At 45.5% G+C, this 72,089-nt stretch overlaps 1 protein-coding gene, 1 non-coding gene and 1 pseudogene across 2 annotated transcripts; all 3 read right to left on the bottom strand.

Moving 5' to 3' along the window:
* Positions 1–19,731: 19,731 nt before the first annotated feature.
* Positions 19,732–20,597, bottom strand: LOC123090341 (cytochrome c biogenesis CcmF C-terminal-like mitochondrial protein). Its single transcript, XM_044511687.1, has one exon. It carries the CDS (start codon positions 20,580–20,582, stop codon positions 20,004–20,006), a length of 579 nt encoding a protein of 192 aa, XP_044367622.1. The 5' UTR covers positions 20,583–20,597; the 3' UTR covers positions 19,732–20,003.
* Positions 20,598–21,144: 547 nt separating this feature from the next.
* On the bottom strand, positions 21,145–22,327 carry LOC123090330 (cytochrome c biogenesis CcmF C-terminal-like mitochondrial protein; annotated as a pseudogene).
* A 2,025-nt stretch (positions 22,328–24,352) lies between these two features.
* Positions 24,353–24,423, bottom strand: TRNAC-GCA (transfer RNA cysteine (anticodon GCA)). The gene has a single exon. It is a non-coding gene; the product is annotated as a tRNA-Cys (tRNA).
* Positions 24,424–72,089: the final 47,666 nt, after the last annotated feature.

Here is a 72,089-nt window from a genome sequence, read left to right as displayed (position 1 = left end):
CATAGATAATTTGGCCAACATATCCTTGATCAAGGTTGGTGCCAGTTTGTTGAAGGAGGCCGCACAGATGACTCGTTGAGCACCAGTATACTATTGTTTTATCAACGTATAGGCTTCTTTTAATTTCATCCGCATATCCGAGCCCAGATGCGCAATACGGCTACCTGCAACAGTTTAAGAATTTGCTGTTAAACTGGCAATTTCAAATATGTTTAAGAAAGGTTCTTACAAAGAGTACTTACCAAATATTGCTGAAGTCATAGCATTGACTTGATGCTTTAGCCCAGTTAGTTCATCTGCCACCGGTTTAAGAGCTGCTTCGGCATCTTCAGCCCGCTTTAATAGAGCAGCTTTCTCGGTTTCCCAATTTGTCGGCTCACTTTTGAAACCATCCTTTAATTGCTCCATGGCAGTTAAAGCGCCCTTCAGTTCATCCTTGGCCTTGGAGGTTTCTGCTTGTTGGGACTTAATGTTTTCTTGAAGATCGGCAATCTGGGAATCTTTGTTGCTCAAGTCAACCTGCAAAAGACAGATGATGAAAACGTTAAGATTGTTTCTCAAAGTCCCAAGCACATAACAAGTTATACGCTTGGCACTTGGGGGCTAATGCGGATTGCTTCTTTTGACTATTATTCAAAGTCCCAGGGCTCAATACAAGTATTAATCTTGGCACTTGGGGGCTAATGTGTAATTAATCAGACAAATCAAAGGTAAAGGAATTCAACAAGGACAGGTTTTGAACAGAAAAGTCCCGGTTCATCTTGGAGAGGTAAACCGGCCCTTGGGGGCTACACAGTTGAAGTCATTTTTATCCAAAGTCCTGGTTCATCTTGAAGAGATAAACCAGCCCTTGGGGGCTGCAATGGAGTTGATATACAGTACAACGAAAATTTAAATGTGTGGAAGTTACCTCATAGCGCTCCTTCATCATGTTGACTAAACCGGCCTCATAGTCACGGCTTGTATATAGGCGATTTAGGTATCCAGAGTGAAGTTCTTGAGCAGGGAGATGAGCATAGCTTGAAAGATCAGTCTTCCATTTTCCTTTCCCTTCAGCAGCAGATTCCACTTTGGCACTGTGCTTTGACAAAGCGACAGGATTACCAAGAGAAGTATGGCCAAACCCAGTAATCACAACATCATCAGTTGCTTTTGGGCTAGCCGGTTTATCTAAGTCCTTGGTTGGGCTAGGCCGATCAGCAGTTGGACTTGGAGGATTGGCATGCGGGCTTGATGGATAGACATGAGGATTAGCCGGGTTAACTTCCGGTGGATCAACATCAGTGTTCTGACCTTGTGGGACAGGATCATCCATAGCGATATCATCATCTCCACCAGCACCTTCTGAGGTCCTCTCCGGTTCAATCCCATCAGTTGGGGTATTGGTTTTTGCTTTCTTGCTGAGTCGGGCTTTGGCGCTACAAAATGGCAAACAGAGGTTAATATGGAAAATCGGCACAAGAAGGCAAAGCTAAAATTATTATACTTACCCAGGGACGGTCTTGAGGGGAGGCATTTGCGTGGTTGATGAATCGCCAGAGGATGAATTGGAAGTTACCTGATAATTTGAGACAGACGGATTAAGAGGGTATCAGAAGTAACCCGCCAAGGGATAAGACTTGTTAGAATTACAAGAGACCTCTGCATGGCGGTTCCAGATTGGGGTGTCTGGTAAACCGAAGGAAGTGACTTGCTGACCACTATGCCGGGTTGTGCGACGAGCTTCAGGATGCTGTGGATCCAAATGAGTGAAAGGATGTGAACGTTTCACTTTCCGGACTGCGTGACGGATTTTTCTTACTGGCACAAGATCAGAATTGGAGGAAAGGGAGATTACCTCTTCATGGTCAGCACAGCTAGCTTCCGCATCATCCTGGTAATGGTCGTTGTCAATAAGACGTATGAAAAATGAACCAAGGGAGTCAAGTTCTACCTCTTGTTCTGAATCATCAACATCTTCGGGCGGATCAAAGGACTCAACGGTTTTCTTCTTGGCTAGCCTCTGTGTGGCCTTGCTCTTGCCACGAGGAGCCCTTGCCGGTTTGTCTTGAGCTTTTGCCGGTTTGTCTTGAGTTTTCCTCTTCCATAAAGGATCTTTGGCCTGTAAGAATAAACAAAAAGCTATCAGAAAAATGTTAAAACGAAGACAGATCACAGAGCAGAAAGATAAATTCTTACAGCTGGCGGTTTGTTGGAGGCATAAAAGGGATGCAGCCCAGTCTTGCTGCACTCAGCAATCGGTTCATCTAGCATCTTTTTTACAGACTCAGTGACTTCATCATCATTCATCTGTATGTCAGTGTGCCGTCGAGAGTCCTTGACATCCCCGGTATACTCATGCATCAACCTGGTGCGGTGGCTTAAGGGCAGGATACCCCATGATACCCAGCAACGGACGAGGTCAATGCCTGTTAACCCGTTTGCTAGAAGAGCCCGGAGCTTAGCAAGGTGAGGTGCATATGTTTGTCGTTCTTTGGCAGTAAGCCGTTGAGGCAGTGGATGTCCATTGCTGAGTCGGTAAGCATGGTAACCCGGCAAAGGATTTTCATCAGCAGGAGCGGTGTTCTGACAGTAGAACCATGTTTGGTTCCAATCCTTGGGGTGGCTGTGATGTTTGGCATGAGGAAAGTCAATTACTTTCCTTTTCCGAATCGACACTCCGCCAAGTTCAGTATTGGGGCCGTCAGCAAAATTCAGTGTGGCGGTTCAAGTGGAAGAAGTCCCTGAAGAGTTCAACAGTCGGTTCTTATTGAAGGTAAACTTCACAGAACACTTGGAAATTGCAAATGTTGGACACAGAGTTCGGTCCAATGTCTTGAGGATGGAGTTGGAAGTTGGCAAGTACATCCCGGAAATTTTTTGATCTGGGAGTGCTAAACCCTCGGTCCAAATGCTGCATAAACACAACCACTTCTCCATCTTGAGGTTCAGGAGGGTTTTCGGCACCATGGACTCTCCAATGAATGACTTCCTTCTTTGCCAAAGCGCCAGTTAGGACATATCCAGTGAGTTGTTCTTCTGTGATCCGGGAGTGAACCCAATTGCAAGAAGAGAATTGTTTGGCCATTTTTGATGACAAACTATAAAGGAAGTGCAAATGCCGGTTCATGGTTCAAGATTGATATGCACAAACTGGTATCAAACCAGAGAATTTAATCAAAAGCGTGTGTGTACATTAAACCGGAGATGGATGTTCAAGGACAGATGGCGGTTTACGAGAGGGCTAATGGTACCTGCCGGATTGTCGTTTTCTACAGGTTAAACCGCCTATAGTGGCACGAAGGGCAACAAATCTGAAAATTACTAAGTGCTACACAAACAGGTTTCACAAGCTAAGGATTATTACTTTGGATCTAACACAGTTCAGGAAAAGGAAAAATATCAAGGCCCTAAAATGGCGACAGCAGAACAGAAAGGAGCCAGATGAGATTTGTTCGTGGTCCTAAAGATATTATGAGGAGGCAAAATAAACTAAAAGCTTCGGCCGCAGAAGAAAAAGGTCAAGTTGATCTAGATTCAATGAGATAGTAAGGGCAAAATAATGAGCACGGACGAACACTGATGAACACAGACGAGCACCGAAACCCTAATGCAGACATAGGGTTCAGGGAAGAAGGCTTACCGAATTCACAGGAGTAGCGGAGGAGAACCGCGGATCTCTGGTGCGTTCAGGTTGATGCAGCAGCCAGGGATGATGCAGTGCTTGAAGGTCAACGGCGGCGGCGGAGCTGTCGAGCTTGAGCGTTGATACGAAGAAGAAGAAGTGCGGAAGGGGAAAAGGGAAGGACCCGTTAGCCTATTTATAAGGCGAATGGATAAAGTAGGCAAGCGTGAGAATTGAGGAGCCTGAAGCAGTAAAATGGGGCAGAGCTGTCGCCTCAATCTTCGGAAGTTAATTAATGAAGGGAATCTTTATAACCTTTTTATACAGATATGACGTCATGACGATTTACTACAATTTCAGAAGATGATGTCATGGCGGTTTACCAAAGTTTACAGGGAGAAGAGATCATGGCGGTTTACGAGGATCGTAAGAAGATGTTCAGGGAATTTTTCTAAGTATTGAAGATTGACATGAACAGGTTCAAATCAATCTGGGGCCTAATGTTGAGGATATAACTACTGAGTGTAAACCACCCAGGAGGGGCTGGATCACGCTCATCTATATTGAAGCTCATGAAGAAAAAGAAGATGGCATTCTACTATTAAAGCTTAGAGGCCCAGAGCCCAAAGGCGGATTAGGGACCATAGTTGTAAACCGCCATAGTCGTATAACTTTTATTGTAAGTTAGGGAAAGGAAGAGACTGAGCCGGACACTTATATAAGTCGGCCTCGGGACTCTGTAAACCGGCCGGGCGTCAACCTGTGTATATAAAGGGACGACCCGGCGGTGGTTAAGGGACAAGAAACAAGAGCTCGAGAGATAGGTAAAGTGGATTCGCTCCCTGCTCATCGAGATCAATCAATCCCACAACAACTGGATCGTAGGCTTTTACCTTCACCACAAGAGGCCGAACCAGTATAAACTTCCTGTGTCCCTTGTTCCGGTTTAACCCCTTTAAGCTCATCTCGTTGTAATGGCTCCACGACTAAGTCCTTCTGCTAGGACATCTGACGTGTTAATTCCACGACCGTAATAATTTTGTGAATGTGAAATTTCACGTACCAAATAAAACTACAAATGTCATTTAGTAACTCCTAAATTTAAAAATTCATATACCCGCAAATAACTCACATATATATATATAAACCTATTTTATTTACTTATTTTTGATTTCACATACTATATATATACCTAGAAATATCTAGAAATGTAGTGAGCGTATCATTTCATGTTGGATGACAAAACTACAAAACTACAAAACTACATGTAGGTCTTAGGTTTCTGCAAGTATCATGGATTTGTGGGTATAAATGCATACCTAGAAATCATTTACTGACTAGGTATACCATATCTCGGATAATCATGTATAGATGGATTATATACTCCCAATACAGTGAGGACGATTTTTAGTTCAGTGGGTATATACTCAAAATACCTCATCTCTGCAACTATAGAATTTTACCTGTCAGACAGAATACCTCAGCTATGGTATTGAAATGTGGGTGTTTGATTTCTATGCATCTATAACAATGGCGCAGAATTGTGGGTATTCTATACCTATGAAAGTGCAAGGTATCGTGACATCATTAGGCTGATAAATGTGGGTTCAGTGTGTACATACTTACAATACCATATGTTAATATGCATCTACATACGTGTATCGCTGAGCTTCTACCAAGAATTAGAGTTTCAACAAAAAATAGACCATACTATTTGATTCTCAAGTATCTTTGTAATTTGGCCATGCATATACACAACCATATTATATTACATTCCAATTTACATGAAATAAGAAGTATTTGCTACTGTACTTTTAAGTACACATACGAGATACCCAAAGAGAAATAAAATTTGTAAAATCACATGTATCTCCATGTCCTTCTCTTGCATGTTGTTTCAGTCCTTGGCATTGTCACAAAAACCTTCGCCGTCAACCACAACATCTCTTAATAAGTGTGGTGGCTCAATGTGCTGTAGAACATTCTTCGTGTCGATATATCTGAAAAGAACCACAAAAAATCAACTCAGGATCAAAAGGCATGCATAAAGTATCCAAATTGATGAACAAAAGGAAGCCTTGAACACAATGGTAAAAATGACAGACGATAACGCGATATATATATATATATATATATATATATATATATATATATATATATATATATATTGAAGTAGCACACTTTTGTAACCTGGGCATGGATAACTACAGTTGGAGAAATCATAGGGGTATGCTCATGTCGAAGATGAATGAGGAAAAGTGGATCATAGTTGGTGATTACCTGGGTATGCTCGTGGAGAAATCGAACATCATAGAGGAGAAATCATAGGAGTATGCTCATGTAGAAGATGAATGAGGAAGAGTGAATCACGTATAGGTATGTAAAATGTGAACTGGTGATTTGATTTCGTCCAACTTTAATTCCTCGGACAGATTATGGCAAGTGCATGGCCCTTATTTTTGGTAAACAGTCAATTTCGAGCGCATCTGTATTTTTGGAAACAATCAAATTATATAGCAACAGAGTAATAGAGATATTATGTAAGGTCCTAATTCATGCGCATGCAATATACTTGCAAGGTCAGAATCACGACTGAATAATGGTTTTAACGGGTACGGGCAATTCTAAACCCAATATGCATTGATAGGATGACGAGTTGATCGAACGGCTGATATATATATATATATAGGGAAAATCCATCCTATAGTGTTAGTATTCATCACCCAGGGTGCACAATTAGTTATTCTTCACCCGAGATAATCTTACAATCGCTTCCTAAATAAATTATGTTTAGAATATAAATAGTTACATGCATATTGGTTCAATACGTAAAATTTGTTATAAAAAAACAAAATATAGGTTATAAGATTAGAAAAATCACATTTTATGTATGTTTTACACTATGTTTTTACATTCATAATTTTTCGTAACATAAAATATTTTTTACGGCGAGTACATATTTTTTTACGTTCTCTTTTTATTATGAAATAAGACAATTTTTACGAAACGTAAAAATATGGTGCATTCATGTCAAAATAAAGAGGGGGTGAAGAATAATTATTCCTCACATAGGGTGATGAATAGCGGGACCCTATATATAGTGCTATTCTGCAACCTATTCCTGAATAAGCTATTCAGGAACCGTTCCTAATTGCCAAAAAAACAGATAAGCTAACTGTGTGTCACACACTAGTTAACTGCCAGGCGGACTTTTTCTGGCACTGTTTTTTCCAAAAGTTTTTTAATCGTAATTTTTGAACCGTATATCGGAATGCTTCAAATGATATACCCCTGGATAGCTATTGAATAGGCGGAACTTCATCATGTTGACTGTTTTCCCAAAATATTTATAGTTTTTTAAAAAAAATTCAAAAAACTAAAAATTCTTCAAATGCATTTTCGGTGTTTTTGTGAAAGGAATTTTCAAACTGTTTGTCGGACTGATGCGTATGATATACCATTGGTAAGCTATCGATTAGCCCGTACTTTGGCATATATAACACTTTTTCAGATTCGATACGGTTTAAGAGAAGTTTTGAAAAAACTAATGTCATTTTCGTCATATTTTCTGAACTGCAACGGTCGACGGTAACTGTTCGAGTAGAATAGCTAACTGCACTATGTTGAGCAAGCTAACTACCGGAGCTGCAAATACTTTCTTTTTCTTTCATTCCTTTTTTGTCCAGATTAGGCTAACTACTGGGACTGAAATAGCTAACTTCCGGGGATTGCGGCAGTTAGCATTAAGTTAACTACCATACTAAAGACACTATTTTTTTCTTTTATATTTTTTCTCGGGTCGAACTAACTGCTGGGCCTGAAATAGCTAACTGCCTGGTGCTGCGACAGTTAACACCAAGTTAACTGCCGAGAGCGAAGACACTAAAAAAATATTTCATTCTTTCTTGTCGGGGTCACGCTAACTTGAAAGCACAAGTGCTCCCTAGGTGGTTTTGGTAATTAATGTCAACATATCTCTTGTTGGACTAACACTTTTATCTAGTATGTTTCAGATAAGTTCAACAATGGAGTGGCATGGACTAAAGGATTTGGGAACTCCTTCAAGATGCTAAGGACAAAGGATTGGCTCAAGCTTCAAGATCAAGACTCTTCATTTTACATTTTAGTGGTCCAAGATCACATTGAGTCTATAGGAAAAGCCAATACTATCAAGGAGGGATGAGGTGTTGCTTAATGAGTCTCTTGCTTCATGTGCTTTGTGATATGCTCCAAAACCCTCAGCTACTTTCCCACTTCCACAAATGACCTAAACCCAAAGCCAAAATCGGTCACACCGATTCTTCCTATCCGGCGCCACCGATTCCAAAGGTCATAGCCACAGCCACAAACCCTAAGCAAATCGGTCTTACCGATAGGGATCTCGGTATCACCGAGATGGGATTGTAATCTCTCTGTGTATGTCCATTATCAAAATCGGTCTCACCGAGTTTGAGCAATCGGTACTACCGAGATTACAATGCAAACTCTCTGGAAAACTTATTACCAAAATCGGTCTCACCGAGTTTGAGTAATCGGTCCCATCGAGTTTGCCTGACCAACTCTCTGGAAATCTTATTACCAAATCGGTCTCACCAAGTTTGTGTAATCGGTCTTACCGAGATTATGTTATGCCCTAACCCTAATCGAATCGGTCTCACCGAGATGCATGTCGGTCCCACCGAGAATCACTAACGGTCACTAGGTTTACTAAATCGGTCCAACCGAGTTTAACGATTCGGTCCCACCGAGTTTGGTAGATTGTGTGTAACGGTTAGATTTTGTGTGGAGGCTATATGTACCCCTCCACCTCCTCTTCATTCATCGAGAGAGCCATCAGACTGAACCTACACTTCCAGCATACATTTTCTGAGAGAGAACTACCTACTCATGTGTTGAGACCAAGATATTCCATTCCTACCATATGAATCTTGATCTCTAGCCTTCCCCAAGTTGCTTTCCACTCAAATCTTCTTTCCACCAGATCCAAAACTTATGAGAGAGAGTTGAGTGTTGGGGAGACTATAATTTGAAGCACAAGAGCAAGGAGTTCATCATCAATGCACCATTTGTTACTTCTTGGAGAGTGGTGTCTCCTAGATTGGCCAGGTGTCACTTGGGAGCCTCCGACAAGATTGTGGAGTTAAACCAAGGAGTTTGTAAGGGCAAGGAGATCGCCTACTTCGTGAAGATCTACCGCTAGTGAGGCAAGTCCTTCGTGGGCGACGGCTATGGTGGGATAGACAAGGTTGCTTCTTCATGGACCCTTCGTGGGTGGAGCCCTCCGTGGACTCGCGCAACCGTTACCCTTCGTGGGTTGAAGTCTCCATCAACGTGGATGTACGATAGCACCACCTATCGGAACCACGCCAAAAACATCCGTGTCTCCAATTGCGTTTGAATTCTCCAAACCCTTCCCTTTACTTTCTTGCAAGTTGCATGCTTTACTTTCCGCTGCTCATATACTCTTTGCATGCTTGCTTGATATGTATTGTGATTGTTGAAATTGTGCCTAAACTCCACTCAAACCATAAGAAACTTAAAAACTGCAACTTTGGTACTTAGTGTCTAATCACTCCCCCCCCCTCTAGACACCTCTTCTCAAGGTCCTACATAACTGTCATGAATGCCGAAGTTAACTACCATGCCGACCGATGTTAACTGCCAATGTGGACGATTATTTTAAATGGCCAAACTTTTTTCATATTTTCTACTTCAATTTTTTGCCGGGGTCACCATAACTGCAATGAATATAGGGGTTACCTGCCACGCCGGCCAAAGTTAACTGCAACTACTGAAATCCTTGGAGATGTGCAGCTAACTGCTTGGGTTTTCGAGTGAAGCTGTCTTATTTCATGATTTCAATTGCAAAAAGATGGGTGGTGAGGAGTCAGTGCATTATAGATTAATAAGTCAACTTGTACAGTTTTTGAAAGCAAACTAATACAGTTCGCTAACTACTACCTTTGCTCGGAGCCAGAATGAACTTGAGACTTTCGTTGGAGCCGCGGCAAGGTGGTGTGGCGCTCGCTGTACATGGATCTCACCGGACAACACCCATGCTTCTGGACCCGTACGGGAGCTACCGGAGGTAGGAAGTAGCTAGTGGCACTGAATGTGCGTGCACGCACAACTGCACAAGCTCTTTTTCTAACTTCCACCATAGCTGAACTTAACTGCACCCGTGGGAAGAACAAGAGGAGAACATTGGCAGGGAGGTTGGACGATGTAGAGGAGGAGGGGACCTGGACAGGCGCGCTAGCAGTGCTGTCCTTCGACGTGCATATTAGAGAGGCAGAATAGTCGCTTCTGGATGGGCCCGTTGATACGTCTCCAACGTATCTACTTTTCCAAACACTTTTGCCCTTGTTTTGGACTCTAACTTGCATGATTTGAATGAAACTAAACCGGACTGGCGCTGTTTTCAGCAGAACTGCCATGATGTTGTTTATGTGTAGAAAACAAAATTTCTCGGAATGACCTGAAAATCCACGGAGACAAGTTTTGGAAAATACAAAAAATACTGGCGAAAGAATCAAGACTAGGGGGCCCACACCCTATCCACGAGGGTGGGGGGGCACCCACCCCCTGGGCGCGCCCCCTGTCTCGAGGCCCCCTTGAGGCTCCACCGACCTCAACTCCAACTCCATATATTCCGTTTCGTGGAGAAAAAACCCAGAGAGGAAGTTTCATCGCGTTTTACGATACGGAGCCGCCGCCAAGCCTATTCTCTCTCGGGAGGGCTGATCTGGAGTCCGTTCGGGGCTCTGGAGAGGGGGATTCGTCGCTATCGTCATCATCAACCATCCTCCATTACCAATTTCATGATGCTCACCGCCGTGCGTGAGTAATTCAATCGTAGGCTTGCTGGACGGTGATGGGTTGGATGAGATTTACCATGTAATCAAGTTAGTTTTGTTAGGGTTTGCTCCCTAGTATCCACTATGTTCTGAGATTGATGTTGCTATGACTTTGCTATGCTTAATGCTTGTCACTAGGCCCCGAGTGCCATGATTTCAGATCTGAACCTATTGTGTTTTCATGAATATATGTGTGTTCTTGATCCTATCTTGCAAGTCTATAGTCACCTATTATGTGTTATGATCCGACAACCCCGAAGTGACAATAATTGGGATACTTCTCGGTGATGACCATAGTTTGAGGAGTTCATGTATTCATTATGTGTTAATGCTTTGTTCCGGTTCTCTATTAAAAGGAGGCCTTAATATCCCTTAGTTTCCACTAGGACCCCGCTGCCACGGGAGGGTAGGACAAAGATGTCATGCAAGTTCTTTTCCATAAGCACGTATGACTATATTCGGAATACATGCCTACATTACATTGATGAATTGGAGCTAGTTCTATGTCGCCCTATGTTATATCCATTACATGAGGAATCGCATCCGACATAATTATCCATCACTGATCCAATGCCTATGAGCTTTTCACATCTTGTGTTTCGCTTATTTACTTTTCTGTTGCTACTGTTACAATTACTACAAAACTATTATCTTTACTTTTGCCACTATTACCTTTACTATCATACTACTTTGCTACTAAATACTTTGCAGCAAATACTAAGTTATCCAGGTGTGGTTGAATTGACAACTCAACTGCTAATACTCAATAATATTCTTTGGTTCCCCTTGTGTTGAATCAATAAATTTTGGTTGAATACTTTACCCTCGAAAGCTGTTGCGATCCTCTACACTTATGGGTTATCAAGATTAATTTCAGGCGTCGTTGCCGGGGAGCATAGCTCTATTCTCTAAGTCACTTGGGAGTTATATCTGTTGATCATTATGAGGAACTTGAAAGATGAAAGAACCTAGATTTTGCCCTCAACTACGAGGGGAGGTAAGGAACTGCCATCTAGCTCAACACTAGATTCTCCTTCCGTTATTAGTAAGCTTGCGACACCTAAACCTGCTACTGCTATGAATTCTGATATGTCGCATGTTATTGATGATGCCACTTCTGCAATGCATGATATTTATGATGAAACTACTTCTGTAAGTGATACTACTTTGCCATTAGGTGAATTTCTTGACGAACAACTTGCTAGGATTAGAGAGAATGAAATTATTGAAGATGCTATTATTGATGATAGTGATGATGAAAAAGCAACAGTCTCTCAATGCTAGAATGAAACCTGACCCTGCTTTTGCTACTTCACCTATCTGTGTTACTGATAAGGATTATGAATTCTCTATTGATCCTGAAATAATTACTTTGGTTGAATCTGATCCTTTTTATGGCCTTGAATCTGAAACTGTTGTGGCACATCTTACCAAGTTAAATGATATAGTCACCCTGTTTACTAATGATGAGAAGTCTTGCTATTATTATATCCTTAAGATATTTCTGTTCTCATTAAAGGGTGATGCTAAGACTTGGTTTAATTCTCTTGATCCTGGTTGTGTGCGTAGTCCCCAGGATATGATTTATTACTTCTCTGCTAAATATTTCCCTGCTCATAAGAAACAAGCTGCCTTGCGGGAAATATATAATTTTGTGCAAATCAAAGAAGAGAGTCTCCCACAAGCTTGGGGGAGGCTTCTCCGATTACTTAATGCTTTGCCTGATCATCCTCTTAAGAAAAATGAAATACTTGATATCTTTTATAATGGACTAACCGATGCTTCCAAGGACTACTTGGATAGTTGTGCTGGTTGTGTTTTCAGGGGAAGAACAGTTGATGAAGCTGAATTACTATTGAATAATATGTTGACTAATGAAAATAATTGGACTCTTCCCGAGCCAATTCCTGAGGCAATTTCTGAACCAACTGAGCCAACTCCTGAGCCTATTCCTAAACCCACTCCGAAGAAGAGAGGTGTTTTATTTCTCAGTCCTGAAGATATGCAAGAGGCAAAGAAATCAATGAAAGAAAAAGGTATTAAAGCCTAAGATGTTAAGAATTTACCTCCTATTGAAGAAATACATGGTCTTAATATACCGCCTGTTGAAGAACCACATTGTCTTGAGAACCCGACACAGGTAGTAAAGGTAAATTCTCTCTATAGATATGATAATGTTGAAATCCCCTCTACTAAATTTCATAGCCCATGCTTAGATGAATTTGATGATTTTATGGCTAGGAGAGAAAGTTCTAATGCTTATGTTATTAGAGAATTAAAGAATAATGCTTTCAAGATAGGAAGCTTGAGTGATTATATAGCTAGAGTTAAAGGTGAACTTAAACTCATTAGCAAATATGCTTCTATGGTTGCCACTCAAGCTGAGCAAGTACTTAAAGCTCAAAATGATTTGCTCGGTGAATTAAATAATAAACCTGATTTGATGTTAGAGTGGCTACTAGAACTGGTAGAATGACTCAGGAACCTTTGTATTATGAAGGCCACCCTAAGAGAATCGAGCAAGATTCTCAGAGAAATAATTTAGAGGCACCTAGTTCTTCTAAAAAGAAGAAAAAGAAAAACGATAGGACTTTGCATGCTTCTAGTGAACCTGTTGTAGACACACCTGAGAATCCCAATGATATTTATATTTCTGATGCTAAAACACAATCAGGTGATGAACATGAACCTGGTGATAATGTTAATGATAATGTTCATGTTGATGCTCAACTAGCAAAAACAATGATGTAGAGATTGAACCTGATGTTGATCTTGATAACCCACAATCAAAGAATCAACGTTATGATATGAGAGATTTTGTTGCTAGGAAGCACGATAGAGAAAGAGAACCATGGGTTCAGAAACCCATGCCCTTTCCTCCTAAACCATCCAAGACAAAGGATGATGATGATTTTGAGTGCTTTGCTGAAATGATTAGACCTATTTTCTTACGAATGCGCTTAACTGATATGCTTAAAGTAAATCCTTATGCTAAGTATATGAAGGATATCATCACAAATAAAAGAAAGATACCGGAAGCTGAAATTTCCACCATGTTTTCTAATTACACTTTTAGGGGTGGAATACCAAAGAAACTTGGAGATCTAGGGGTACCAACTATACCATGCTCCATTAAAAGAAATTATGTTAAAACTGCTTTATGTGATCTTGGAGCTGGTGTTAGCAGTGTTATGCCTCTTTCTTTATATCGTAGACTTGAATCGAATAAGTTGACACCTACTGAAATATCTTTGCAACTGGCCGATAAATCAACTTCTATACCCGTCGGTATTTGTGAGGATGTGCCTGCTGTGGTTGCAAATGTCACTATCTTAACGGACTTTGTTATTCTTGATATTCCCGAGGACGATAGTATGTCGATTATCCTTGGTAGACCCTTCTTGAATACTACAGGGGCTATTATTTACTGCAACAAAGGCAATGTCACTTTTTATGTTAATGGTAATGAGCATACGGTGCACTTTCCGAGGAAACAATCTCAAGTTCATAGCATAAATTCTATTGGAAAAGTTCCAACTATCATTATTGGAGGTTTTGAATTTCCTCTTCCTACTATCAGAAAAGATATGATATTCTTATTATTAGGGATGTTCATATCCCCGTTGAGGTAACTTAGTGTTATTCGAAATTTCTCCGGTTCCGTGTTATTGGGAATGAGTTTGTTAACAAGACTTGATCAACCTTGTTACCGGATTCATTTTGATGATCATGAGATGGATGAAACTAGAAGGCACAACCTTCTGTACCCTCTTTTTACTTTCTGTTATTTAGATTAATTAAAGCAAAAATAGTATTATCCGTCTGTTTTCTGAATTATCCGTGCAATAAAAAATATCCCGAAAATAAAAATGCTCCAAATGCTATTCAAATTTAGTATGATTTTTTATGGAATATTTGATGATTTTAGGCACTGAAATCACTGCAGGAGGGGCAAGCACCAGGCCACGAGGATAGAGGGCGCGCCCACACCCCCTGGGCGCGCCCCCCTATCTCATGGGCCCCTGGTGGCCCCCCTCCACTTATGCCAGCACCCAGACACTCCATCTTCTTCCCAAAAAAATCCCCATCCAACTCAAGCACAAGTTCTAGCTCACTTTGCTGCGATTTTCGATCTCCTTGCTCAAATCTCCATTCACAAAATTGCTTTGGGAGATTGGTGCTTGGTATGCGACTCCTCCATTGGTCCAATTAGTTTTTGTTCTAGTGCTTTATTCATTGCAAATTTTTGCTGCATAGGTGACCATGTTCTTGAGCTTGCATGTTAAATTTATGAGGTCCCAAATAATTCTAATGCATGATATAGGCTCTAGGTACTTGTAGGAGTAGTTGCTACCAATCTTGTTTAATTTTATTCACTTTTATTTTGAAGTTACTAAAATTTCGGGAATTTTTTCACAAAAGGAATTATGTCTAGGAGAATGTACCAAGGTGGTTCCTCATTAAAGAAAGGACCCAGGATGGCTATACGTGAGCAAGACGATGAACTACCGAGGGACGCAGAAGTACGAGCTTGTGAGTGGCCATCCGACAATTTTATGGTCAAAGTAGGCTTTAAGCAGGAATTTGACTCATATGTGCGTACTGCCGATCTGCAGGATTTCTTACAAGATAAGTGTCCTCAGTACTATCAATTGACTGATTCATTTGTGCGAAGGTTTAAATATAAATTTACACATAATTCTCCGAGTGTCCTATTTGATACTTATGATACATCTTATACCATGGACTTAGAGGATTTTACAACTGCTTGCAAACTTCCGCAGTGGGGTAATATTAATGATCCCCATAAATCTGAATTTAGAGATTTTCTTGCTAGTATTACTGTGGGAGAATCTAGGGACATTGCACAAGCTGCCATACAGAGCATTCATTTCCCTGCTATACATTATTTTGCTCTCTTCATTGGTAGATGCATTAACGGTAAAGATGAACCATGCCATATGTGTGTCCCTGACCTTGGTGTCCTCAAGAGTGTTGTGTTAGGTTATAAAGATTATAAACTTGGGGGCAATAGTTGCACGTATGTTGCATAATAATGGTAGAGCTGGAGATTTATTTGGATTAATTTATGCGACCCGTGTGGAAAATTATCTTGGTATAGCTCCACGAGAGGGGGATATGATGTTGCCTCCTGCTTATTTAGATTACGACGCTATGGTCCAACATCATTTCCTTAAGAGGAACGAACAATTCCTCCAGTATTGACTAATCTTTGACAGACGTAGTGCTGTCCATGTTACTCTTCCCGCTCCTTTCCTTTTTGATTACCAGGCAAAAGGAAGATACGTTGTTACCAGGGAGGAAGCAGCGGAACACGAGGGGACAGCGGAGGCGGCTTGCCAGCATGCCGCAGCTCAGGAGGCATTTGCTGCTGCATCTCAATACGACCCCAGTTACAACTACGGATATCAACCAGGCTACCCTTGGCATTAGACCAACTTAGGCCAAAAGCCTAAGCTTGGGGAGTACGTATTTCTCACCAACTTTACATTCATGTTCACACACTATTCTAGTCGTCTGTGCTCATACTCTTTCATTGTATTATCCATGCTAGTTTTAATTTTTTTTCGCTTTCTTCTTGTGTGTTTGATAAACCTTAAGAAAAACCAAAAACTAGTTAGTTTAATTTCCATGCTTGTAGTAGAATTAAAATGAAAACCCAAAAAGATTTCTCGTTCTTCTTCTTGCTTGTTGGGAGCTTTCCCGTGTAAATAGTCTTATTTTCTTTTCTTTCCTTTGGGGGTCGAGAGTAAAAGACCATATTGACATTGTTTAGTGGCTCTCATTTGCATGATTGATTATTTAACTTAGAGCCCATATTACTTTTTCTTCTCTGTTGAGTTGAATGCTTGCAGGTTCTAGCTTAGTCCAATGCACGTGCACTATTATTATTTTACACATCGTTCGGTCATGCAAGTGAAAGGCAATGATGACGATATATGATGGACTGATTGAGATGAGAAAAGCTGGTATGAACTCGACCTCTTTTGTTTTTGTAAATATGATGAGTTCATCGTTCCTGATTCAGCTTATTATGAAGTAAACATATTTGCAATGACATTTAGAGATTATAGTTGCTTGTGCCACGCTTGATTAGCTATGAGTTATAATGGTTTACCTTGCGTGCCAACATGCTATTAGAATGATTATGATGTGGTATGATGGGATGTTATCCTCCTTTGAATGTATTGAGTGACTCGACCTGGCACATGTTCACGCATGTAGTTGAAACAAAACAACATAGCCTTCCTGATATTTATGTTCATGGTAGATTATATCCAACTCATGCTTGTACTCGGTGTGAATTAATTTTAATGCATGTTTATGACTGTTGTCGCTCTCTCAGTTGGTCGCTTCCCAGTCTTTTGCTAGCCTTCGCCTGTACTAAGCGGGAATACTGCTTGTGCATCCAAACTCCTTAAACCCCAAAGTTGTTCCATATGAGTCCACCATACCTACCTATATGCGGATTTACCTGCCATTCCAAGTCAATTTGTTTGTGCCAAACTCCAAACCTTCAAATGAAATTCTGTTTTGCATGCTCGAGCAGCTCATGTTTCAACTAGGGCTGCCTATATCTTCCATGCTAGGTGGGTTATTCTCAAGTGGAGTGGACTCCGCTCATCATTCAAGAGAAAGGGCCGGTAACCGGGATGCCCAGTCCCATGATCCAAAAAGATCAAAGCAAATCAATATAATTAAACAAAACTCCTCCAAGGTTGTTGTTAGTTGGAGGCACTCATTGTTTCGAGAAGGCCATGGATTGATGCTTGTTGGTGGTGGGGGAGTATAAACTTTTACCATTCTGTTTGGGAACTGCCTATAATGCATGTAGTATGAAAGATACAGCCATCTCATAGTTGTTGCGTTGACAGTGAGAGTATGCATCTCAAAATGTTATTCAATCTCTATTTTAAAATCGAGCTCTGGCACCTCTACAAATCCCTGCTTCCCTCTGCGAAGGGCCTATCTATTTACTTTTATGTTGAGTCATCACCTTCTTATTAAGAGCACCCGCTGGAGAGCACACTATCATTTGCATTCATTACTATTGGTTTATATTGGGTATGACTTGACTGGATCTCTTTTACCATGAATTACAATGTTTAGTCAGTCCGTGATCTTTAAAGGTGCTCTGCATTTATGTTTTGCGGTCTCAGATAGGGCTAGCGAGATACCATTTTGTTATATCATGTTATGATTGTTTTGAGAAAGTGTTGTCATCCGAGTTTTATTATTATGGCTCGCGAGCTGATAATGCCATTGATATGAGTAATTGTGAGACCTAGATGTTATTATGAGTATGGTTAGTTCATAATACTTGCTGAAACTTGAATGTTGGCTTTACATGTTTACAACAACAAGAGCAAATAGAGTTTGCAAAAGTTTTTCTTTATCCATTTTAGTTTATCAACTGAATTGCTTGAGGACAAGCAAAGGTTTAAGCTAGGGGGAGTTGATACGTCTCCAACGTATCTACTCTTCCAAACACTTTTGCCCTTGTTTTGGACTCTAACTTGCATGATTTGAATGAAACTAACCCGGACTGACGCTGTTTTCAGCAGAACTTCCATGATGTTGTTTTATGTGTAGAAAACAAAAGTTCTCGGAATGACTTGAAAATCCGCGGAGACAAGTTTTGGAAAATATAAAAAATACTGGCGAAAGAATCAAGACCAGCGGGCCCACACCCTGTCCACGAGGGTGGGAGGCGCGCCCACCCACCTGGGCGTGCCCCCCTGTATTGTGGGCCCCCTGAGGCTCCACCAACCTCAACTCCAACTCCATATAATCTGTTTCGCGGAGAAAAAAAAACAGAGAGAAAGTTTCATTGCGTTTTACGATACGGAGCCGCCGCCAAGCCCTAATCTCTCTCGGGAGGGCTGATCTGGAGTCGGTTCGGGGCTCCGGAGAGGGGGATTCATCGCCGTCGTCATCATCAACCATCCTCCATCACCAATTTCATGATGCTCACCGCCGTGCGTGAGTAATTCCATCGTAGGCTTGCTGGACGGTGATGGTTTCAATGAGATTTACCATGTAATCGAGTTAGTTTTGTTCGGGTTTGATCCCTAGTATCCACTATGTTCTGAGATTGTTATTGCTATGCCTTTGCTATGCTTAATGCTTGTCACTAGGGCCCGAGTGCATGATTTTAGATGTGAACCTATTATGTTTTCATGAATATATGTGTGTTCTTGATCTTATCTTGCAAGTCTATAGTCACCTATTATGTGTTATGATCCGACAACCCCGAAGTGACAATAATCGGGATACTTCTCGGTGATGACCGTAGTTTGAGGAGTTCATGTATTCATTATGTGTTAATGCTTTGCTCCGGTTCTCTATTAAAAGGAGGCCTTAATATCCCTTAGTTTCCACTAGGACCCCGCTGCCACGGGAGGGTAGGACAAAAGATGTCCTGCAAGTTATTTTCCATAAGCACGTATGACTATATTCAGAATACATGCCTACATTACATTGATGAATTGGAGCTAGTTCTATGTCGCCCTATGTTATACTCCCTCTGTCCCAAAATAAGTGTCTCGACTTTGTACTAGCTCTAGTGTAAATTTGTACTAAGCTCAAGACACTTATAGTTCTACACCCAGATTGTGTAGACACTTTAAGGTATTCCATAGACGTTGAGTAGAAACATACCGGATACTATGACTCAAATCCACACAGACTATTTTCTCTACACCACTTTGACCATCCCAGAACCTTTGGTGGTAATCCAACATTTCATTATAATAAAATAATCTAGACGGAAGATTGTTTCTTATCACTAGAAACTCCCGCATTAAGATATTAGCTAACGCTTTCAAAAGTAGTACATCTATTGGAAGAGATGGCGCAGCCATACAAGGCCAATCACCAGCATTGATGAGTGGGCGCCTGGCACTTAAATAGCCAAGCTCATCTTGCCTTTCCAGAGTGAAATGTTCCTACAAAGTCATACCACCCCTACCATATTTATAGGTTTTGTATACCAATTTGTGATGAAATGAAGAATAACCTTCATGTATATGCGACACCATGGTATCGATTGATGCGGGTAAGATGCCCCGCTCTCTCCACATATCATTCGAATTATAGAGTGTCCTGACCTCATTAATCAATTGAAGTTTCCAAAAACTACCATGAAATCTCCAGCGAAAAGTGACGTTGTGATTACTTGTAGATCCAATGAAAACTTTCGAGATAATACAAAAAGTGGTCATCATTTCTTCCTCTTGGTAAGTTGGCTGGTTTCTTCCCATTCTTTCTTCTTTCCACTAATCTAATGGTTTCATTCTCCCATCGAGAGGTTATGATACTAGCAAGAGTCCTATTCTTCTCCTCTCGATCCTACCTTGGGTTATGTTTGACAGGGATGGTCAGTGAACTTCTATTGGTTTCAAAGGAGGATAGAGATCCATTGGGGAAGGCTCGAAAGGTTATTCGATATCAAAGGTTGACCCTCGACGTGCCGCAGCCACTATTTTTACTCCTTTTATGCAATTATGAACGAAACTTTCTCAATTCCAATGCAACTTATCCTTTTGGAGTTGACGTAACAAACTACGCGAGCCTCCCGATGAAGCCAATAGAAATCCTATCCGAATACTAAAAATAAAAGGAAATTCCATTATGGTGGTATACCAGCCGCCAGTTCTGGAACTTCCAGTTCCAATCGGAGCATATAGATCCGTAAATGGATTTGTATGTATAGCCACTTCGGTCGTGCTCCTCGTTTCTCGAATGGAAAAAAAGTATCTTCTTTCTGGGAACATGCTAAACCAGAAATTCTTATGTTCGTGATTCTTCATCCACCGATGCAGAAAATCTTCCAGTTTTCCATTCTCATATGAGGCAGGAAAATTTATGGGCAACAGGTCTGCACGAAGTGATTCATCATGTTCAAACATGAACCTTTCGCTCGTTGGGGACGGTTTATAAATCATCAAATTCCTACAAATGGAATGAGAAGTGGGTCCATGTAAATGATCGAGACCTCGCAAACAACAATGTTCCTTCCCCATATGGAGTTCGGGACCCAAGGGCAATCGTTGAGTGAACTGTATCTTATTCGTATTAGTTGACCTAAGCCGCACCATTATTGCAGGGGTGGGGCTCGGCCTCCAAACCGTACGTGGGACGAGTTTCTGCCTCATACAGCTCGGGCCGAAGATCGGGGAAGTTGAGGAGAGATGGGGAGACCCAACTGCTGCCGGTCGGGACGGACAGGAAACGGGGCGGGGATAAGCTTGTGAAGAAGCAAGCTTATTGCCCCACCCCCCAAAAACAAACCGACCCAGCAAGAAAAAGTATGCGCTTTAGCAACAAAGCGCTCATCCCTTGCTTGCTGCTTCGCGTTCTTTCTATTCCATCCCAGTCCATTCCGGGATAGGCGGCTAATAGAATCTAATATGTGCAGTAGTCGTCATCTGACCAATCGGCTCGGACACCAGACCACTTGTGCCCGCCCATTCTGCCTCGCCCTAAATGGAATGGCTCTCTTAGTTACGTTGTGCCCCGACCCGAGTCCCCACGTCCGCTTTTATCCGCCCGCAACCCGGCCAACACAACATTAGGGTCGTCCCCCCATTCTATGCTGACCCGGGTCGGGGCTCGCTTTTTGGGAAGCCCGTTCCCACCGTGCTCACGGACCGGCTGGCCTGCCAGCGGTAGTGGGAATTCTCTCGTTCCCTGGTCAAAAAAGGGTTGGTTGGATGCGGGATCTACTCCACGAGGAGCGGTACGGACGTAGATGATATCATCACGACCTCTCTTTGCGTACCGCTAGGGATGCTTAACGCCACTTCGCCAACTGGCATTACCTGCGCTTTCGTGTCTCTCAGTGTGGTCAGCACTGGGTGTTTCCGAGCAGCGAGGCTTACACCCATTCACATTAATTCATCCAAAGTTCCTTACCCTTATGCACGAATTTTGGAATAAGCCATCTTCCTATCAAGGTTAAGGAGTCAACTGAGCATCTCAGCGGCGGGATTGAATACCCGGATCGAATCAGAGTTCACGCCGCCCGCCCTCAACAAATAGAATAGGAGGCATGGGCCACAGGTCGCACATAAGCCATCGGGTCGCACGACAGAAGAACACCCAACATAAATATGCACACTCCTCCATGTGAAATAGAAAGATTCATCTTCACTTTTTTGTAGTAGTCATGACCAACAGCCATCAGCAGTCGGCTCGTTGGTAAGGCGAGAGCTTCAAGCCCGCTTTCTGGTGGCACACCCCCCAAACAAGCACCACTCGACGAGGGGGGGGGGGGGAAGCTACAGGCCCAAAACCTTCGACCCTTCTTTCTATATGGGGGTGCCCGGGGCACCTCATCTTGTCATTTTGTTGCTCATTCCCCTTAGGCCGAAGTGTTTGGCCTTTACTTCAGAGCGCCCGCTCATGCTTCACTGACCTATCACGTGGTAAAGAGAAGAGAGTACGAAAGAATTGTAAACAGAGCAGACCGCAGAAAGATTCTAAATATGACAAGTCCCCCATGGATTCGATAATAAGGAAATGCAGAACATGAACGAAATGAAATAAAGCATTTCTAGCGGATGAGCTTCTCTCCGTTTTTGTCTGGTAATAGAATGGGGCGGCTTGCTTTGACCAACACTCCACTTTTTGCTCTGTCCATGGAGCGTATGAATTTCCTTAAATGTAGATAGACCAAAAAAGGGAATAAAGGGATAGGAATAGGAATTATAGTACCATTGGAAGAAGAGGCACCAGTGGGAACATCTCTACTGACAAACCATTTCAATAGTACAGGTGTTGCCGTGCCACAGGGCACGACCATGGAAGTAATGAAAAAGAAGAAGTTCTATAGTTGGACCATCTGCTCTATCCATTCGATTTGAGCTTCTCCAGAGAAGATGAGACGCTAAAAATGAAAGTGTTCGCAATGCATACCGAAAAAGGGTACCTATGTTGCCGACCATTAATGACTAGTTCGAAGACTAGGAGCAGGGGCACGTGTCAAGAAAGATTTGTTACTTTCCCTATGGTTTTCGAACTTTTCAATAAAACCTTCTCGTAGAAGTATTTTCACAAAGTTTTCGGTAATATTAGTAGATGCTATTCGAAACATTCTTTTTATTAAGATTCGAATTCTTATTCTTATTATTATCTAACTATTCTTTTTTTCATGTATATGCGTCAGACACAATCTACTAATTGATCTATATTCTGATACCCTACTATATCATAGTCTCTACTACTAGTATTTTTAATACCTCAGGAGCTCATGAGACTCTTTTAGTGAAATTCATAAGTCTCAATTCCCGAGCGATCGCACCAAAAACTCGAGTTCCTTTTGGATTTCCTTCTTGATCAATGACAAACCGTCATCATATCGTATTATCATACCGTTGTCACGTTTGAGTTCTTTACATGTACGTACAATTACAGCTCGTCTTACTTCCGTCTGATCTTTCTAGAGGCATTTTGGGCACTGCTTCTTTGATTACAGTAACAATAACGTCACCAATATGAGCATATCAGTGATTACCAGCTCCTAAGATTCGAATACATATCAATTCGATAGCCCCACTCCGTTGTTATCCGCTACATTCAAAAGGGTCTGAGTGAGATGGATCTTGGAAGTCTGGTTTTTGATTGGATAGTGATCTCGAGCACGAGTGGTTGATCTTCGCGGGCCGTGAATGGCCATGGAAAGGAGTATTGATGTCAATATGTTCAACCGAGAAGATTGGACGATGAAAGATGGATCCTTTGTGGTTTGAATAATAGGCTGTGGTCTCGATATTGGGCTATGGGCTGATTGCTTTCTGTATGAGCCTCTTGTGATTGGGCTCTCGTGGGCGGATTACCCGATGTGTACTCATCTTCCAACAAAGAGGAGAAGACATAACCAGAAGAATTGTGAGAAATAAGTTAATTTATCAAGTTGAGGCATTTCGATTTGGATTTCAAATAAGAAAGATAGAAAAAGACTCTTGCGCCCTCGAGAGCATTCTCTTTCACTTGCATTTCTTCCTGAAGTTGGCTCGAAGACCTATCCAGCCTTGATTTTCCCAGTTATTACTCGAGCGCGCTGAGGCAACTCTGAACTAATCTCAGGGGAGGGGTAGTAGGTATGCTTCAAACCCTCCGGCACCTTGAAGAACGATGGAACTAGATCGGGAAAGATGAATGACCAATGAGGACAGGACAATGGGGGAAGTTGGTAATAGAGAATCCTCCCTTTTTCTTTGCTTTCTTGCGTGAAAAAAATCCAAAACTAACCATTGGAACCTTAGGGGCTACCGAGTTAGGAGATTCATTTTCTTTATTACTTTTACTTTTTTTACTAAGTTATTCTAAAAGATAAGAGCTAACCGACCATCCTGATTGAATGTTTGAGTACTCAGAGTCTCTCGTAGGTAGGAAAGAAAGTCTCTTCTTTCCACAACTCCTAAATTTCCCATCAGCCTATCCAATCTAATTCCAGACAGAGTCAGTAGACCTTACTTTAGTGTAGGTAGTGTCAGATAATTAGGAAGTCTTGATAGTCTTTCGTATAATCTCTTCTTCAATCCTAGGAGCAAAAAAGGAATGTCCTTTAGGGACCTTTGGATAAAAAGATTTCCGACCTCTTACTTTTGTAGTTATGAATTGCAGAATAGAATCAATTATGAAATTCATAAGTATATATCCCTCATCCCTATTGGTATCGGTTTGGGCCACTACCCAGAACCCTGCCAGAGCCCTATTTTTAAGAAGAAATTGATAGTCTTTTTTAGAACTAGAACTATGGTAAAATCCAGTATCGACAGGCCTAGTTCTTTTCCTTTGCTTATGCAGGGCAAGAATTTGTCGAGTTCAATCAGTACAATAAGAAATCCTAAGTATTTTTTTGGTCAGGCGACACCCAGATTTGAACTGGGGATAAAGGATTTGCAGTCCCCTGCCTTACCGCTTGGCCATGCCGCCAAATCCAATCCAAAATAGAGCAAAATCTTATTCATCCACATTATTTTACTAATTTTTATTCGTAGGAGGGGATTATTAAACCCTTTTTGATTTTTTTAGATCGTTGAATCCCTTTGTACTTATCCCTTTCCAATCCCTTTTAATAAATTCATCCCTGTTTTTTATTGGACCCAATTTTATTCTCTTCGATTGATTGTATCTCAAAACACACATTGCTTAAATACCTTCTCTTTCTATTGAAAAGAGAAAGGATTTCCAGTCAACCCGTAATTGCTTAAATTACATGAGGAATCCCATCCAACATAATTATCCATCACTGATCCAATGCCTACGAGCTTTTCACATCTTGTGTTTTGCTTATTTACTTTTCCGTTGCTACTGTTACAATTACTATAAAACTATTATCTTTACTTTTGCCACTGTTACCTTCTTTGCTGCAGATATTAAGTTATCCAGGTGTGGTTGAATTGACAACTCAACTGCCAATACTCAATAATATTCTTTGGCTCCCCTTGTGTCGAATCAATAAATTTGGGTTGAATACTTTACCCTCGAAAGCTGTTGCGATCCCCTACACTTGTGGGTTATCACCCGTCTCCTTCGCCTCGCGCACCTCATGACCTGCCTTGGAGAGGCAGCTCCATTCCTCTCTGTTAACTGCTCGCATGGTCGATATGCTACTCGTGGTCGCTAACGCGGTTCCCATGGAGGTGGTGTGGCGGGTTGGGGAAGGTGATAACAGGCCCACGGTCGACAGGGAGCACAAACATGGGGAATGGCGAGCCCCGCGATGGAGCAGAGAGGTGGTCACCTGATGGCAGCCCACGCGGGGATCTAGATGTGCAAGTCGTGGTGGTGGAGCGGGACCAGGGTAGGTGGAGCCTCCTCCTCAGGCCACCATGGGAGGGGAAGTCCACTGCCGTAAAAGCCGAGGGATCTTGCCATGGCACGTGGCGATGGTGGTCAGGATCCTATGCCATGGATCTTGAAGGGTCCCAAAGAAAGGCAATGAACAAAGGAGGGTGTCAGGACGGGATATCATCGAGGGGAACGGGCTCGCCATGGCTTGGCGGCACTACCAGCGGGAGGTGGAGGGAGGAAGGTCGATCCCGTCGACAATTTCGTGGCGTGGCACCCAATAGGGAAGGTGGAGCTCACTCCCTCGCACCCTTTGGGATCAGGGCGGTGGCGTGTCAGCGGGGTGGGTGGTGGTGGTGCACCGGCGGGGTAGTTCACCAGACACGAGCTCACTCTCTCCCTCACAACGCTACCGTGCTCCTCGCTCACTCGCTCGCTCCCTTTGGGAAAAGAAACATGTAGGAGGTGGTGGTTTCTAAATAAGCTTATTTAGGAACCCTAGAGGGGGTTCCTAAATAGTCCCACCCTATATATATAGGACAACACTATTCTAATCCCAGGATTAGAATAGTTATTGGGATCACAGCAGCCCCTATAAGGGCCCGACAGGGCCCTCCCGAACTTCCGAATTGTCGGCCGGCCCGACCCACGGGATCCCGAGGCCACCCTGACAAGATCCACCTGATCCTCCCCCGATCCCGATCCGATCCGCCCCAGCCCCCCTCCTCGCAGCTCCTACCCTCGATCCCTGTCCTCCCCCCGTGGTTCGTCATCGTCCCCAGCTCCTCGCCGGCCGGATCCGGCGCCTCCCCTCCGTCTCCAGCTCCTCGCCGACCGGATCCGGCGCCAACCCTCCGTCGCCACCTCCTCTCCGACAGCCAGCACGGGCGAGCGAGCGACGACGGACGCCGGCGCGAGGGAGCCCATGTCGCCTGGAGTCGGCAAAGCCATCAGATTTCTGCGACGAACGGCTGCCATGAAATTCCGGAAGCCTCCTCCTCGGTCCATCCTCACCGCCCAACGGATTAACAGAGCAGATGACGGCCCTGACGCAAGCTACGGCGAACGACACGGTGAAAGTGCGTTATATCGACTAGAGGGGTGAATAGGCGATCTTTATGAATTCTTCACTGAGGAATTTGCTGGTGAGGAAATTCCTAAATGAAGAACTACTTGCAGCGGATAAGTACTCAAAAGTAAACATAGCAGAACACAAGCATGGTCATCATGATGAAATGAAGACAAGCACAGAGTACAGAAAGCGTAAGCACAGGATAACACAGAATGAAGACGGACAGACTAAAGAAATTGAACTGAGGAAATTGAGAAAGTCTTCAGTCAAAGTCTTCAAACAGATATGAACAAGCACACAACAACAGAACTAAGGAAATGAAAGAGTTGAGGAAATAGAACCAGTAAGCTCGGTGAAGACAATGATTTGGTAGACCAGTTCCAACTGCTGTCTCAGTTGTACGTCTGGTTGGAGCGGCTGAGCATTTAAACTCGAGGACACACAGTCCCGGACACACAGTCCTCACCGTATTCTCCTTGAGCTAAGGTCACACAGACCTCGCCCAATAACTCGTGGTAAGTCTTCAGGTGACTTCCAAACCTTCACAGACTAGGTCACTCGGCGATCCACAATTCCTCTAGGATGCTCTAGACCATGACGCCTAACCGTCTGGAAGAAGCATAGTCTTCAAAGGTAACAAGCGTCAGATCCATGTAGAATCAATCTCTTCGGTGATGCTCAATCACTCTGGGTTGTAGGTGTGTTGGGTTTGGTTTTTCCTCACTTGATGATTTTCGCTCAAAGTCCTCAGAGGATGGGATGCTCTCAAATGACAAGTGTCAGTTTCTCTCGGAGCAGCCAACCAGCTAGTGGTTGTAGGGGGCGGCTATTTATAGCCTAGGGAGCAACCGAACATGATAAGACATAAATGCCCTTCAATGATATGACCGTTAGGAGGGTAGATATTTTGGGACAGCTGGCGCATAGCACAGCAATGGTCGGAATTTTGACTCTCAAATTCCTCAGGACTATCATATTCCTCACTGTGTAGGCAATCCGCACTGGCGAATTCCTAACTCCTCGGTCAGAACAAATTCCTCAGAGACCAGAAGAACTTCGTCTCTGTCACTGAAGAATATGACTAAACTGTATGAGATTTCCAATGGCTTCACTCGAAGGGATTGGTAGGTGTAGGATTTTGAGTTGATACATCACATGGAAATTTTTCCTTAGTATTTCCTCGACCCCCTTTAACAATATGGTGTTTCCTATGACTCAAGAAAGAGAAAATGAAACTACTAAAACAAAAGTCTTCACACTTCATGTTCCTCGAATGATTACCAAGTCTTCAAGGTCACACCAATTTCTTCACTTTCAAAGTCGTCAGAAAGTCTTCAGAAATCCAAATTCTTCAGTTGAAGAACTTCATTTTTAGGGGTCGACTTTCTCTGTAAATATCAAACTCCTCATAGTCTTACAGACCTGTGTACACTCACAAACACATGAGTCCCTTAACCTATAAGTCTTCAATACACCAAAATCACTAAGGGGCACTAGATGCACTTACAATCTCCCCCTTTTTGGTGATTGATGACAATATAGGTTAAGTTTTCAACGGGGATAAACATATGAAGTGTAAATACTGATATTGAGGAATTTGATTGCAAGATATAGAAGAACTCCCCCTGAAGATGTGCATAGTGAGGAATTTGCTTTTGAAGCAATGCACACTTGAAGAGTATAATCATGGAGATATCCCCCTATATCTTGTAATTCATACACGCATTTGACATATAATATGAAGAATTTGAAATGCATGATGAAATATGGTGACTGATGTAATTCAACATGCATGCATTAACATTAATGAGTAATAAGCATGCAGAAGTCTCAACAAAAGTATCAGGCCACCATAGAGTTTAAGATTACAACTCGATCTAGCAAAGTCATCAAAAGAACGAGAGTTGTAACTTGAAAAAAAACGCCCATATAATGCCCATATAAGATAGACCCGCTTGAAGACTAACTCAAATTTCTCCCCCTTTGTCATCGAATGACCAAAAGGGCTGAAAATGAGGACTAACGCCCCTGAAGAATATCATGATGATGGAGGAGCGCCAGCGTTGTTGGGGTCTTGTGTCGTTGTAGGGCCTGCCGCAGTGTCGTCCAAGTCTTCATACTCGTCCGTGTCGCGTGATGAGGAATATGAACTGGCGACAAAGGAAGGAACCTTGACCTTCTTGAATTTCTTTGGTGGAGGAGCAGACCAGTCAAAATCTTCCTTGAAACCCATTTGCTTCAGATCTTCTTCACCATAGAGATGTGACAGAATAGCGCAGGTGCGATCAAAAACTTCATGGAGGTAGTAATGGTTTTTCTTCACTGCATTATGTGTAGAAGTCATGTTCTGAAGAATAGAGCCAAACTGACGCTTAACCCATTTGTGGTTTCGATCCACCTTCTGGTGAAGACTAAGAAGCAGCTCATGGTCAGTCATCACACGAGGAGCAGTGGCTTGAGGATTTGGCTTGGATGCATTTGCATCAGAATCATGAGTGGCAGAGTCATCATTGGTGGAATAAGATGCAGCTTTGTGGAACTGACCATCCAATGGATGAATACGTTCATCAATAACGGTTGGTGCCTTGCCCTTCTCATCAGCTGAGGAATATGTTCACTTGAGGACTTCAATCGGTAGCAAGTAGGTAAGGTGATTCTAAAAGTCAGCTTTGTAGTTGAGTGAAGACCTTGTTCTGAGGAATCTCATAATCCAAGGAGCATAAAGCTTCAGCTCAAACGGTGAAAGTGCAACATTCGCCAGAGTCCTCATGAAGAAATCATGATAATTGATAGGGATGCCATGCATGATGTTGAATAGCATATTCTTCATCATGCCAATAATTTCCTCATCGGGTGAGTCGTGGCCTTTGATAGGACTCATAGTCTTCGTCAGAATGCGATAGATGGTTCTTGGCACATACGACAATTCCTTCACGAGGAATTTGGTCCTTGGGGCTTGACCAAGCTTCAGAGGCTTCATGAGCACTTGCATGTAATGAGCAGTGAGTTCAGGCTCTTGGTACAGACAACGAGCACCTTCAGGTGGAGGAATGATTTGCAGGGCATGAAGTAATTCAGAGGTCGGTGCCTTACAATGAGTGTTTTTGGTCATCCAGTCCAACACCCAAGAGTTGATATCATCAGCATCACCTGTGATGTGCAGCATTGCGTAGAACTAAGGAATAAGCTCTTCATTCCATTCAACTATGTCTGAGCAAAAGTTGAGCAAGCCTACATCATGAAGCATACTAAGGACTTGAGAAAAGCAAGGCATTGATTCCATGTCCACGTGAGGAATATGCTCATGGTCAAAGACTTTGTCCTTGTTGAAAAGCAGAGAAGAATAGAAATTGGCCTGGCTGGCAGTCCAGAAGCGCTTCCTTCTAAGACGAGCATTGTCATAAGGGTTGAAATCAGTGAAGAACACATGCTCGCCGTGAAGGAAATATGCCCTAGAGGCAATAATAAAGTTATTATTTATTTCCTTATATCAGGATAAATGTTTATTATTCATGCTAGAACTGTATTAACCGGAAACATAATACATGTGTGAATACATAGACAAACTTAATGTCACTAGTATGCCTCTACTAGACTAGCTCATTAATCAAAGATAGTTATGTTTCCTAACCATAAACATGAGTTGTCATTTGATCAACGGGATCACATCATTAGTAGAATGATGTGATTGACATGACCCATTCCGTTAGCTTAGCACTTGATCATTTAGTATGCTGCTATTGCTTTCTTCATGACTTATACATGTTCCTACAACTATGAGATTATGCAACTCCCGTTTACCGGAGGAACACTTTGTGTGCTACCAAACGTCACAACGTAACTAGGTTATTATAAAGGAGCTCTACAGGCGTCTCCAAAGGTACATGTTGAGTTGGCGTATTTCGAGAATAGGTTTTTTCACTCCGATTGTCGGAGAGGTATCTTTGGGCCCTCTCGGTAATGCACATCACTATAAGCCTTGCAAGCAATGTAACTAACGAGTTAGTTACGGAATGATGCATTACATAACTAGTAAAGAGACTTGCCGGTAACGAGATTGAACTAGGTATTGAGATACCGACGATCGAATCTCGGGCAAGTAACATACCGATGACAAAGGGAATAACGTATGTTGTTATGCGGTTTGACCGATAAAGATCTTCATAGAATATGTAGGAGCCAATATGAGCATCTAGGTTCCGCTATTAGTTATTGACCGGAAACGTGTCTCGGTCATGTCTACATAGTTCTCGAACCCGTAGGGTCCACACGCTTAAGGTTTCGATGACAGTTATATTATGAGATTATGAGTTTTGATGTACCGAAGGTTGTTCGGAGTCCTGGATGTGCTTACGGACATGACGAGGAGTCTCAAAATGGTCGAGACATGAAGATTGATATATTGGAAGCCTATATTTGGATATCGGAAGTGTTCCGGGTGAAATCGGGATTTTATCGGAGTACTGGGAGGTTACCGGAACCCCCAGGGGGCTTAATGGGCCATAGTGGGCCTTAGTGGAGAAGAGGACAGGAGGCTAGGGCAGGGCCGCGCGGCCCTCCCCACCTAGTCCGAATAGGACAAGGAGAGGGGGCAGCGCCCCCCCCCCCTTTCCTTCCTCTCTCTCCCTCCTCTTTCCCCCCTTCTCCAAGTCCAACAAGGAAGGAGGGAGTCCTACTCCCGGTGGGAGTAGGACTCCCCTTGGCGCGCCTCCTCCCTGGCCGGCCGCCCCCTCCCCCCTTGCTCCTTTATATACAGGAGCAGGGGGGCACCTCTAGACACAACAATTGATCTCTTGATCTCTTAGCCGTGTGCGGTGCCCCCCTCCACCATAGTCCTCCTCGATAGTATTGTAGTCGTGCTTAGGCGAAGCCCTGCGACGGCAGAACATCAAGATCGTCACCACGCCATCGTGCTGACGGAACTCTCCCTCGACACTTGGCTGGATCGGAGTTCGAGGGACGTCATCGAGCTGAACGTGTGCTAGAACTCGGAGGTGCCGCAGTTTCGGTGCTTGATCGGTCGGTCCGTCAAGACGTACGACTACATCAACCGCGTTGTTCTAACGCTTCCGTTTTCGGTCTATGAAGGTACGTGGACAACACTCTCCCCTCTAGTTGCTATGCATCACCATGATCTTGCGTGTGCGTAGGAAATTTTTTCAAATTACTACGTTCCCCAACAGTGGCATCGGAGCCAGGTTTTATGCGTAGATGTTATATGCACGAGTAGAACACAAGTAAGTTGTGGGCGATACAAGTCATACTACTTACCAGCATGTCATACTTTGGTTCGGCAGTATTGTTGGATGAAGCGGCCCAGACCGACATTACGCGTACGCTTACCCGAGACTGGTTCTACCGATGTGCTTTGCACACAGGTGGCTGGCGGGTGTCAGTTTCTCCAACTTTAGTTGAACCGAGTGTGGCTACGCCCGGTCCTTGCGAAGGTTAAAACAACACTAACTTGACGAACTATCGTTGTGGTTTTGATGCGTAGGTAAGAACGGTTCTTGCTCAGCCCGTAGCAGCCACGTAAAATTTGCAACAACAAAGTAGAGGACGTCTAACTTGTTTTTGCAGGGCATGTTGTGATGTGATATGGTCAAGACGTGATGCTATATTTTATTGTATGAGATGATCATGTTTTGTTACAGAGTTATCGGCAACTGGCAGGAGCCATATGGATGTCGCTTTATTGTATGAAATGCAAGCGCCCTATAATTGCTTTACTTTATCACTAAGCGTTAGCGATAGTCGTAGAAGCAATAGATGGCGAAACGACAACGATGCTATGATGGAGATCAAGGTGTTGCGCCAGTGACGATGGAGATCACGATGGTGCTTCGGAGATGGAGATCACAAGCACAAGATGATGATGGCCATATCATATCACTTATATTGATTGCATGTGATGTTTATGTTGGGTTTCGTAGTAATTTCAAAAAATTTCCTACGCACACGCAAGATCATGTGATGCATAGCAACGAGGGAAGAGTATTGTCTACGTACCCAACGCAGACCGACTGCGGAAGCGGTGACACGGCGTAGAGGAAGTAGTCGTACGTCTTCTCGATCCAACCGATCAAGCACCGAAACTACGGCACCTCCGAGTTCGAGCACACGTTCAGCTCAATGACGATCCCCGGACTCCGATCCAGCAAAGTGTCGGGGAAGAGTTCCGTCAGCACGACGGCGTGGTGACGATCTTGATGAACTACAGCAGCAGGGCTTCGCCTAAACTCCGCTACAGTATTATCGAGGAATATGGTGGCTGGGGGCGCCGCACACGGCTAAGGAATAGATCACCTGGATCAACTTGTTGTGCCTTTGGTGCTAGCCCTGCCCCTCTATTTATATGTTGAGCCCCGGGGTCGAAACTTGGAGCAAAAGCCTCCTCAAAGTCGGTTTTGCCCGAAAGGCAAGAGTCCCACTCGGACTCTAGGACCAAACGCCACAATCCTTGGCGTCTGGCCCAGACGCCATGGGCCTCGGCGTCTGGCCCAGGGCCAGACGCCAGGGTCTCCGGCGTTTGGCCCCCTGGCCTCCGCAAAACTCCTTTTGCACCGACCTAAAGCCTCATGGGCTTGACCCCTTGGCCTAACCATATCATCCAATATATGAATCTTTACGTCTTGACCATTTCGAGACTCCTCGTCATGTCCCCGATCTCATCCGGGACTCCGAACTCCTTCGGTACATCAAAACATGTAAACTCATAATATAACTGTCATCGTAACCTTAAGCGTGCGGACCCTACGGGTTCGAGAACAATGTAGACATGACCGAGACACGTCTCCGGTCAATAACCAATAGCGGGACCTGGATGCCCATATTGGCTCCTACATATTCTACGAAGATCTTTATCGGTCAGACCACATAACAACATACGTTGTGCCCTTTGTCATCGATATGTTACTTGCCCGAGATTCGATCGTCGGTATCCAATACCTAGTTCAATCTCGTTACCGGCAAGTCTCTTTACTTGTTCCGTAATACATCATCTCACAACTAACATATTAGTTGTAATGCTTGCAAGGCTTATGTGATGTGTATTACCGAGAGGGCCCAGAGATACCTCTCCGACAATCGGAGTGACAAATCCTAATCTCGAAATACGCCAACCCAACATCGACCATTGGAGACACCTGTAGTACTCCTTTATAATCACCCAGTTACGTTGTGACGTTTGGTAGTACCCAAAGTGTTCCTCCGGTAAACGGGAGTTGCATAATCTCATAGTCATAGGAACATGTATAAGTCATGAAGAAAGCAATAGCAACATACTAAACGATCGGGTGCTAAGCTAATGGAATGGGTCATGTCAATCAGATCATTCTACTAATGATGTGACCTCGTTAATCAAATAACAACTCATTGTTCATGGTTAGGAAACATAACCATCTTTGATTAACGAGCTAGTCAAGTAGAGGCATACTAGTGACACTTTGTTTGTCTATGTATTCACACATGTATTATGTTTCCGGTAAATACAATTCTAGCATGAATAATAAACATTTATCATGATTATAAGGAAATAAATAATAACTTTATTATTGCCTCTAGGGCATATTTCCTTCAGTCTCCTACTTGCACTAGAGTCAATAATCTAGTTCACATCGTCATGTGATTTAACACCAATATTCATATCTGTATATGATTAACACCCATAGTTCACATCATCATGTGACCAACACCCAAAGTGTTTACTAGAGTCAATAATCTAGTTCACATTGCTATGTGATTAACATCCAAAGAGTACTAAGGTGTGATCATGTTTTGCTCGTGAGAGAAGCTTAGTCAATGGGTCTGTCACATTCAGAGCCGTATGTATTTTGCAAATATTCTATGTCTACAATGCTCTGTACGGAGCTACTCTAGCTAATCGCTCCCACTTTCAATATGTATCCAGATTGAGACTGAGAGTCATCTGGATCAGTGTAAAAGTTTGCACTGATGTAACTTTTACAACAAACTCTTTTATCACCTCCATAATCGAGAAACATCTCCTTAGTCCTTACTAAGGATATTCTTGACCAATGTCCAGTGATCTACTCCTAGATCGCTATTGTACTCCCTTGCCAAATACAGAGCAAGGTATACAATTGGTCTAGTACAAAGCATAGCATACTTTATAGAACCTATGACTGAGGCATAGGGAATGACTTCTCATTCTCTTTCTATTTTCTGCTGTGGTCGGGATTTGAGTCTTACTCAATTTCATACCTTTGCAACACAGGCAAGAACTCTTTCTTTAACTGTTCCATTTTGAACTATTTCAAAATCTTGCCAAGGTATGTACTCATTGAAAATCTTATCAAGCGTCTTGATCTATCTCAATAGATCTTGATGCTCAATATATAAGTAGCTTTTTACTGAGGTCTTTTCCTTTTAAATAACTCCTTTAAAACACTCCTTTATGCTTTGCAGAAAAATTCTACATCATTTCTGATCAACAATATGTCACTCACATATACTAATCAGAAAGGCTGTAGTGCTCCCACTCACTTTATTGTAAATACAGGCTTCATCGTAAGTCCATATAAAACTATATTCTTTGATCAACTTATCAAAGCGTATATTCCAACTCCGAGATGCTTGCACCAGTCCATAGATGGATCGCTGGAGCTTGCACATTTTGTTAGCACCTTTAGGATTGACAAAACCTTCTGGTTGCATCATATACAACTCTTCTTTAATAAATCCATTAAGGAATGCAGTTTTGACATCCATTTGCCAGATTTCATAAAATGTGGCAATTGCTAACATGATTCAGATAGACTTAAGCATCGATACGAGTGAGAAAACCTCATCGTATTCAACACCTTGAACTTGTTGAAAAACTTTTGCAACAAGTCGAGCTTGGTAGATAGTAACACTACTATCAGTGTCCGTCTTCCTCTTGAAGATCCATTTATTTAACATGGCTTTGCTGATCATCGAGCAAGTCAATCAAAGTCCATACTTTGTTGTCATACATGGATCATATCTCAGATTTTATGGCCTCAAGCCATCTCGCAGAATCTGGGCTCATCATCGCTTCCTCATAGTTCGTAGGTTCATCATGATCTAGTAGCATGACTTCCAGAACAGGATTACCGTACCACTCTGGCGCGGATCTTACTCTGGTTGATCTACGAAGTTCAGTAGTATCTTGATCTGAAGTTTCATGATCATTATCATTGGCTTCCTCACTAACTGGTGTAGGTGTCACTGAAACAGTTTTCTGTGATGAACTACTTTCCAGTAAGGGAGCAGGTACAGTTACCTCGTCAAGTTCCACTTTCCTCCCACTCACTTCTTTCGAGAGAAACTCCTTCTCCAGAAAGGATCCACTTTTAGCAACGAATATCTTGCCTCCGGATCTGTGATAGAAGGTGTACCCAACAATTTCCTTTGGGTATTCTATGAAGACGCACTTCTCCGATTTGGGTTCGAGCTTATCAGGATGAAACTTTTCCACATAAGCATCGCAGCCCCAAACTTTAAGAAACGACAACTTGGGTTTCTTGCTAAACCACAGTTCATATAGTGTCGTCTCAGCGGATTTAGATGGTGCCCTTTTAACGTAAATGCAGCTGTCTCTAATGCATAACCCCAAAACGACAATGGTAAATCAATAAGAGACATCATAGATCGCACCATATCCAATAAAGCGCGGTTACGACGTTCGGACACACCATAACATTGTGGTGTTCCAGGTGGCGTGAGCTATGAAACTATTCCACATTGTTTTAATTGAAGACCAAACTCGTAACTCAAATATTTGTCTCCGCGATCAAATCACAGAAACTTTATTTTCTTGTTATGATGATTCTCCACTTCACTCTGAAATTCTTTGAACCTTTCAACTATTTCAGACTTATGTTTCATCAAGTAGATATACCCATATCTGCTCAAATCATCTTGTGAAGGTCAGAAAATAACGATACTTGCCACGAGCATCAACACTCATTGGATCGCATACATCGGTATGTATTATTTCCAATAAGTCAGTAGCACGTTCCATTGTTCCGGAGAACGGAGTTTTAGTCATCTTGCCCAAAAGGCACGGTTCGCAAGCATCAAATGATTCATAACCAAGTGATTCCGAAAATCCATCTTTATGGAGTATCTTCATGCGCTTTACACCGATATGACCCAAACGGCAGTGCCACAAATAATTTGCACTATCATTATTAACTTTACATCTTTTGGTTTCAATATTATGAATATGTGTATCACTAAGATCGAGATCCAATGAACTATTTTCATTGGGTGTGTAACCATATAAAGTTTTATTCATGTAAACAGAACAACAATTTATTCTTTTACTTAAATGAATAACCGTATTACAATAAACATGATCAAATCATATTCATGCTCAACGCAAACACCAAATAACACTTATTTAGTTTCAACACTAATCCCGAAATTATAGGGAGTGTGCGATGATGATCATATCAATCTTGGAACCACTTCCAACACACATCGTCACTTCACCCTTAACTAGTCTCTGTTTATTCTGCAACTCCCGTTTCGAGTTACTAATCTTAGCAACTGAACTAGTATCAAATACTTAGGGTTTGCTATAAACACTAGTAAAGTACACATCAATAACATGTATATCAAATATACTTATGTTCACTTTGCCATCCTTCTTATCCGCCAATCACTTGGGGTAGATCCACTTCTAGTGACTAGTCCCTTTGTAGTAGAAGCACTTAGTCTCAGGCTTAGGACCAGACTTGGGCTTCTTCACTTGAGCAGCAACTTGCTTGCTGTTCTTCTTGAAGTTCCCCTTCTTCCCTCTGCCCTTTTCTTGAAACTAGTGATCCTGTCAACCATCAACACTTGATGTTTTTCTTGATTTCTACCTTCGTTGATTTCAGCATCACGAAGAGCTTGGGAGTTGTTTCCGTTATCCCTTGCATATTATAGTTCATCACGAAGTTCTACTAACTTGGTGATGGTGACTAGAGAATTCTGTCAATCACTATCTTATCTGGAAGATTAACTCCCACTTGATTCAAGCGATTGTAGTACCCAGACAATCTGAGCACATGCTCACTAGTTGAGCGATTCTCCTCCATCTTTTAGCTATAGAACTTGTTGGAGACTTCATATCTCACAACTCGGGTATTTGCTTGAAATATTAACTTCAACTCCTGGAACATCTCATATGGTCCATGACGTTCAAAACGTCTTTGAAGTCCCGATTCTAAGCCGTTAAGCATGGTGCACTTAAACTATCAAGTAGTCATCATATTGAGCTAGCTAAACGTTCATAACGTTTGCATCTGCTCCTGCAATAGGTCTGTCACCTAGCGGTGCATCAAGGACATAATTCTTCTGTGCAGCAATGAGGATAATCCTCAGATCACGGATCCAATCCGCATCATTGCTACTAACATCTTTCAACACAATTTTCTCTAGGAACATATCAAAATAAACACAGGGAAGCAACAACGCGAGCTATTGATCTGTAATTTGCAAAATACTACTAGGACTAAGTTCATGATAAATTTAAGTTCAATTAATCATATTACTTAAGAACTCCCACTTAGACAGACATCCCTCTAATCCTCTAAGTGATCACGTGATCCAAATCAACTAAACCATGTCCGATCATCACGTGAGATGGAGTAGTTTCAATGGTGAACATCACTATGTTGATCATATCTACTATATGATTCACGCTCGACCTTTCGGTCTCCGTGTTCCGAGGCCATATCTATATATGCTAGGCTCGTCAAGTATAACCTGAGTATTCCGCGTGTGCAACTGTTTTGCACCCGTTGTATTTGAACGTAGAGCCTATCACACCCGATCATCACGTGGTGTCTCAGCACGAAGAACTTTCGCAACGGTGCATACTCAGGGAGAACACTTCTTGATAATTAGTGAGAGATCATCTTAAAATGCTACCGTCAATCAAAGCAAGATAAGATGCATAAAAAGATAAACATCACATGCAATCAATATAAGTGATATGATATGGCCATCATCATCTTGTGCATGTGATCTCCATCTCCAAAGCACCGTCATGATCACCATCGTCACCGGCGCGACACCTTGATCTCCATCGTAGCATCGTTGTCGTCTCGCCAATCTTATGCTTCCACGACTATCACTACCGTTTAGTAATAAAGTAAAGCATTACATCGCGATTGCATTGCATACAATAAAGCGACAACCATATGGCTCCTGCCAGTTGCCGATAACTCGGTTACAAAACATGATCATCTCATACAATAAAATTCAGCATCATGCCTTGACCATATCACATCACAACATGCCCTGCAAAAACAAGTTAGACGTCCTCTACTTTGTTGTTGCATGTTTTTCGTGGCTGCTACAGGCTTAAGTAAGAACCAATCTCACCTACGCATCAAAACCACAATGATAGTTTGTCAAATAGACTCCATTTTAACCTTCGCAAGGACCGGGCGTAGCCATACTTGGTTCAACTAAAGTTGGAGAGGCAGTCGCCCGCAAGCCATCTCTGTGCAAAGCACGTCGAGGGAACCGGTCTCGCGTAAGCGTACGCGTAAGGTTTGTCCGGGTCGTCTCGTCCAACAATACCGCCAAACTAAAGTATGACATGCTGGTAGGCAGTATGACTTGTATCGTCCACAACTCACTTGTGTTCTACTCGTGCATATAACATCAACATAAATAACCTGGCTCGGATGCCACTGTTGGGTTTCGTAGTAATTTCAAAAAATTTCCTACGCACACGCAAGATCATGTGATGCATAGCAACGAGGGAAGAGTATTGTCTACGTACCCAACGCAGACCGACTGCGGAAGCGGTGACACGACATAGAGGAAGTAGTCGTACGTCTTCTCGATCCAACCGATCAAGCACCGAAACTACGGCACCTCCGAGTTCGAGCACACGTTCAGCTCGATGACGATCCCCGGACTCCGATCCAGCAAAGTGTCGGGGAAGAGTTCCGTCAGCACGACGGCGTGGTGACGATCTTGATGAACTACAGCAGCAGGGCTTCGCCTAAACTCCGCTACAGTATTATCGAGGAATATGGTGGCTGGGGGCGCCGCACACGGCTAAGGAATAGATCACGTGGATCAACTTGTTGTGCCTTTGGTGCTAGCCCTGCCCCTCTATTTATATGTTGAGCCCCGGGGTCGAAACTTGGAGCAAAAGCCTCCTCAAAGTCGGTTTTGCCCGAAAGGCAAGAGTCCCACTCGGACTCCAGGACCAAACGCCACAATCCTTGGCGTCTGGCCCAGACGCCATGGGCCTCGGCGTCTGGCCCAGGGCCAGACGCCAGGGTCTCCGGCGTTTGGCCCCCTGGCCTCCGCAAAACTCCTTTTGCACCGACCTAAAGCCTCATGGGCTTGACCCCTTGGCCTAACCATATCATCCAATATATGAATCTTTACGTCTCGACCATTTCGAGACTCCTCGTCATGTCCCCGATCTCATCCGGGACTCCGAACTCCTTCGGTACATCAAAACATGTAAACTCATAATATAACTGTCATCGTAACCTTAAGCGTGCGGACCCTACGGGTTCGAGAACAATGTAGACATGACCGAGACACGTCTCCGGTCAATAACCAATAGCGGGACCTGGATGCCCATATTGGCTCCTACATATTCTACGAAGATCTTTATCGGTCAGACCGCATAACAACATACGTTGTGCCCTTTGTCATCGGTATGTTACTTGCCCGAGATTCGATCGTCGGTATCCAATACCTAGTTCAATCTCGGTACCGGCAAGTCTCTTTACTCGTTCTGTAATACATCATCCCACAACTAACATATTAGTTGTAATGCTTGCAAGGCTTATGTGATGTGTATTACCGAGAGGGCCCAGAGATACCTCTCCGACAATCGGAGTGACAAATCCTAATCTCGAAATACGCCAACCCAACATCGACCTTTGGAGACACCTGTAGTACTCCTTTATAATCACCCAGTTACGTTGTGACGTTTGGTAGTACCCAAAGTGTTCCTCCGGTAAACGGGAGTTGCATAATCTCATAGTCATAGGAACATGTATAAGTCATGAAGAAAGCAATAGCAACATACTAAACGATCGGGTGCTAAGCTAATGGAATGGGTCATGTCAATCAGATCATTCTACTAATGATGTGACCTCGTTAATCAAATAACAACTCATTGTTCATGGTTAGGAAACATAACCATCTTTGATTAACGAGCTAGTCAAGTAGAGGCATACTAGTGACACTTTGTTTGTCTATGTATTCACACATGTATTATGTTTCCGGTAAATACAATTCTAGCATGAATAATAAACATTTATCATGATTATAAGGAAATAAATAATAACTTTATTATTGCCTCTAGGGCATATTTCCTTCAGTTTATCCTTTATGCATCTTATTTTGCTTTGATTGATGGTAGCATTATAAGATGATCTCTCACTAATTATCAAGAAGTGTTCTCCCTGAGTATGCACCATTGCGAAAGTTCTTCGTGCTGAGACACCATGTGATGATCGGTGTGATAGGCTCTACGTTCAAATACAACGGGTGCAAAATAGTTGCACACGCGGAATACTCAGGTTAAACTTGACGAGCCTATCATATACAGATATGGCCTCGAAACACAGAGACCGAAAGGTCGAACATGAATCATATAGTAGATATGATCAACATAGTGATGTTCACCATTGAAAACTACTCCATCTCATGTGATGATCGGACATGGTTTAGTTGATTTGGATCACGTAATCACTTAGATGACTAGAGAGATGTCTGTCTAAGTGGGAGTTCTTTAGTAATATGATTAATTGAACTTAAATTTATCATGAACTTAGTACCTAATAGTATTTTTCTTGTCTATGTTTGTTGTAGATAGATGGCTCGTGCTGTTGTTCTGTTGAATTTATTGCGTTCCTTGAGAAAGCTAAGTTGAAAGATGATGGTAGCAATTACACAGACTGGGTCCGTAACTTGAGGATTATCCTCATTGCTGCACAGAAGAATTACATCCTGGAAGCACCGCTGGGTGCCAGGCCTGCTGCAGATGCAACTGACAACGTTAAGAATGTCTGGCAGAGCAAAGCTGATGACTACTTGATAGTTCAGTGTGCCATGCTTTACGGCTTAGAACCGGGACTTCAACAATGTTTCGAACGTCATGGAGCATATAAGATGTTCCAGGAGTTGAAGTTAATATTTCAAGCAAATGCACGGATTGAGAGATATGAAGTCTCCAATAAGTTCTATAGCTGCAAGATGAAAGAGAATAGTTCTGTCAATGAACATATACTCAAAATGTCTGGGTATAATAATCACTTGATTCAACTGGGAGTTAATCTTCCTGATGATAGTGTCATTGACAGAATTCTTCAATCACTGCCACCAAGCTACAAGAGCTTCGTGATGAACTATAACATGCAAGGGGTGGACAAGACTATTCCCAAGATCTTCGCAATGCTAAAGGCTGCGGAGGTAGAAATCAAGAAGGAGCATCAAGTGTTGATGGTCAATAAGACCACCAGTTTCAAGAAAAAGGGTAAAGGGAAGAAGAAGGGGAACTACAAGAAGAACAGCAAACAAGTTGTTGCTCAAGAGAAGAAACCCAAATCTGGACCTAAGCCTGAGACTGAGTGCTTCTACTGCAAGCAAACTGGTCACTGGACGCGGAACTGCCCCAAGTATTTGGCGGATAAGAAGGATGGCAAGGTGAACAAAGGTATATGTGATATACATGTTACTGATATGTACCTTACTAATGCTCGCAGTAGCACCTGGGTATTTGATACTGGTTCTGTTGCTAATATTTGCAACTCGAAACAGGGACTACGGATTAAGCGAAGATTGGCTAAGGACGAAGTGACGATGCGCGTGGAAAATGGTTCCAAAGTCGATGTGATCGCGGTCGGCATGCTACCTCTACATCTACCTTAGGGATTAGTTTTAGACCTGAATAATTGTTATTTGGTGCCAGCGTTGAGCATGAACATTATATCTGGATCTTGTTTGATGCGAGGCGGTTATTCATTTAAATCAGAGAATAATGGTTGTTCTATTTATATGAGTAATATCTTTTATGGTCATGCACCCTTGAAGAGTGGTCTATTTTTATTAAATCTCGATAGTAGTGATACACATATTCATAATGTTGAAACCAAAAGATGCAAAGTTGATAGTGATAGTGCAACTTATTTGTGGCACTGCCGTTTGGGTCATATTGGTGTAAAGCGCATGAAGAAACTCCATACTGATGGACTTCTTGAATCACTTGATTATGAATCACTTGGTACTTGCGAACCGTGCCTCATGGGCAAGATGACTAAAATGCCATTCTCCGGAACTATGGAGTGAGCAACAGACTTGTTGGAAATCATACATACTGATGTATGTGGTCCGATGAATGTTGAGGCTCGCGGCAGATATCGTTATTTTCTCACCTTCACAGATGATTTGAGCAGATATGGGTATATCTACTTAATGAAACACAAGTCTGAAACATTTGAAAAGTTCAAAGAATTTCAGAGTGAAGTGGAAAATCATCGTAACAAGAAAATAAAGTTTCTACGATCTGATCATGGAGGAGAATATTTGAGTTATGAGTTTGGTTTACATTTGAAACATTGCGGAATAGTTTCGCAACTCACGCCACCCGGAACACCACAACGAAATGGTGTGTCCGAATGTCGTTATCGTACTTTACTAGATATGGTGCAATCTATGATGTCTCTTACTGATTTACCGCTATCGTTTTGGGGTTATGCTTTAGAGATGCCGCATTCACGTTAAATAGGGCACCATCAAAATCCGTTGAGACAACGCCTTATCAACTGTGGTTTGGCAAGAAACCAAAGTTGTCATTTCTTAAAGTTTGGGGCTGCGATGCTTATGTGAAGAAACTTCAACCAGATAAGCTCGAACCCAAATCGGAGAAATGTGTCTTCATAGGTTACCCAAAAGAGACTATTGGGTACACCTTCTATCACAGATCCGAAGGAAAGACTTTTGTTGCTCAATTCGGATCCTTTCTAGAAAAGGAGTTTCTCTAGAAAGAAGTGAGTGGTAGGAAAGTAGAACTTGATGAGGTAACTGTACCTGCTCCCTTATTGGAAAGTAGTTCATTACAGAAACCGGTTCCTGTGACAACTACACCAATTTGTGAGGAAGCTAATGATGTTGATCATGAAACTTCAGATCAAGTTACTACAGAACCTCGTAGGTCATCCATAGTAAGATCCGCTCCAGAGTGGTACGGTAGTCCTATTCTGGAAGTCATGTTACTTGACCATAGCGAAACTACGAACTATGAGGAAGTGATGATGAGCCCGGATTCCGCAAAATGGCTTGAGGCCATGAGATCTGAGATGGGATCCATGTATGAGAACAAAGTATGGACTTTGGTTGACTTCCTCGATGATCGGCAAGCCATTGAGAATAAATGGATCTTCAAGAAGAAGACTGACGCTGATGGTAATGTAACTGTCTACAAAGCTCGACTTGTTGCGAAAGGTTTTCGACAAGTTCAAGGGGTTGACTATGATGAGACTTTCTCACCTGTAGCAATGCTTAAGTCTGTCCGAATCATGTTAGCAATTGCCGCATTTTATGATTATCAAATATGGCAAATGGATGTCAAAACTGCATTCCTGAATGGATTTCTGGGAGAAGAGTTGCATATGATGCAACCAGAAGGTTTTGTCGATCCAAAAGTTGCTAACAAAGTGTGCAAGCTCCAGTGATCCATTTATGGACTGGTGCAAGCCTCTCGGAGTTGGAATAAATGCTTTGATAGTGTGATCAAAGCTTATGGTTTTATACAGACTTTTGGAGAAGCCTGTATTTACAAGAAAGTGAGTGGGAGCTCTGTAGCATTTCTGATATTATATGTAGACGACATATTGTTAATTGGAAATGATATAGAATTTCTGGATAGCATAAAGGGATACTTGAATAAAAGTTTTTCGATGAAAGACCTCGGTGAAGCTGCTTACATATTGGGCATCAAGATCTATAGGGATAGATCAAGACGCTTAATTGGACTTTCACAAAGCACATACCTTGATAAAGTTTTGAAAAAAATTCAAAATGGATCAGGCAAAAAAAAGGATTCTTGCCTGTATTACAAGGTGTGAAGTTGTGTTAGACTCAATAACCGACCACAGCAGAAGATAGAGAGAAAATAAAAGATGTTCCCTATGCTTCAGCCATAGGCTCTATCATGTATGCAATGCTGTGTACCAGACCTAATGTATGCTTAGCAATAAGTTTAGCAGGGAGGTACCAAAGTAATCCAGGAGTGGATCACTGGACAGCGGTCAAGAACATCCTGAAATACCTGAAAAGGACTAAGGATATGTTTCTAAATCGCTGGAGGTGACAAAGAGCTAACAAAGAACATCTCGTTTATGGAGGTGACAAAGAGCTGGTCATAAATGGTTACGTCGATGCAAGCTTTGACACTAATCCGGACGATTCTAAATCGCTAATCGGATACGTGTTTATATTAAACGATGGGGCTGTCAGTTGGTGCAGTTCTAAACAAAGCGTCGTGGCGGGATCTACATGCGAAGTGGAGTACATAGCTGCTTCGGACGCAGCAAATGAAGGAGTCTGGATGAAGGAGTTCATTTCCGATCTAGGTGTCATACCTAGTGCATCGGGACCAATGAAAATCTTCTGTGACAATACTGGTGCAATTGCCTTGGCAAAGGAATCCAGATTTGACAAGAGGACCAAGCACATCAAGAGACGCTTCAATTCCATCCGGGACCAAGTCTAGGTAGGAGACATAGATATTTGCAAGATACATACGAATCTAAATGTTGCAGACCCGTTGACTAAGCCTCTTCCATGAGCAAAACATGATCAACACCAAGGCTCCATGGGTGTTAGAATCATTACTGTGTAATCTAGATTATTAACTCTAGTGCAAGTGGGAGACTGAAGGAAATATGCCCTAGAGGCAATAATAAAGTTATTATTTATTTCCTTATATCATGATAAATGTTTATTATTCATGCTAGAATTGTATTAACCGGAAACATAATACATGTGTGAATACATAGACAAACGTAATGTCACTAGTATGCCTCTGCTTGACTAGCTCATTAATCAAAGATCGTTATGTTTCCTAACCATAGACATGAGTTGTCATTTGATTAACGAGATCACATCATTAGTAGAATGATGTGATTGACATGACCCATTCCGTTAGCTTAGCACTTGATTGTTTAGTATGTTGCTATTGCTTTCTTCATGACTTATACATGTTCCTACAACTATGAGATTATGCAACTCCTGTTTACCGGAGGAACACTTTGTGTGCTACCAAACGTCACAATGTAACTGGGTGATTATAAAGGAGGTCTATAGGTGTCACCAAAGGTACATGTTGAGTTGGCATATTTCGAGATTAGGTTTTGTCACTCCGATTGTCGGAGAGGTATCTTTGGGCCCTCTCGGTAATGCACATCACTATAAACATTGCAAGCAATGTAACTAATGAGTTAGTTACGGAATGATGCATTACATACCGAGTAAAGAGACTTGTAGGTAACAAGATTGAACTAGGTATTGAGATACCGACGATCGAATCTCGGGCAAGTAACATACCGATGACAAAGGGAACAACGTATGTTGTTATGCGGTTTGACCGATAAAGATCTTCGTAGAATATGTAGGAGCCAATATGAGCATCTAGGTTCCGCTATTGGTTATTGACCGGAAACGTGTCTCGGTCATGTCTACATAGTTCTCGAACCCGTAGGGTCCGCACGCTTAAGGTTTCGATGATAGTTATATTATGAGTTTATGAGTTTTGATGTACCGAAGGTTGTTCGGAGTCTTGGATGTGATTACGGACATGACGAGGAGTCTCAAAATGGTCGAGACATGAAGATTGATATATTGGAAGCCTATATTTGGATATCGGAAGTGTTCCGGGTGAAATCGGGATTTTACCGGAGTACCGGGAGGTTACCAGAACCCCCCGGGGGCTTAATGGGCCATAGTGGGCATTAGTGGAGAAGAGGAGAGGAGGCTAGGGTAGGGCCGCACGCCCCTTCCCCCTAGTCCAAATAGGAAAGGAGAGGGGGGCGGCACCCCCCTTTCCTCCCTCTCTCTCCCTCCTCTTTCCCCCCTTCTCCAAGTCCAACAAGGAAGGAGGGAGTCCTACTCCCGGTGGGAGTAGGACTCCCCTTGGCGCGCCTCCACCCTGGCCGGCCACCCCTCCCCCTTGCTCCTTTATATACGGGGGAAGGGAGGCACCTCTAGACACAACAATTGATCTCTTGATCTCTTAGCCGTGTGCGGTGCCCCCCTCCACTATAGTCCTCCTCGATAATATTGTAGCGGTGCTTCGGCGAAGCCCTACGACGGTAGAACATCAAGATCGTCACCACGCCGTCATGCTGACGGAACTCTCCCTCGACACTCGGCTGGATCGGAGTTCGAGGGTCGTCATCGAGCTGAACGTGCGCTAGAACTCGGAGGTGCCGTAGTTTCGGTGCTTGATCGGTCGGGCCGTGAAGACGTACGACTACATCAACCGCGTTATTCAAATGCTTCCGCTTTCGGTCTACGAGGGTACGTGGACAACACTCTCCCCTCTCGTTGCTATGCATCACCATGATCTTGCGTGTGCGTAGGATTTTTTTTTTTTGAAATTACTACGTTCCCCAACACACCGAAGAAGTCATCAGCCTTGAAATTCGGCTTCTTTGAGAAGGGATCCTTTGGCTTGGGCTGAGGAGTGTCAGCCAATTGCATCACCACCTCAGGAATCAGAATCTCAGGATCCACAGACTAAGGAATTGGAGGTTCTTCTTCAGCTGCAGCATGGGTCTTCAATTCTTCATTTACATTTTCTTCAGCACTAGTGGCTGGAATTTCTTCATGGACAGATGGGGGTGCATGAGGTTCTTCAGATCCCATTTGTACTTCAGTAGCACTAGGGGACTGAGGAATTGCTTGAAGTGGAGTGAACATTGGAGAGTTGGGGTGCTGACTTTCCCAAAAGTCATCATTCAACACAGGTGTGGTACAGCCAAAGCCCACATCCTCATCTTCCATTTCTTCAATGCCGACCTCTTCAGCAGTGAAGTGAGGCATAGGCAAGGAGACAACTAGGGTTGAAGGGATTGCATCCGCTTCAATTTCTTCATCCAAGTGCTCTGATGAAGCAGTAGAAGGATTCTCTTCATCGGATTCACTAGGAATCACATAATCTTCACCAAAAGGAACAAGGCCCTTTGATGGCATGAAAGAGACAGGAACGACATCAATTGGGTTGTGAAATGAGCTTGTCAAAGGCTTCATCTTCTTCGAAGCTGAAGAATCTGATGAAGTTGATGCCTTCCTTTTCTTCACAGCTGCACGCTCTGCAGCCTTCGTCTTCTTTGCATCTGATGCAGATGGAAATACCGGAGTTTGTGTAGGCGTAGGAGGAGTAGAGGAGTTTGGTTCAGTTTCTTCAGGCGCAACTGATGCAGTTTCCCTGACTTCTTCGCTTTCTTCAGGCGCGCCACTAGTGGATGTCCTGGCAATTTCTTCAGCAGCTGGAATGCAGTTGTCAGCCCTGGTATTTTCATTTTCTTCAGCAGCCTGATAGTCATCAGCGGTGCTGGCATGTTCTTCAGTAGGATGAGCAGATGCTTCAGCTAGAGTAACTTCAATGTGCACAGGAGCAGCAACACTTGAAATGAATTTCTTCGTCGGATTGACGAACCGGACCTTGGTGCCCTTCCAATCAGCATAGTAGCGATTGAATTCATCACTCACTTGCTTGATCTCAGCTTACAAGGCAACGAGTTGATCAGGGGTAAGAGTGAGGACATTGTCCTTGAGGTAGCGCTGCTTCTTGTACTGGGCTTTCTTCAATCTTCTGCCTTCTTCAAATTTCCACTTCTCTTCTTCAATGAAGCAGTCAAAACATGACTTTGACTAGGAGTGAGGTTCATCTCAGGCAAAGGCATGTTTGGGTCCTTGTGCCATAGGTCAATGAAGTCGAGGATCAACTTTGGATCCAGTCGCATTGGCACATTGCTGCCTTTGGCTCTAGCGGCCCTGGCCTGCCTGTCTCTGATGATTTGGGCAAGTTCTTCATCATCAACCTCATCGTCATCAGAGGGCACTTGGAAGGTGACCTGCTTCTTGTGAGGACTTGGTCGAAGGCCTCAACCAGCAGTGGCCTTTTTCTTCAGCAGAGAGGGGCCAGCTGAGGAACTTGTATATGCTCCTGAGGCAATTGAGATGCCTGTAGTCCTTTGGCACATGGCGAGATGCACATGTGTAGAGGATTTGGTCGGAGCAGCTGAAGACTTTGTCGGAGGAGCTGAGGACTTTGAAGGAGGGGCAAATTGAGGAATTGGTCGTGAGGGCTTTGAAGAATCTGTCCGTGAGGGCATTACCGAGGAACTTGTCCGTGAGGGCATTGAGGGTGAAGCACTTGGCTTATGCACAGGTGTCGGTGTCAAAACCGGCGGATCTCGGGTAGGGGGGTCCCGAACTGTGCGTCTAGGCAGATGGTAACAGGAGACAGGGGACACGATGTTTTTACCCAGGTTCGGGCCCTCTCGATGGAGGTAAAACCCTACTCCTGCTTGATTGATATTGATGATATGGGTAGTACAAGAGTGGATCTACCACGAGATCAAGGAGGCTAAACCCTAGAAGCTAGCCTATGGTATGATTATTGTAATGGTTGTTCGTCCTACGGACTAAAACCCTCCGGTTTATATAGACATCGGAGAGGGCTAGTGAGGGAGTCCTGGACTAAGGGGTGTCCAGACAGCCGGACTATCATCGTCCGCCGGACTCCAAGACTACGAAGATACAAGATTGAAGACTCCGTCCCGTGTCCGGATGGGACTTTCCTTGGCGTGGAAGGCAAGCTTGGTGATACGGATATGTAGATCTCCTACCATTGTAACCGACTCTGTGTAACCCTAGCCTTCTCCGGTGTCTATATAAACCGGAGGGCTTTAGTCCGTAGGACACAACATACATTACAACAATCATACCATAGGCTAGCTTTAGGGTTTAGCCTCCTTGATCTCGTGGTAGATCCACTCTTGTACTACCCATATCATCAATATTAATCAAGCAGGACGTAGGGTTTTACCTCCATCGAGAGGGCCCGAACCTGGTTAAAACATCGTGTCCCTTGTCTCCTGTTACCATCCGCCTAGACGCATAGTTTGGGACCCCCTACCCGAGATCCGCCGGTTTTGACACCGACATTGGTGTTTTCATTGAGAGTTCCTCTGTGTCGTCACCGATAGGCTCGATGGCTTCTTCAACCAACAACGCTGTCCAGGGTGAGACTTTTCTCCCCGGACAGATCTCTGTATTCGGCGGCTTCGCACTGCGGGCTAATTCGCTTGGCCATCTGGAGCAGATCGAAAGCTATGCCCCTGGCCGTCAGGTCAGATTCAGAAGCCTAAACTTCACGGCCGACATCCGCGGGGACTTGATCTTCGACGGGCTCGAGCCACAGCCAAGCGTGCCGCACTGTTACGATGGGCATGATCCAGCTCTGTCACCGAACAGTGCCTTGGTGGCCGCACAACAATCCGCTCTGGCCCTTAGACCGGAGCCGATCGCCCAGATCGAGGACCGGTGGTTGGACACCGCCTCGGGGGCTCCAACTTCCACGGAGATGGAGCCGAACACTACCCTTGTCCCTCGCGAAGCTCGTGACTCCGAGGTGCCGGACTCCTTGCCGGACTCCGGACCTCCCGCGCCCCTGCCAATCGAATCGGATTGGGCGCCGGTTATGGAATTCACCGCCACGGACATCTTCCAACACTCGCCCTTTGGCGACATCCTAAATTCGCTAAAGCATCTCTCGCTATCCGGAGAGTCCTGGCTGAACTATGGCCAGGATGGTTGGGATACGGACGTGAAGAAATTCAGAGCCCACCCACCACCCACTTTGTAGCCACTGTCGATGATCTAACCGACATGCTAGATTATGACTCCGAAGACATCGACGCTATGGACGACGATGCCGGAGACGAACAGGAACCAGCGCCTATAGGGCACTGGAAGGCCACCTCGTCATACGACATATACATGGTGGACACCCCAAAAGACGGGGACGGCGAAGAAGCAGCGGAGGCAGATTCTTTAAAGAAGCAGTCCAAGCGCCGGCGTCAGCGGTGCCGCTCTAAATCCCGCCACAGCAAGAATGGAGATTCCGGCACAGGAGATAATAATACCCCAGAGAGTGTTGAAGATAATCCCCTCTAGCAAGACTCAGCGCAGGAGGATGCAGAAGCAAGCCCTCATGAGAGGGAGGCAGACGAAGAGGTCGAGGATCATAACTATATGCCTCCCTCCAAAGACGAGGCAAGCCTCAACGACGACGAATTCGTCGTGCCCGAGGATCCCGTCGAACAAGAGCGTCTCAAACGCAGGCTTATCGCCACGACAAATAGCCTAAAGAAAAAGCAGCAACAGCTTCAAGCTGATCAGGACCTGCTGGCCGATCGATGGACCGAGGTCCTCGCGGCCGAAGAGTATAAACTCGAACGCCCCTCCAAAAGCTACCCAAGACGCAAGTTGCTCCCCCGACTAGAGGAGGAAGCGTACATACCTTCATCACCAGCGCACGATACGGCAGACCGACCACCACGTGGTCGCGACAGAGAGGCATCCAGGCCCTCAACCAAAACCGTACCCCGGCATCGCTCCAAAAGTACGAAGCCAAAAGGGAACGCGCCGGACTTGCGGGACGTATTGGAGGACAAAGCAAGTCAATCCAGATCCATCTACGGATCACGAGGGCGCCCCACGACCCGCGACGAATACTGTCGCGCCGGACACAATAACCCCGGCCGGGCCGAACACAGCAGACAACGCTCTCTCGAGCTGCGTCGTGATATTGCTCAATACAGAGGCACCGCACACCCGCTATGCTTCACTGACGAAGTAATTGATCATCAAATCCCTGAAGGGTTTAAACCCGTAAACATCGAATCCTACGATGGCACAACAGACCCCGCGGTTTGGATCGAAGATTATCTTCTTCACATCCATATGGCCCGCGGCGACGATCTCCATGCCATCAAGTATCTCCCACTCAAGCTTAAAGGACCAGCTCGGCATTGGCTCAATAGCTTGCCCGCAGAGTCAATTGGGTGTTGGGAAGACCTGGAAGCCGCATTCCTCGACAACTTCCAGGGAACCTATGTGCGGCCACCAGATGCCGATGACCTCAGCCACATAATTCAGCAGCCAGACGAATCGGCCAGACAATTCTGGACACGGTTCTTGACAAAGAAAAACCAAACCGTCGATTGTCCGGATGCAGAGGCCCTTACAGCCTTCAAACATAACATCCGTGATGAGTGGCTAGCCCGGCACCTGGGACAGGAAAAGCCGAAATCCATGGCAGCCCTCACATCATTAATGACCCGCTTTTGCACGGGAGAGGATAGCTGGCTAGCTCGCAGCAACAACCTCCGTAAAAATTCTGGCAGTCCGGATACTAAGGACAACAATGGCAGGTCACGTCGAAGTAAAAATAAACGCCGCATTAACGGCGACGACAAGGAGGATACGGCAGTAAACGCCGGATTCCGAGGCTCTAAACCCGGTCAGCAGAAGAAGCCATTCAAAAGAACCACTCCAGGTCCGTCCAATTTGGACAGAATACTCGACCGCTTATGCCAGATACATGGCACCCCTGAAAAGCCAGCTAATCACACCAATAGAGATTGCTGGGTGTTCAAGCAGGCAGGAAAGTTAATTGCCGAAAACAATGACAAGGGGCTAAACAGCGACGACGAGGAGGAGACCCGACCGCCGAACAATAGAGGACAGAAGGGTTTCCCCCCACAAGTGCGGACGGTGAACATGATTTACGCAACCCATATACCCAAGAGGGAGATGAAGCATGCACTAAGGGACGTCTATGCGATGGAGCCAGTCGCCCCGAAGTTCAATCCATGGTCCTCTTATCCGATCACTTTCGATCGAAGAGACCATCCGACCAGCATACACCATGGCGGATTTGCCGCATTGGTTTTAGACCCAATCATCGATGGATTTCACCTCACAAGAGTCTTGATGGACGGCGGTAGTAGCCTGAACCTGCTTTATCAGGATACAGTGCGCAAGATGGGCATAGACCCGTCAAGGATTAAACCTACAAAGACAACCTTTAAAGGTGTCATACCAGGTGTGGAAGCCAACTGTACAGGCTCAGTCACACTGGAAGTGGTCTTCGGATCCCCGGACAATTTCCGGAGCGAGGAGTTAATCTTCGACATAGTCCCGTTTCGCAGCGGCTATCACGCTCTGCTCGGACGAACCGCGTTTGCAAAGTTCAACGCGGTGCCACATTATGCATACCTCAAGCTCACGATGCCAGGCCCTCGTGGAGTCATCACGGTCAATGGAAATACGGAACGCTCCCTCCGAACGGAGGAACATACAGCGGCTCTCGCGGCAGAAGTACAGAGCAGCCTTTTAAGGCAATTTTTGAGTCCGGCCGTTAAACGGCCGGATACAGCAAAACGTGCCCGAAGCAATACCAACCAAGACCACCTGGCACGATCAGAGCACGCGTAGCAATGCGGCCCTGACCCCCGCCCTCACATGATTGCAAGAACAACACTCCGCGTACATCATTATGCCTTGGAGATACCATGGGCGCAGGGGAAGGGGCACGATCACAATGGACCCAGAGTGCGGGTCGACCACACCAGGGGCTCGCAAGTGTGCACCCCTTTATTTTATTATTATCATTTTCCTTCTTTGTATACACAGGACTCCGTTAACCAGAGGCCCTGTCCGGCGGTGAACCTGCCGAACTCATGATGCAACAGCCAGGGAGGAAAGAAGGCTGCGACGAACACTCAAGTGGTCTCAATTACGAGCATTAAATTCGATTATATACACCAAGTCCGCAGCTCACCCCTGGAGGGGGACATGTTTAATTAGTCCAAATCCCTTGCTTACAACACTATTTGTATCAATCCGCACTAATTGCAGATTTCCTTTAATAAATAATGCAGCACTTTCTGACTGCAATTACATTACTTTATATATATATGTTCATTACATGACATCTCGCACCCATATATTTTGGTACGGCCTAATACACCAGGGGCTTATGTTCCCCGCATTATGGTGTGATAAGTCCGAACACTTTCATAAGTGCGGCACCCCGAACTTATAGCATTATATGAATCGGCTCCAAATCATGTCTTGGGTCAATAGTTGGGTTTGCCCGGCTCCCACGTTTTGGTGCCTTACGTTCTGTTCTGTCGGCTAAGGTGGCACTGGGAGAACCACTGCGATTGCGCCCCGGTTGAGCCGGGCGAGCGCCTCAGTGGAGAAAGCTAAAACTGACCGGCATGATAAGGCGAGAGACTGGTCGCTGTTCGAGAGGTCTTTTTGGGTCCTTAAAGACTCACGCCGCTTCGAGCGAAGTTCCGGACAATGTCCGACGAAGGCGTGGATAGCGCCCCGAATTCGGTCTTCCGAATACCAAGGGCTTCGCCGAAATTTAAAATTATAGAATTCTATGGCTAAGTGAGAGTGTTCAAGCATTATAAGTCCGGTTGCCTTGTTCGTTGTGTTGAGCGCCTCCCTAGATGGACCCAAAAATGGGAACAAGAGTGCTCAAGTTTATCCCGAACACCCCAGCACTCGCGGCTCGGGGGCTGAAGCCAACGACTTGCCATCTCTCAGATTTTACAAACGGCCGCACAGAAGGTAATATTTTAAATTAAAACAAGTGTTGCTTAAGGCGCACATGAACAAAGTTTTCAGCGCATAGGATAACACATAGCGAGTTTACTCAAAAATTACATCTCTGGGGCACTCATCCGCAATATCGCGGGCTCCCTTCAGGACTGTCTTATACTACATTTCGGGCGTGCGATACTCCTTGCCCGGTGGCAGTGGGTCAGTGAGAAGCTTCTCCGCATCCAGCCTGCCCCAATGCACCTTTGTGCGGGCAAGGGCCCGACGAGCACCTTCAATACAGGCGGAGCGCTTGATGACCTCCACCCAGGGGCACGCCTCCACCAGCCGCCGCACGAGGCCGAAGTAGCTCCCAGGCATGGCCTGTCCAGGCCACAGCCGGACTATAAGGCCCTTCATGGCCTCCTCAGCTACCTTGTGGAGTTCGACCAGCTGCTTCAACTGGTCGCTTGGGGGCACCGGATGGCCGGCCTCAGCGTACTGAGACCAGAAGACCTTCTCCGTTGAGCTCCCCTCCTTGCCACGGTAGAATGTGGCGGCATCGGACACACTGCATGGCAGATCTGCAAACGCCCCTGGAGAGCTCCGAATGCGGGTAAGTGTCAGGTAGTTTACATTAACATGCTTGCTTTGCATGAAAAATGCCTTACCTGCCGCTATCTTCTTTAAATCTTCAACCTCCTGAAGGGCCTTACGGGCCTCGGCCTTGGCGGACTTGGCACTTTCGAGAGCCGAGGCAAGCTCGGACTCTCGAGTCTTGGAGTCACGCTCGAAGCTCCCATGCTTCTCCATGAGAGCCTGGAGCTCTTGCCGCACTTCCGCCACCTGTGCCTCCTGCTTTTCTCGCTCTGCCCGTTCCGCGGCCGCACTGCGTTCGGCCGCGGACACAGCCTCCTTCAGGGCTGCCACCTCGTTCGTGGCCCCTGCAATACTCATATTATCCTTGTTAATTTTATTGCAACCTAAATCCTTTTCTGTAAGGTAACTATTCAAAGTGGTGTTACTCACCTTCTTTGTCCTCGAGCCGCTTCTTGGCATGGCCGAGCTCTTGCTCGGACCGCTCGAGATCCTGCTTCAACGCACCGACCTCCGCAGTCAATGCGGCAGAGGTCAGCAGCGCAGCCTGCAAACCCATATTGACATATTTTAAGCAACCCTGCGTATATCTTCTTAGATCCTCAGTCCGGCTTTTCTTTCCGAACACCGAACTGAGCATCAGGGGCTACTGTCTATGCGGTATTACATTACATAATTATAACTTCTTACCTCAAAGCCTGTTAGAAGGCTGCTGCAGGCTTCGGTCAGCCCGCTCTTGGCGAGCTGAACCTTCTGAATCACCGCACTCATGATAGTGCGGTGTTCTTCCTCGATGGAAGCGCCTTTGAGTGCCTCCAGCAAGTTGTCCGGCGCCTCCGGTTGGACGGAGGCCGCCGGCATCACAGTCTTGCCCCTCTTGCGAAGGGGCCGCCTGCCGGACTCTGGAACCGTTGCAGGTTCCTATGTTGAGTCCGGCGCAAAGTCCGGGAGGCTGCCTGGCGGCGCCTCCGGAGCCTCCTCCTGATGGGTCCCTCTCTGGGATCCCACCTCGGCGTCCTTGTCGGCACGGGGGGTAGAGGCAGTCGGAAGTGAATCCACATCCGACGGGGCCAATGACCCGCTCGATGAAGCGGGGAGATCATCATCGGCCGGACTGCAGACAGTATGCGGCATTAGTAGGACACTATGTGACACAAAAGAAATTGCATATCAGGGATCCGGATACTTACGATCTCGCCGGAGGCCTGGCCCTTGAAGGCCACTCCTCCTCGCCAACGTCAATCTTGGCAGAGCTGTCCGGGGGAATAGTCCTTCCCCTCTTGGACCCTTCGGCCTCCCCTATCGGGGAAGCCTTCCTCTTCTTCTCTCCCTCCTCTGGGAGAGAGTCTTCTTCCTCATCCTCGTCTTCAGGGGAGGATTCCTCCTCGTCGTCAGACACCTGATTACAGGAACTCTTTCGAGTCCCCGTGGCCACCTTCTTGGCCTTCTTCTCCGGCGCCACGTGCGGTGCCGGAACCAGCAGCCCCGCTAGACGGGTGTCCACTGGGTCTTCTGGCATGGGAGCCGGACAGATGAGCTACTCGGCCTTCTCCATCCATTCCTGCCAAAGGAAAAGAGAGATTGAAACCCTCTTAGAATCAATCTATTTACCACAAGTGTCCCGTAAAGGGGTTGAATCACTTACCTCGTCAGCTGGATGCTGCGAGCAAAATCCGCGATCTTCCGTCGCGGATGCGGGGGCTTCGGCGCCCTTAAACAGCACCCTCTAGGCGCCTTCGTACGTCGTGTCGAAGAGCCCGGTTAGCGCCCGGTGCTGTTTCGGATTGAACTCCCACAGATTGAATGCCCGTTCTTGGCATGGGAGAATCCGGCGGATGAGCATGACTTGGACCACGTCGACGAGCCTGAGCTGATTGTTCACCAGATTCTGGATACAGGCTCGGAGTACCGTTAGCTCCTTCGGATTGCCCCACAACAAGCCCTTCTCTTTCCAGGAGGTGAGCTGCATGGGGATACCAGATCTAAACTCGGGGGCCGCCTCCCATGTGGGCTCGCGCGGCTCGGTGATGTAGAACCACCCCAATTGCCACCCCTTGACGGAGTCCACGAAGGCCCCTTCGAGCCAAAGGACGTTGGGCAACTTGCCCAACATGGCGCCTCTGCATTCCGCTTGCGTGCCCTTCACAACCTTCGGCTTGACGTTGAAGGTTTTGAGCCACAGGCCGAAGTGGGGCCGGATGCAGAGGAAGGCCTCGCACACGATGATAAACGCCGAGATGTTGAGGATGAAGTTCGGCGCCAGATCGTGGAAATCCAGGCCGTAGTAAAACATGAGCCCCCGGACGAATGGGTGGAGTGGAAAGCCCAGTCCGTGGAGGAAGTGGGGGAGGAAAACAACCCTCTCATGGGGCCCGGGGTGGGGATGAGCTGCCCCTCGTCGGGCAGCCTATGCGCGATGTCGCTGGAAAGGTATCCGGCGCTGTGCAGCTTGGTGATGTGCTCCTCCTTAATGGTGGAGGCCAACCATTTGCCTCCCGCTCCAGAAATGATCGGAGAAGGTCGAGGCGAGATGCGCGAGCTTGGGCGTTGGAGCTTGAGTGCGCAGAGATGGATAAGCAAAGGAGGAAGAAGGCGTAGGTGAGAAGGTAAATCCTTATCCCTTATATATGGGCGGACGGAGACTATGCGTCCCCCACCAGCCTGGTAAAACTCGATTATCTCCCAAGCGCCACCATCAATGGCGCGGTTGGGTTACCCACGTCCGTATTGATGAGAATCCCGGAATAAGGGGAACACGATCTCTGCTTCGACAAGACGTGCCAAGGAAACTGCTTCGCTAAACGTGCTGAGCTGGTATAATAAAAAACAATTCAAAGGCTTGGTAGCGGTGTGATGTCATGCCGCATAATACGTCAGCAGATTGGACTGGTGTACATTTTATTCTCTCTACGGTGGAACGTGGAATTTATTTTGCAGAGCCGGACACTATCCTGGTGTTCATGATCTTCTCTGGATTATTCAAGGGAGGAACCCGCCTTGCAATGCCGAACATTATGCGCGCTGGACTTATCGTCATTGAAGCCTGGTTCAGGGGCTACTGAGGGAGTCCTGGACTAGGGGGTGTCCGGACAGCCGGACTATCATTGTCCGCCGGACTCCAAGACTACGAAGATACAAGATTGAAGACTCTGTCCCGTGTTCGGATGGGACTTTCCTTAGCATGGAAGGCAAGCTTGGCGATACGGATATGTAGATCTCTTACCATTGTAACTGACTCTGTGTAACCCTAGCCTTCTCCGGTGTCTATATAAACCGGAGGGCTTTAGTCCGTAGGACACAACATACATTACAACAATCATACCATAGGCTAGCTTTAGGGTTTAGCCTCCTTGATCTCGTGGTAGATCCACTCTTGTACTACCCATATCATCAATATTAATCAAGCAGGACGTAGGGTTTTACCTCCATCGAGAGGGCCAGAACCTGGGTAAAACATCGTGTCCCTTGTCTCCTGTTACCATCCGCCTAGACGCACAGTTCGGGACCCCCTACCCGAGATCCGCCGGTTTTGACACCAACAGCTAGGGTTACACAGAGTCGGTTACAATGGCAGGAGATCTACATATCCGTATCGCCAAGCTTGCCTTCCACGCCAAGGAAAGTCCCATCTGTACACGGGACGAAGTCTTCAATCTTGTATCTTCTATTGGGGAACGTTGCAGAAAACAAAAAATTTCCTACTCGTTTCACCAAGATCATCTAGGAGTTCATCTAGCAACGAGTGATTAGATGCATCTACATACCTTTGTAGATCGCGCACGGAAGCGTTCAAAAGAACGGTGATGATGTAGTCGTACTCGACGTGATCCAAATCACCGATGACCAGCGCCGAACGGACGGCACCTCCGCGTTCAACACACGTACGGGACGGGAGACGTCTCCTCCTTCTTGATCCAGCAAGGGGGAAGGAGAGGTTGATGAAGATCCAGCAGCACGACGGCGTGGTGGTGGATGCAGGGCGTCACAGCAGCAGGGCTTCGCCGAGACTACGAGGGAGAGACGTAACGGGGGGAGGTGGAGGCGCCAGGGGCTGGTGTATGAAGTCCCTCCTCTCCCCCACTATATATAGGGGTGCCAAGGGGGGGGGGCGCCGGCCCTAGTAGATGAGATCTACTAGGGGGGCGGCGGCCAAGGGGAGGTTTCCCTCCCCCCCAAGGCACCTAGGGGTGCCTTCCACCACATGGACTCTTCCATGGTGGAAACCCTAGGCGCATGGGCCTATAGGGGCTGGTGCCCTTGGCCCATCTAGGCCAAGGCGCACCCCCTACAGCCCATGTGGCCCCCCGGGACAGGTGGCCCCACCCGGTGGACCCCCGGGACCCTTCCGGTGGTCCCGGTACAATACCGATAACCCCGAAACTTGTCCCGATGCCCGAAATAGCACTTCCTATATATAATTCTTTACCTCCGGACCATTCCGGAACTCCTCGTGACGTCCGGGATCTCATCCGGGACTCCGAACAACATTCGGGTTTCTGCATATACATATCTTCATAACCCTAGCGTCACCGAACCTTAAGTGTGTAGACCCTACGGGTTCGGGAGACAAGCAGACATGACCGAGACGACTCTCCGGTCAATAACCAACAGCGGGATCTGGATACCCATGTTGGCTCCCACATGCTCCACGATGATCTCATCGGATGAACCACGATGTCGAGGATTTAATCAATCCCGTACGCTATTCCCTTTGTCTATCGATATGTTACTTGCCCGAGATTCGATCGTCGGTATCCCAATACCTCGTTCAATCTCGTTACCGGCAAGTCACTTTACTCGTACCGTAATGCATGATCCCGTGACCAGACACTTGGTCACTCTGAGCTCATTATGATGATGCATTACCGAGTGGGCCCAGTGATACCTCTCCGTCATACGGAGTGACAAATCCCAGTCTTGATCCATGTCACCCAACAGACACTTTCGGAGATACCCGTAGTCTACCTTTATAGTCACCCAGTTACGTTGTGACGTTTGGCATACCCAAAGCACTCCTACGGTATCCGGGAGTTACACGATCTCATGGTCTAAGGAAAAGATACTTTGACATTGGAAAACTCTAGCAAACGAACTATACGATCTTGTGCTATGTTTAGGATTGGGTCTTGTCCATCACATCATTCTCCCAATGATGTGATCTCGTTATCAATGACATCCAGTGTCCATAGTCAGGAAACCATGACTATCTGTTGATCAACGAGCTAGTCAACTAGAGGCTCACTAGGGACATGTTGGTGTCTGTTATTCACACATGTATTACGATTTCCGGATAACACAATTATAGCATGAATAAAGACAATTATCATGAACAAGGAAATATAATAATAATGCTTTTATTATTGCCTCTAGGGCATATTTCCAACAGTCTCCCACTTGCACTAGAGTCAATAATCTAGTTACATTGTGATGAATCGAACACCCATGGAATTCTGGTGTTGATCATGTTTTGCTCTAGGGAGAGGTTTAGTCAACGGATCTGCTATATTCAGGTCCGTATGTACTTTACAAATCTCTATGTCTCCATCTTGAACATTTTCACGAATGGAGTTGAAGCGACGCTTGATGTGCCTTGTCTTCTTGTGAAACCTGGGCTCCTTGGCAAGTGCAATAGCTCCAGTGTTGTCACAGAAGAGCTTGATCGGCCCCGACGCATTGGGTATGACTCCTAGGTCGGTGATGAACTCCTTCACCCATATTGCTTCATGTGCTGCCTCCGAGGCTGCCATGTACTCCGCTTCACATGTAGATCCCGCCACGACGCTTTGCTTGCAACTGCACCAGCTTACTGCCCCACCATTCAAAATATACACGTATCCGGTTTGTGACTTAGAGTCATCCAGATCTGTGTCGAAGCTAGCGTCGACGTAACCCTTTACGACGAGCTCTTCGTCACCTCCATAAACGAGAAACATTTCCTTAGTCCTTTTCAGGTACTTCAGGATATTCTTGACCGCTGTCCAGTGTTCCTTGCCGGGATTACTTTGGTACCTTCCTACCAAACTTACGGCAAGGTTAACATCAGGTCTGGTACACAGCATGGCATACATAATAGAACCTATGGCTGAGGCATAGGGGATGACGCTCATCTCTTCTATATCTTCTGCCGTGGTCGGACATTGAGCTGAGCTCAATTTCATACCTTGTAACACAGGCAAGAACCCCTTCTTGGATTGATCCATATTGAACTTCTTCAATATCTTATCAAGGTATGTGCTTTGTGAAAGACCTATGAGGCGTCTCGATCTATCTCTATAGATTTTGATGCCTAATATATAAGCAGCTTCTCCAAGGTCCTTCATTGAAAAACTTTTATTCAAGTAGGCCTTGATGCTGTCCAAGAGTTCTATATCATTTCCCATCAAAAGTATGTCATCTACATATAATATGAGAAATGCTACAGAGCTCCCACTCACTTTCTTGTAAACGCAGGCTTCTCCATAAGTCTGTGTAAACCCAAACGCTTTGATCATCTCATCAAAGCGAATGTTCCAACTCCGAGATGCTTGCACCAGCCCATAAATCGAGCGTTGGAGCTTGCACACTTTGTCAGCATTCTTAGGATCGACAAAACCTTCCGGCTGCATCATATACAATTCTTCCTTAAGGAAACCATTAAGGAATGCCGTTTTGACGTCCATTTGCCATATTTCGTAATCATAGAATGCGGCAATTGCTAACATGATTCGGACGGACTTCAGCTTCGCTACCGGTGAGAAAGTCTCATCGTAGTCAACCCCTTGAACTTGTCGATAACCCTTAGCGACAAGCCGAGCTTTATAGATGGTCACATTACCATCCGCGTCTGTCTTCCTCTTAAAGATCCATTTATTTTCTATGGCTCGCCGCTCAACGGGCAAGTCAGTCAAAGTCCATACTTTGTTTTCATACATGGATCCTATCTCGGATTTCATGGCTTCTAGCCATTTGTCGGAATCCGGGCCCGCCATCGCTTCTTCATAGTTCGAAGGTTCACCGTTGTCTAACAGCATGATTTCCAAGACAGGGTTGCCGTACCACTCTGGTGCGGAACGTGTCCTTGTGGACCTTCGAATTTCAGTAGGGGCTTGATCAGAAGTATCTTGATCATTATCATTAACTTCCTCTCTAGTCGGTGCAGGCACCTCAGGAACATTTTCTTGAGTTGCGCCATTTTCCGGTTCAAGAGGTAATACTTCATCAAGCTCTACTTTCCTCCCACTTACTTCTTTCGAGAGAAACTCTTTCTCCAGAAAGGACCCATTCTTGGCAACAAAGATCTTGCCTTCGGATCTGAGGTAGAAGGTGTACCCAATAGTTTCTTTTGGGTATCCTATGAAGACGCATTTTTCCGACTTGGGTTCGAGCTTTTCAGGTTGAAGTTTCTTGACATAAGCATCGCATCCCCAAACTTTTAGAAACGACAGCTTAGGTTTCTTCCCAAACCATAATTCATACGGTGTCGTCTCAACGGATTTCGACGGAGCCCTATTTAAAGTGAATGCGGCAGTCTCTAAAGCATAGCCCCAAAAGGAAAGCGGTAAATCGGTAAGAGACATCATAGATCGCACCATATCTAACAGAGTGCGATTACGACGTTCGGACACACCATTACGCTGAGGTGTTCCAGGCGGCGTGAGTTGTGAAACTATTCCACATTTTCTTAAGTGTGCCCCAAACTCGTGACTCAAGTATTCTCCTCCACGATCTGATCGTAGAAACTTGATTTTCCTGTCACGTTGATTTTCAACCTCACTCTGAAATTCCTTGAACTTTTCAAAGGTTTCAGACTTGTGTTTCATTAAGTAGATATACCCATACCTACTTAAATCATCAGTGAGGGTGAGAACATAACGATAGCCACCGCGAGCCTCAACACTCATCGGACCGCACACATCAGTATGTATGATTTCCAATAAGTCGGTTGCTCGCTCCATTGTTCCTGAGAACGGAGTCTTGGTCATTTTACCCATAAGGCATGGTTCGCACGTGTCAAATGATTCATAATCAAGAGACTCTAAAAGTCCATCAGCATGGAGCTTCTTCATGCGTTTGACACCTATGTGACCAAGGCGGCAGTGCCACAAGTATGTGGGACTATCATTATCAACCTTACTTCTTTTGGTACTCACATTATGAACATGTGTAGCATCACGTTCGAGATTCATAAAGAATAAACCATTCACCATAGGAGCATGACCATAAAACATATCTCTCATAAAAATGGAACAACCATTATTCTCAGATTTAAAAGAGTAGCCATCTCGAATTAAACGAGATCCCGATACAATGTTCATGCTCAAAGCTGGCACTAAATAACAATTATTAAGGTTTAAAACTAATCCCGAAGGGAGATGCAGAGGTAGCGTGCCGACGGCGATCACATTGACCTTGGAACCATTCCCGACGCGCATCGTCACCTCGTCCTTTGCCAGTTTCCGCTTATTCCGCAGCCCCTGCTTTGAGTTACAAATGTGAGCAACTGCACCGGTATCAAATACCCAGGAGCTACTACGGGCACTAGTAAGGTACACATCAATTACATGTATATCACATATACCTTTTGTTTTGCCGGCCTTCTTATCCGCTAAGTACTTAGGGCAGTTCCGCTTCCAGTGACCGCTTCCCTTGCAATAAAAGCACTCAGTCTCGGGCTTGGGTCCATTCTTTGGCTTCTTCCCGGCAGCTTGCTTGCCGGGCGCGGCAACCTCCTTGCCGTCCTTCTTGAAGTTCTTTTTACCCTTGCCTTTCTTGAACTTAGTGGTTTTATTGACCATCAACACTTGATGTTCCTTCCTGACTTCTACCTCTGCTGATTTCAGCATAGCAAATACTTCAGGAATGGTCTTTTCCATCCCCTGCATATTGAAGTTCATCACAAAGCTCTTGTAGCTTGGTGGAAGCGACTGGAGGATTCTGTCAATGACCGCATCATCCGGGAGATTAACTCCCAGCTGAGTCAAGCGGTTATGCAACCCAGACATAGTGAGTATGTGCTCACTGACAGAACTGTTTTCCTCCATCTTACAGCTGAAGAATTTGTCGGAGACTTCATATCTCTCGACCCGGGCATGAGCTTGGAAAACCATTTTCAGCTCTTCGAACATCTCATATGCTCCATGTCTCTCAAAACGCTTTTGGAGCCCCGGCTCTAGGCTGTAAAGCATGCCGCACTGAACGAGGGAGTAGTCATCGGAACGTGCCTGCCAAGCGTTCATAACATCTTGTTCTGCAGGGAGAACGGGTGCGTCACCAAGCGGTGCTTGTAGGACATAATCTTTCTTGGCAGCTATGAGGATGATCCTCAGGTTCCGGACCCAGTCCGTATAGTTGCTGCCATCGTCTTTCAGCTTAGTTTTCTCTAGGAACGCGTTGAAGTTGAGGACTACGTTGGCCATTTGATCTACAAGACATATTGTAAAATATTTAGACTAAGTTCATGATAATTAAGTTCAACTAATCAAATTATTAGTGAACTCCCACTTAGATTAGACATCCCTCTAGTCATCTAAGTATTACATGATCCGAGTTAAACTAGACCGTGTCCGATCATCACGTGAGACGGACTAGTCAACATCGGTGAACATCTTCATGTTGATCGTATCTTCTATACGACTCATGCTCGACCTTTCGGTCTTCTGTGTTCCGAGGCCATGTCTGTACATGCTAGGCTCGTCAAGTCAACCTAAGTGTTTGCATGTGTAAATCTGTCTTACACCCGTTGTATGTGAACGTCTGAATAAAACACCCGATCATCACGTGGTGTTTTGAAACAGCGAACTGTCGCAACGGTGCACAGTTAGGGGGAACACTTCTTGAAATTATTGTGAGGGATCATCTTATTTACTACCGTCGTTCTAAGTAAACAAGATGCAAAACATGATAAACATCACATGCAATCAAATAATAAACGTGACATGATATGGCCAATATCACATAGCTCCTTTGATCTCCATCTTGGGGCTCCATGATCATCTTGTCACCGGCTTGACACCATGATCTCCATCATCATGATCTCCATCATCGTGTCTCCATGAAGTTGCTCGCCAACTATTACTTCTACTACTATGGCTAACGCGTTTAGCAATAAAGTAAAGTAATTTACATGGCGTTTCTTGATGACACGCAGGTCATATAAAAGAATAAAGACAACTCCTATGGCTCCTGCCGGTTGTCATACTCATCGACATGCAAGTCGTGATTCCTATTACAATAGCATGAACATCTCATACATCACATATAGATCATTCATCATTCATCACAACTTTGGCCATATCATATCACAAACCACTTGCTGCAAAAACAAGTTAGACGTCCTCTAATTGTTGTTGCAAGTTTTACGTGGCTGAATTAGGGTTCTAGCAAGAACGTTTTCTTACCTACGTTAAAGCCACAACGTGATTTGTCAACTTCTATTTACCCTTCATAAGGACCCTGTTCATCGATTCCGCTCCAACTAAAGTAGGAGAGACAGACACCCGCCAGCCACCTTATGCAACTAGTGCATGTTAGTCGGTGGAACCGGTCTCACGTAAGCGTACGTGTAAGGTTGGTCCGGGCCGCTTCATCCCACAATACCGTTGAAGCAAGATAAGACTAGTAACGGCAAGAGAGTTGACAACATCTACGCCCACAACAAATTGTGTTCTACTCGTGCAAGAAGAACTACGCATAGACCTAGCTCATGATGCCACTGTTGGTGAACGTTGCAGAAAATTAAAATTTATCCTACGATTTCACCAAGATCCATCTATGAGTTCATCTAGCAATGAGTCATGGGAGAGTGATTGCATCTACATACCACTTGTAGATCGCGTGCGAAGCGTTCAATGGAACGGGGTTGATGGAGTCGTACTCGCCGTGATTCAGATCACCGAAAGACCTAGTGCCGAACGGACAACACCTCCGCGTTCAACACACGTACAGAACAGACACGTCTCCTCCTTCTTGATCCAGCAAGGGGGAGAGGAGAGGTTGAGGGAGATGGCACCAGCAACAGCACAACGACGTGGTGTTGATGGAGCTGCAGTACTCCGGCAGAGCTTCGTCTAGCGCTATGGAGGAGGAGACGTAACGGGGGGAGATGGAGGCGCCAGGGCTGGTGATGAAATCCCTCCTCTCCCCCACTATATATAGGGGTGCCAAGGGGGGGCGCCGGCCCTAGTAGATGCAATCTCCTAGGGGGGGCGGCGGCCAAGGGAGGTTTCCCTCCCCCCCAAGGCACCTAGGGGTGCCTTCCACCACTAGGACTCTTCCATGGTGAAACCCTAGGCGCATGGGCCTATAGGGGCTGGTGCCCTTGGCCCATCTAGGCCAAGGCGCACCCCCTACAGCCCATGTGGCCCCCCGGGGACAGGTGGCCCCACCCGGTGGACCCCCGGGACCCTTCCGGTGGTCCCGGTACAATACCGATAACCCCGAAACTTGTCCCGATGCCCGAAATAGCACTTCCTATATATAATTCTTTACCTCCGGACCATTCCGGAACTCCTCGTGACGTCCGGGATCTCATCCGGGACTCCGAACAACATTCGGGTTTCTGCATATACATATCTTCATAACCCTAGCGTCACCGAACCTTAAGTGTGTAGACCCTACGGGTTCGGGAGACAAGCAGACATGACCGAGACGACTCTCCGGTCAATAACCAACAGCGGGATCTGGATACCCATGTTGGCTCCCACATGCTCCACGATGATCTCATCGGATGAACCACGATGTCGAGGATTTAATCAATCCCGTACGCTATTCCCTTTGTCTATCGATATGTTACTTGCCCGAGATTCGATCGTCGGTATCCCAATACCTCGTTCAATCTCGTTACCGGCAAGTCACTTTACTCGTACCGTAATGCATGATCCCGTGACCAGACACTTGGTCACTCTGAGCTCATTATGATGATGCATTACCGAGTGGGCCCAGTGATACCTCTCCGTCATACGGAGTGACAAATCCCAGTCTTGATCCATGTCACCCAACAGACACTTTCGGAGATACCCGTAGTCTACCTTTATAGTCACCCAGTTACGTTGTGACGTTTGGCATACCCAAAGCACTCCTACGGTATCCGGGAGTTACACGATCTCATGGTCTAAGGAAAAGATACTTTGACATTGGAAAACTCTAGCAAACGAACTATACGATCTTGTGCTATGTTTAGGATTGGGTCTTGTCCATCACATCATTCTCCCAATGATGTGATCTCGTTATCAATGACATCCAGTGTCCATAGTCAGGAAACCATGACTATCTGTTGATCAACGAGCTAGTCAACTAGAGGCTCACTAGGGACATGTTGGTGTCTGTTATTCACACATGTATTACGATTTCCGGATAACACAATTATAGCATGAATAAAGACAATTATCATGAACAAGGAAATATAATAATAATGCTTTTATTATTGCCTCTAGGGCATATTTCCAACAAAGACATGAATATCATCGGACACCCCCTGTCCAGGACAAAGCCCCCGAACCAGGCTTCAATGACGAGAGTCAGCGCATATATTGCTTAGCGTTAGGGCAGTTCTCCTTCAAATTCCATGTGCTTGCCGAATAGTGTCTGGCTCCCTTACAGATGTTGCGCTCCTTGGCTTCCACGCCCAATAATGGCCCTCTTCCACGCGTCGCATGAATGCGAAAAGCCAGGGTATCTTTTATATTTTACCCCCTAGCTACGCAAATAATCTGCCTATAAGAGAGGCAAGAATCCAGATCCAAATCACACCATCCTCCTTCCGCGAGTACTCATCGGAGCGTTTCTGACCAAAAACCCATTCCATCATGGACCGTCGACGCGGCTCCTCCTCTCGCGCTCCCAGCCCTCCGCCAGGAGATTGGAGGAGATGTTCAGTTCCGCACAACGAGCTGGTGAAGCTTCAAGCGGAGGGATATCTTCCTCTGGCCTTTATGGTCCCGGTTCGAGCCGGGCTGGCCACCTACAAAGGTGGGAAGCAAGCGGAGGCCACCCCTAGCCCCTCTAAAGGAGAGCGGGTGTGCTTCGTCCCCTATCTAATAAGGGGGCTTGGATCTCCCGTACATCCGTTCCTCCACGGGCTTCTGGAGTTCTACGGACTCCAGCTCCATCACCTCACGCCCGCCTCTATTCTGCATATCGCGGGTTTCGTAGCTCTTTGCGAGCTATTCCTAGGCGTCGAGCCCCATTTTGCGCTGTGGAAGAGGCTATTCTGCCTCGTACCCCATTCTCACGAGGGGTCAATATAACAAGTGGGCGGTGCCAAAATATGACGCATCGCCGGGACCGGATATCCATCCGGAACCCCAAAGAAGGCGTCCGAAGACTGGCCTTCAGAATGGTTTTATGTAGAAGACACTCCGCTGCCAGACCCAGTTCGGATCGGCCTCCCGGAGTTCAGCAAGGATCCTCTGAAGAAATGCATAAGTTGGCGCCCACGAAGCCCTCAACTGGAGGAAGACAAGAGCGTCCATTATTTGATGGGCCGGATAAGGTTGCTGGCCCATTCCGGATTGACCATGATCGGAGTCATGGCCACGTGCATCATGCGGGGGGTGCAGCCACTGCAATACAGGGGCCACCTCATGTGGGATTTCAACGGGGAGAATGATGCCACCCGTCATGGCCACAAAGGGCCAGGATCGACCGAAGATCTGGTGAAGATTCTGTCCGGCCTGTACAAGGGGGAGAAGGAGGACTTCCTCCAGACGAGCCCATTGAATGGGTTCTCCATGAGTAACCCTCGGCGCTGGGTAAGCGGACATTTTATTTATCCGACCCATGCTTTCAAAGTTAAGTACCTTACTTTACGATTTCGACGCAGGAACTGCGTCAGGATGTGGAGGGCATACATAGTCCGGCTCCACAACCCGATGATCCAGGAAGATCCCTTGATCCGGCCTCCGAAGAGGATCCGGACATAAAGGTGGAGCTAATCGACGGGGTGTTCCACCAACTCAGCATGGACAACGCTCTAGTCGCCATTACGGCTGACTACCCCGGCTTGTAACCGGCTTCCCAGGTAACTATGACCGAAGTCCTGGCACCATTACTTCATCCTTGCGCATTCCTGACCACCGTATGCGACGGTGTCTTGCAGGAGGTGCCTTCAAGGCGGGAAGCCAAACCCGCGGCGGCTGACCAACAAGGCTCAGTCCGGCCCCGCGGGCGGAAGAGGGGTGCGGTGCAAATTGAAATGTCACCGCAACGGTACAGCTTGCGACCGCTATTTAGGAAAAGATTCCTAGGAGGTGTATTAATGCTCATGACTTTTTCAGGAGAAAGAGCGCTCGCCGGACTGTGCCCGGAGAGGTTGCCAACCAAGCCTCCGCCAGCCAGGCTCCAACACCTGGTCCGGAGGGGGAGGCGAGCGCACGGCGCGAGCCGGATACTCCTCCAACGGAGGATGCCGACAGGCTGTCCGCCACCAGGTCTGAGGTGGAGAGCGCCATGAACCATAGGCGCCGCCAGACAGTTTTTCATGACGCGTGTTTCTCCCCTGAGGCGTTGAACGCCTTTAACACGGGAGACGCGCACCTCCGTGCTGCTCAAGATGGTTTGACCAGAGCCAGGGAGCAGTATGTAAAAGACATACGGGTAAGGGATTATAATAGTGGTATATGCTAGTAGCCCCCGAGACTTAAAGTAGTTAAAATAACTGATTTAAGGATCATTTAATGTGTAGGATCTTATAGAGAAGAATACCCAATTGTCCCAGGAGCTTCAAGAGTGCAAGGCCCAACTTGAGGCCGCACTCGCTGCCGTAGGAGGAGACACAGAGCCCCCCTAGTAACACATTATTTCAAAAAGATAAGAGGTGTGCGGCGTGCGTGTAAGTCTGACAATGATATTGCAGATGTTGCCGGACTGGATCCGGACAAGCAACACCTACTGCGCCAGCTGAAGGCCGGCGAGAGGGTGCTTATGAAGGTGCAGCAGGAGAGGAACAAACTCCAAGATGCCCACACCCAGCTTGGTGAAGAGCTGAAAGGCGTTCGGGCCGAGCTGTCTGGCTCCGTGAAGGAGAATCAGCGGCTTCGTCGCGGCATCTATGGTGAGTGCTTGAGCGAATTCTTTTGAAAAGAAGAGTTCAGCGAGGAAGCCAATTGACAGCAATATGTCTGTAGGTGTGCTCACAGGTCTCCCTGCGGAGGAAATGCCTGGTTCGACGGGTGACCAACTTCCCGAGCTGGTGCAACTGCTCGAACGTGTTCGGCAGGCGATGAGTGGCGTCGTCCAGGCCCTATGGCCATCCGTCTCCCTACCCAAGGGCCTTGGAGAGCTTGCGGAGAAGCTTCAGGGAGCGCGGCAGCGCTTCCGTTTATGGAAGATATCGGCCTGCCGTCAAGGTGCCAGGGAGGCCTGGGCCATGGTGAAGACGCGGTACAAGAAGGCGGATCCAAACCACATGGCCGAGGTCGGACCTGTGGGGCCCGATGGGAAGGAGATCCCTGTGAGCTTAGTGTACGGCCAAGTAGAGTTGGCCGCTAAGTATTCCCAGCGGGACTGTAAATTAGACAGCCTGTTAGACGAGATTGAGGAAGAGTATAGTTAGTCAATTTGACGATGTATTTAAAATGACATGTAAAATGCCTTCTAGCCGGATTGTAGATCGTTTGTCTTTGCCGACCTTTTCGCTTCGACCTCGGGACCCTAAAGTCCAGAGTGTGTCCGAATACCTTCTCGGTTGTGAAGAAAACCGCGACATGCATGGAGACCAGACGTAGGGGTCATTAGTGCTTTATCAGACAAGTGCCCAACTAGTTATGTTATATTACATGGTTAGTAAGAAACATCTTCCAGGGAGAATAGTTCCGTTAAGGGTTCCTTTCCCTGGGAGACATGCCCTAAAGTGCATGTCTGGACTGCGAAAAGAGCAGGAAAACATCTAGGGGCAGATAAATAAATGTGTAAAAAATCATCTTTCAAGTCACCGACCGAATATTCCCTTAAGAACGCTAGCTTTCGGCTTCACCCAGTCTGAGGTACACATCCGGCTGACCCGGCAGTAACAATCACAGAGGTGTTCCCTTTACCTCCTAGCCGAACAATCGGGAACGTAGGGGTAAGCACAGGAGCCAGACAACCCAGCTTGGCCAAAACTTAAGTCATATCGATGCATATAATGGTGAATAAAAGTTACATGTGGAAGTTTGACACATGTGCTGGGCATGAAGCCCGTATAAGTAAGCTTCTGTTAAAGAAGCCCCCAGGTATAATGAGTGCGGGTAGCACATCAAGTGTGTGCGATCAATGCGCAAATAGGCCCTCAAGGGCTTTATGAAGAAAGTGAAAAAAGAAGAAAAAGAGAGATAAAAGGCAACTGAAGTATAAGATGCGGACGGGGGAAGGAGACGAACTCTGAGTCCGGCGCTAGGCATAGAATCTTCGGAGCCGCGCTGCATTCCATGGGTTTGGCTCGAGTCGATTGTCCGATGCGTTTCGCAGACGATATGCTCCGCCGGTCAGGACTTGGTTGATGATGAAGGGACCTTCCCATTTGGGCTTGAGTTTGTCCTTTTTCTTGTCCGGCAGGCGTAGAACTAGTTCGCCAACATTGTATGTTTTAGCCCGTACTTCTCTGCTTTGATATCTTTGAGCCTGCTGCTGATAGAATGCGGAACGAGCCTTTGCCATGTCGCGCTCCTCCTCTAATGCGTCCAAGTTGTCCTGCTGATCCAGCTCGGCTTCTCTTTCTTCGTACATGCGCACTCAAGGTGAGTCATGAATTATATCGCAGGGCAAAACTGCCTCTGCGCCGTATACCATAAAGAATGGTCTGAATCTGGTAGTACGGTTTGGCGTGGTCCGCAGCCCCCAGAGTACGGAGTCGAGCTCCTCTACCCAATGCGTGTTAGATTCTGTGAGGGACCGCACTAGTCTAGGCTTGATGCCGCTCATTATTAGACCATTTGCTCGCTCAACTTGTCTGTTGGTTTGAGGATGATAGACTGAAGCGTAGTCAAGCTTAATCCCCATGTTTTTGCACCAGAATTTAACCTCGTCGGCCGTGAAGTTCGTGCCGTTATCGGTGATGATGCTATGGGGGACGCCATAACGGTGTACTACCCCGGATATGAAGTCTATCACTGGTTCGGATTCGGCCGTTTTAACTGGCTTGGCCTCTATCCATTTGGTGAATTTATCACCATGACCAATAGGTACTTTTGCTTGTGGGTTCCCCCTTTAAGGTGTCCAACCATGTCAAGCCCCCAGACCGCAAACGGCCAGGTGATGGGTATAGTTTTGAGGGCGGTGGGTGGCATATGGCTCTGATTAGCAAAGAGCTGACAACCGACGCATCTTTGGACTAAGTCCTGAGCATCTGCCCGGGCCGTCGGCCAATAAAATCCTGTGCGGAAGGCCTTACCTACAAGGGCCCGGGCTGTAGCGTGGTGTCCGCCTAGTCCGGCGTGAATTTCAGCCAAAACATTTCGCCCTTCCTCTTCGGAGATGCACCTTTGAAGGACTCCGGTTGTGCTTTTCTTATAAAGTTCTCCCTCATGGACCTTGTAGGCTT

The sequence above is a fragment of the Triticum aestivum genome, chromosome 1B (genome assembly GCF_018294505.1).
Source record: "Triticum aestivum cultivar Chinese Spring chromosome 1B, IWGSC CS RefSeq v2.1, whole genome shotgun sequence".
In the NCBI taxonomy this organism is placed as follows: Eukaryota; Viridiplantae; Streptophyta; class Magnoliopsida; order Poales; family Poaceae; genus Triticum; species Triticum aestivum.
This window is presented reverse-complemented; position numbering and strand designations above follow the sequence as displayed.

What these genes read in the sequence shown, in the direction of transcription:
- LOC123090341 (XM_044511687.1), bottom strand. Translation starts at nt 20,582, where the DNA reads ATGGTGCGGCTTAGGTCAACTAATACGAATAAGATACAGTTCACTCAA.